The sequence below is a fragment of the Poecilia formosa genome, unplaced genomic scaffold, assembly GCF_000485575.1.
Source record: "Poecilia formosa unplaced genomic scaffold, Poecilia_formosa-5.1.2 Scaffold22, whole genome shotgun sequence".
Taxonomy (NCBI): domain Eukaryota; kingdom Metazoa; phylum Chordata; class Actinopteri; order Cyprinodontiformes; family Poeciliidae; genus Poecilia; species Poecilia formosa.
The window spans coordinates 606,367-678,455 of NW_006799961.1; the positions used below are offsets into that span (position 1 = coordinate 606,367).

At 39.9% G+C, this 72,089-nt stretch overlaps 3 protein-coding genes and 1 long non-coding RNA gene across 4 annotated transcripts; 2 read left to right on the forward strand and 2 right to left on the reverse strand.

The window, feature by feature from the left end:
• Positions 1-13,119: 13,119 nt before the first annotated feature.
• Positions 13,120-22,039, forward strand: hgd (homogentisate 1,2-dioxygenase). Its single transcript, XM_007547850.2, has 14 exons — positions 13,120-13,275; positions 14,348-14,419; positions 14,768-14,856; positions 15,357-15,462; positions 15,616-15,675; positions 15,943-16,034; positions 16,162-16,196; positions 16,282-16,361; positions 16,666-16,765; positions 18,469-18,593; positions 20,359-20,463; positions 20,550-20,676; positions 21,038-21,219; positions 21,801-22,039. The coding sequence occupies exons 1-14, from the start codon at positions 13,261-13,263 to the stop codon at positions 21,942-21,944; spliced, it is 1,332 nt and encodes a 443-aa protein (XP_007547912.1). The 5' UTR covers positions 13,120-13,260; the 3' UTR covers positions 21,945-22,039.
• Positions 22,040-22,372: 333 nt separating this feature from the next.
• On the reverse strand, positions 22,373-26,162 carry ndufb4 (NADH:ubiquinone oxidoreductase subunit B4). Its single transcript, XM_007547852.2, has 3 exons — positions 25,951-26,162; positions 23,502-23,645; positions 22,373-22,529 (listed from the first exon to the last, which is right to left on the reverse strand). The coding sequence occupies exons 1-3, from the start codon at positions 26,125-26,127 to the stop codon at positions 22,467-22,469; spliced, it is 384 nt and encodes a 127-aa protein (XP_007547914.1). The 5' UTR covers positions 26,128-26,162; the 3' UTR covers positions 22,373-22,466.
• A 34-nt stretch (positions 26,163-26,196) lies between these two features.
• On the forward strand, positions 26,197-26,991 carry LOC103135229 (sperm-associated antigen 16 protein-like). Its single transcript, XM_007547851.2, has one exon. The coding sequence runs from the start codon at positions 26,249-26,251 to the stop codon at positions 26,972-26,974; it is 726 nt and encodes a 241-aa protein (XP_007547913.1). The 5' UTR covers positions 26,197-26,248; the 3' UTR covers positions 26,975-26,991.
• A 1,814-nt stretch (positions 26,992-28,805) lies between these two features.
• LOC107835777 (uncharacterized) lies at positions 28,806-33,689 on the reverse strand. Its single transcript, XR_001661600.1, has 3 exons — positions 33,590-33,689; positions 31,625-31,629; positions 28,806-28,819 (listed from the first exon to the last, which is right to left on the reverse strand). It is a non-coding gene; the product is annotated as an uncharacterized LOC107835777 (long non-coding RNA).
• Between the last annotated feature and the right edge of the window lie 38,400 nt (positions 33,690-72,089).

A 72,089-nucleotide genomic window follows, 5' to 3' on the forward strand; every position in this document is an offset into this window, starting at 1 on the left:
ATCAAGGACCAGCAGGATGGGCCTTAATGGCTTGGAGGTCATTCCACTGGCGCCATCTCCTGGACAGATAAGCACACTGCTCAAATAGATGCACAGACAGTTTTATACACTGACAGTGAACTAGTAACAATGTACCTCTTCCATCAACTGTAAGATTTCTTGAGCCAGGACCGGCTCAACATTGTTTTTAGCCTTGAGCAGAATTTGATTTGGGCCCCCATTTCAAGTGTTCTTAACCTCCCACCAGCCACCACAGCACCAGGTATTCAATACCTACCAGTCAAACAACGGTTTATTAGTAAGAAAACTCTTAAACCGACTTAAAGATATTGTTCAAGATCTTTTTTTTAAATGAAGCTCTGTTAAAAGTTTACAAACGGTTAATATCTTATGTGCCAGTAGATAATGCTTAACATTCAGAATAGTTGGTTCCAACTACTCTGTTGATAGGCTGATAAGAGCCACAAACAAAATCATCTTAAAAAAATTACAATCTGAAAGTAATTTCATATTGTTTAGCACAAATGCTATTTTATGAGCTTTTAACCATTGTCAGTTGTTGCGTTATAGTTATTTAAAGAAAATTTGATAACTATTTACATTGACAAACAAGGTAAGATGCAAAGCAAACAATCTCTTCCACTATCAAACACATACTGGTATTAAAGCAATGTAAAAAATAAAAATATATTTTTTACGATTTAGGTGCACAGTGCTTTGTTGATTTTTACAGTCTTACTTTTGTATATGATTAAACATGACCCAGTGTTTTTGTTCTCAGTTGGTGTTTCAAGAGGAAGATTACTAGTGTAGCACCACCTCCAACCTCCATTTTCTCAATTTTTGTTTCTTTCTGAATTATATTGACTACTTTTTTGTCTTGAAATAAAGACTTTTAATTCAGATTTATCTAAATAACCCCCTAAAGCAAATATGATGATAGCTGAAAGGTTTATAAAATAGTTATTTTATGACATACATGTTGAAGCCAGCTTTGGTCTCGGCCCGTCTCGGACTAGGTGTTAGCTTTATCCTCCGGGACAAGCTAATCTGGATTCATACTGAAGAGTTACAAAGAAATTCAACTGATGTTACAATATTAACTGGCTGGAAACTTGTAAAAGAAATCCACTTTGAACTATTTCTGAACTATCACTTCAAATTATTTATCAAATAAGTAACACTAAGTGAACTGGGAAGACAAATTAATATCCGACTCACTCATTTGATCTGGCACTGGTGTCTGGAGTGCAACATGTCAATATTAATCTAATTTAATTATTTCCACAGCCAACAGTCAGAGGACAGCACTCAAACAAAAACAAGCCACATTAGCAACAATAATAAATAGATGCACATTATAACTTAGATATAGACTGAAAATAGGGAAACAATCATCACAAACTGCCATCCATGTTCTGACTGAGTGATGTCTTTTGCAACTTTCGTCACTCTTGATCCCCACACCACCAGACACATGACTCAGATTTTGATGATCACAGAAGTAAAACATAGAGTAAATACTAATCATTTCCAATTGACGTAATCATTGACATATTCAACAATGACATCATAATATGTGTTTGCCTATAATTGTGCAAGCCCTGTTTCAAATTTGTAATCCATAAGCCTTTCAAGGAGATTTAACCAATAACATTCATTCCTTGCTGATTTGAAGTTTCCACATCTGTGTTTAGCATGAGGAGCAGAGTGCTCTTGTGGGCCCTCTGCTGCTCTGGAGGTTGTAAGCAAGTGGCTTATTTCGCTTATTCCTACATCTGGCTATCTCATGAACCGCCTGCTGCGTTGACCACAATTAACCGTAGCGTGAATACGGGCTCTGAAGAAATGTGACTTCGCGATAATCTGACGTTTAGCTAACAGTAAGGTTAAACTGACTATTTTGCCGACTTCCTATGTACCAAACTTAGTGGCCTTAATGGCCTATCCTGCATCCGTCCTCGCGCGCTGCCATAATTGGACACTTGCTTTGCTTGAGAGGCCAAGCAGCAGAATAATAAGAAGAAAGTGGGGAGAGAGAGAGGGAAGAAGAGGAGGGAAGCTTTTAAGGCGCGCGTAAGCAAAGTTAATTAGCGGTTATTAACAGCCGGCATAATGGGAGCGAGAGGGAGTCAATTTAATGACTTTGTTAGCGCGGGTTCAGAGCGACAGGCAATGATCAAAACAACAAAGGCGAGCGCGCACGCAGCCATCATCCGTAATTTCCAGCGGTAATGCGGTCTGATCTGAAACAAAGGGTTCTAATTTCGTTCAACTGACTCGATAATTTGTCCTTATGTAAGGAAAATAATTAATGACTTAATGCTTCAGCAGAAGTAGCTTTTCTTTAAAGAGGGGAGGGGGGATTTCGGAGGCCGCGTTTTGCCGGAGAAGGTGGAAGCCTATAAGGAAATCAATTTTCCAACCCTGTAATTATTTGCATCATGAATTTAAAACGCGGACGTGCGCCCTTGCTCCCCGGTTAATGTGCAAACAAGTGAGTCTGTTAGGGAGAGGAGGAGTTCCAGATCTTCATCCTCCAGCCAGACTGGATGATCTGCGTAAACACACAAGACACAATATACTGAATTAGAAACGTCAAGCCTGCAGTCAAATCCAACGACATTTTTTTTTAGGTAATTTCAGATATCTGACAATACTTTGAATTTCACATCTTGACTAATTTCCCATTTTGTCCCGCTGAAGCAACAAACAAAGCGTTTTATTTGGATTTCACGTGATAGGCGGCACAAAGCAACACATTTGTGATGTAGATGAAAAAGAGACATCGATCTTTTCCCAATGAAAATCTGAAAAGTGTGCCTGGAATATGTATTCATTACCCATGAGTCAATACTTGGTAAAACCACATTTTGAGACTAAACTTTCTGTCAGTTCTTCTTTGTAAATTGCTCGACCTCAGAAAAAAATATGAGAATGACTTTGAACAACACTTTTCATGTCTTGTTATATATGATTGGTTGGATTTGCGGTTGGACTTTGACTAGACTCCTCCACCAAATTAATATATTTAATTGAAACTTCATCCTATTGTCTGTCCAGAGTTTAGAGTTGTTCTTGTACCTCAGCCTGCCCAAGGCATGGGTGAACAAAGCCGCTGTGTAGGGCCCGAAACATTTGTTTATTAAGAATGAGAACATTATTACATTTTATTTGATGGTTTCAGCACAGATAAACTAAAATATTTGGAATAAAAATATTCATTTTTGGTTGTGTTTAAATTACAATCTGATGCTTCAAGTTCAATGTCTTTGAGTTTGAACTAGATTTCTTCACTTGGCCCATTCTCCCAAATCCACCAACTCTGTATTCAAACTCAGTACCACTTTCCTTCTTGAAGGTGGAAGTCCTTAGAGTCTTAATCTATCTACAACCAGGTTTTTTTTTGGTTTGTTTGTTTTTACTCAGGGTGTCCCTGGATGTAGCTCTACCCTACTTCTTCTTTTCCACAAAGACCAGATGTGTGAAATGCACAGCCAACAGAGTCTCCCACCTTAGATCGCTGTAGTTCCTCCAAGGTTAGCCCCTTGGCTGCAAGATAGCCATGTCTTGGTTGGTTTGAATGATTTAAAGTTGTGCAATCCTCTCTCCGGTTATGTTTCTGAGCTATTCAAGGCAAAAAATAAACAAATAAATAAATAAATAAATAAATAAATAAATAAATAAATAAATAAATAAAAAATACTGCTTCATAGCAAGACAACCTTTAAACTTGACATCTTTATCCCATAGTCTTTATTGTATTTTTCCTCTAAAGTTCTCCAATAAGCCTATGAAATCTTCACAGAACACTTGTATTTATACTGAGATAAAAGAATAACTTTGCTATAATAAAACATTAAAACATTTCATTGGGGGTACGCTTAGTGTTCTTATTTTTTGTGACGGTCCCCGTGTATCCATTTATAGAAGCTGAAATGTGAAGTTATCCCTGAGACCATGCGGATCTTTACGCACGATTCCCTACATGGTTTTCGAGTCAAAAGATACTAAACGCGAGCGCTGCTATCGATTTAGAAGAGGTCGGCGGGGAGGCCTGAGACGCCTGTCGGCCACTCGTGGATTCATAACAGGTGGATAGGTCACCCACACAAGAGCGGCAATTTAACGGCCCCCATTGTCTCCTCTGATTACTGCCGCGATCACAGGAATCAAGAGCCCGGCACTCTTCGTGAAACCAACCGCAAGGTCCGGCTTTGGCTCCTGAGCTGAAGAGGTCATAATCATCATCACGGCCACCGCCATCTGCCGAATCATCACCACCATCATCTTCATCAGCGGTTGACCATTTATATATAGACACACACCAACCTGGAGTGCGGTTGTGTTCTCACCGCCGCGATGCCCTTTTATTGATTGCGTGCCTTAATTTTAATTCGATTGCGCGAGTGTCAAAAATCCCGCAAGAATCATCCTGGTAATGAGATAATCAAAGTAATATATGCTAATCAGTTATGTTGCCAGCTTATCAAAACCCGAGTGCCCCCCCTTGAGTCTGAAGAAGTCCATTTATTCAGTTAGTGGCAATACCTTGCGCAAATGGCGCGATGCAAATGATAGTTGATTAGACTAAATTAAGAACCTCGTTTGTTCCTGACCTTGTCTGAGTTTTATGTAAATTCTTCTCTTTTTTTCCCTCCATGCTTTAATATCATAAAAATGCATTTTTCATTCTGGCCTTTGTAAACCTGAACAGCACTCCTGTTAAGGGGGGGAACAATGGTTCTCAGTGCAGCTCAGATGTTATTCGGGTTGGATGAGGCTCGTCTGTCTGTCACAGATCTCAGCTGACCCCGGCGCAGCTCCCACAGTGTTACAGAGTGAGTTGTTATAACTTCCTCGCTGTTAGGGGGAGTGCGCCTTCGAGATAGACTGGTGCCTCCGAGTGCGCCTTCATATGTGTGCGTGTGTGGGTATTACGCGATTATGTTGTACTCATCTGAGTCCCGTAACACGNATGTTGTACTCATCTGAGTCCCGTAACACGTTGTCTGGGTGAGGGGGGACGGGGAGACAGAGAGAGAGAGAGAGAGAGATAGAGAGAGAGAGAGAGAGAGAGAGGGAGAGAGAGAGAGAGAGAGAGAGAGGAGTTAGGACTTCCTCTCTGTGGGGTTTGCGGGGCCTGTAGATGGGAAAGGAATAAATCCAATATAGATTGCAGGGCTGCGCTGCCTCCCGCTGGGGACCTGCAGACTTGGAGGGGCTGGATCGAAGTGCTTTTTCTGCACCTAAATTGGCCCAAGAGGCCGCTGGAGCGGCCGCGCTGCAGCCTCCCAAACAGCCGGGGCTGCCTGCGACCTAATGATGGTGCTCCACACGGACCAACATCTACACATGGATGCGCACTGAGAGGGATGTACGCGCATCAGAACCCACACATAATCATTCCCAGATTGATATAACGCCAGCCACACTCCTGCAGCAGTCAAACACACTTTGATAAGAAAACCACACGGATATAAACACACCCTCTATTTTTTTTCCTTTTCTCCTCTGATGCTGAACACACTTATTCTTTGTCCAGAGACCATTCACCTCAAGTCTCCTCTTCAAGCTTACCTCACCAAACTACAGCTCTGGAGGATGCAGTGCCTGTCCTCCAGAAAGAGGAGTGAATATTGTAACTGGCACCATATCAAGTATTTGAACTGATATGCCTGCCTTTTGGTTCTTCATCCATCCATCCATTTTCTGAACACCCTTGTCCGTCAGTGGGGTTGGGAGGGGTGCTGGTGCCTATCTCCAGCTAACGTTCCGGGCGAGAGGCGGGGTACACCCTGGACAGGTCGCCAGTCTGTCGCAGGGCAACACAGACACACAACCATGCGCACACACACACACACACACCTAGGGGCAATTTAGACAGACCAATTAACCTAATAGTCGTGTTTTTTGGACTGTGGGAGGAAACCGGAGTACCCGGAGAGCCTTTTGGTTCTTCTACATGGAAAGTACCAGCAGCAGCCCTCAAGTATCATTATATTTGGTTGCGGGGAAAGCAGGTGTTGGTATTTGTGTTCTGTCCAGGACGTTAATTATGTTTATCATGAGGTGATGTACAGATTTGGTCAGTAGCTCACATATCCTAAAGGTCTGGATAAGATGGACCTTTTCCCCTAACACTATTCATGAGTTCAATGTTCAGTGTACTATGTGGATTTGGTGCTATTGCCAAAACATCTTTAAAAAAAGTGAAGGATTTTGTTTTAATTCTGTATTTAAAAAAGACAACAACTTCATAACGTACGGTAAGACTTTAATTGACAAAACGAATTTGGATAGCTGAATACAAAACTCAAACAAATTGTCCATTAAATATGAATTTTTATGACCAACTCTTTGTATTCCGCAAGTACAGGTGACTTCACAGAACATCACTTCCAAAAGTCTGAACGACTCACATGCATATAGAGTTACCATCTTACCATTTCTTGTTTCATCCCGTTGAAGAGGTTCAGTGAAGAGAATCCGACTGTAAAGCTCCAAATGGCAGCCTTAGAAGACTCCTTCTGGCCTTCTTTTCTCCAACCCAACAAAATGGCATTTTGTATTCCAGTGTTCTGTTAAGCTGCTCAACACTTTCCCTACCGTACAAAACCCAACATCTGGGTTACAGAAATATCGCAGTAGTTCTTAAGAGTGTATTGGTTTCAACTGTGAAGCTAATTTTCTTCTCATCTCCGTCCCGTCTGCCTTTGGTTCGCGCCCGTTCTCTTCACTCCTCCATTTTCGTGTTTGCCTTTGTGTATTAAATTATGTTTCATTCTTTCAACCTCGTTCTCTGTGGGCATCTTTCACATTTCACTTAACAATGGCTGTACAAAAAAGCAACATCTGATTCAGAGCTCATCATTTATATGTGTAGGATCTCTTCAGCCATGATTTAGCACAGCAGACACAATGCATACTAAATACCCACAATGCAAAGAGAAACCCAAGTAGCACATAAACATAGGCCACGAAACACATACACACACGCACAACAAAATCCTTTTGACATCAATAATTGGTAAATCCTCTGATTAACTTGTAAGAATTGTCCTTAGAGTGCTTAAGTAATTGTGTTTGTGTGTGTCCTTCTTTTTATTGCATGCACCCCCCTCTCTTTAAAGCACATCTTTATAACCAAGCAATTCCAAAGCAATTTTCTCTGTGGGAGGAGAGTGTAATTTTCTATTCTGTGACACTGTGATGTGTAAGAAACTGGGAGCTGGCGCTAAAAGGTGTCTGCAGTTGTGTGTCTTGGTGTGGGTGTGAGCTGCTTTAATGGCCAACGCGGGGCGGGCGGCGATGGCGCTGAGCGGGTGCATGTCAGGAAGGCCATCATTTAATGACTCCCAAATAGTGCCCTCCTCGTTAGAGCTATCGTCCTGGAAACAGGAGGCTGTGAACCAAGAGAGCGCCACACGCTGCAACAGTCTTTTATCTTCATATTAAACCATTTGCATAACATTACGCCGATAGATAAGATTCAGGAGATACTCAAGCTACTCAGGGGAGAAACAGAGAGAGAGTCGACGGAGGAGACACAGAGAGGGTATACTACATGTCCTTGCAAATCTAATCAGCGTTAAATGGAGCTGTCAAATGTGTGTGTGTGTGTGTGTGTAGGTGTGTGTGTGTGTGTGTGTGTTTGTGGCACTGGCTGGCTCATGTCAGGAGTCATTTAGCCTTAAACTGCAACTTACTGTGGAACAGGGTTGTAATTATAAAACACAAGAATCCAAGCCGCTGCTCGTTTGACGTGGCATATAAATGCAGCGGGTAGTAATGATGCAGGTGACATGCATGCTTGTAGATTCCCATCACATTTGCTTTATTTTAATTTTCTTAATGTGTTGTAATTTTTACACTTCTTCCAGCAGCTCTGCAGCACACAAAGCATTACCCAATTAGAGCAAATTACATTGGAGCCGTTTCTTGATGTATTTTTGCGCCAGTGTTTGGATCACTCTTACGATCTCACACCAACAAGAAGATCGATTTCACGTTTAAACACCAAAAACCATTTTACATGCCCTGTGTGATAAAGGGAAGTTTGAATTGCTCTCCCTAGAAACATGGCAATATTTTCATGCCGTAAGAAGCCTGTTGCGAGAACTGCACTCTGCAGAAATACAACAGCAAACAATGAGCAAGTGCATGCTAATTAGCTGTCACTTGATGCTACTGCCTGATTAATTTAATCAAAAAGTTGTTTTTTTTAATTATAATTTAGAAATGTTTAAAGTAATTTAATCAGTTTTAAACCTCCTAAAATAAAAATCTTTTCCAATGTAACTTACATTCCTTTAATTTAGCAATATTAGATGTTTTAGGACAGGATTATTTTGACATTATGTTGCATCAACTTTCACTAACTAAGTCATTTGCAATAGAAGAGACCAGCTGCTTGAGACGAGAGGAATATTTTTTTTATTCTCACTTGACTTCGGTTTTTTTTTTTTTTTTTTTGCCTTTCAGAGCTGGATCTCCCTTCTTGTTGCCTCAGACATCACTGCCCGTGATGATATCAGAGCACGGACAAATTCAAGCTTACTCTCAATGAAAAGTAAATCAAAGCTCAGCATCAACCATCGCAGTCCTTTTCGAAACCAGTTTTCAGATCATTGCCCAACTGGTGTCCAAGTGTCGCTCATCTGACCCAAATTGCCCCTCTCAGATGAAAGAAGAAATGGATTTAATGTTCAAGAACAATAAACAGGTTCAAAGAGGCTGTCATAAACTAGACAATGCTAGTGTAACGGTGTCACTATCCTCAGCGAAGTTTACATCAGCATGAGAATTAAGGGAACCAAGCAAAAAAAAAAAAAAAAAAAAGAATGCCTTGTTCCAAAACCAACACTTAAAAAAGCAGAACAAGCTGCACACAAGCCAAATGCTTCTGGACAAATATAACATTTTAACAGAGAATTAATTAAAGGAGTGAACTGTTTGGTTGCAATGAAAAGAAGCATGTCTTCACACACACACACACACACACACACACACACACACACACACACACACACACACGCACACACAGTCAAGCATGGTGGTGGTATCATCATAATAGGGAGAATAATTGTTAGGTAGGATGATGATAAATGTTGTGAATATGTTCAACATGAAAAAAAAAGCATGCTAGGAGTTAAAATAAAGTTTTCACACCTGACTCCTTGCAAAGTAGCACCATCATGTTCAGGGACCGTTTCATGTTGGATGACTTCCTCCAACGTCTTCACTTCAAGTCAGCTGAGCGAACAAATCCGCCGAACGGTGGAAACGTGGACAAAACCTGTAGTGTCTGTAAATCCGAACAGGCTTTTGAATAAATAAGACAATTTAACTTGAAGTTAGGTCAAAAGAAAATGTGAGATAAAAGTCTGGAGACGCCGAATTTCCTTAATTTAATCAAACTTATGGCAATGTACAGTACATGCATGACGATGACTTGAGGAGAGCGCCAAGGTTAGCCAAATAAAAGAAAAATAAATAAATAGTTGAAAACAAAGTGCATTAAGGAAGATCTGAAAGGGACATAACCTGCTAAGTGAAGCAGATAATGAGGGTTTAAGAGAGTTCAGTGCCCTCACTTGATTTGTACTATTTCAGAGTGGTGTGGATGTGGACCTGATACTTTTTAACCTCGCTGATGGCTGATGGTGAGGGGGGGGGGCAGAGAGAAAATGTCGTTAGCATGGTAACATTGGTCTATTGCTAAATTCAACCCAGGGTTTAGCGTTAGCGTTGACCCTGATGTCAGTAAGCTATAGGTCAGAAATTGTTGATGCAAATTTTATTTTGAGTTCAAATATTCAGAGTGGTTGTTGAGCTCTAGAAATGTAAACAAGGTATTTGTTAAAAAAACACAAATTATATCTGTTTCCCTCTGACGTGACAGGAGAAAATAGTTTTAGTTTGGCCCAACAATACCACTAAAGTCTACACAGCTCTGATGTTTGTAATTTCCAACCGTTGTCCGTGTAGTGAGTAACGGAATGAAATGGAAAGAAAATGACACGTGGCTTTCACATTAGTTTTTTTTTTTATACCAACATTTTTAATTTTTCGGGTCGATCTTTGCAGACCTACACTGTTTACCCATTTCACTTTGTAATACAGCACAAGCTCAGTCAGACTGAAGAGAGAGCTTCTGTAAATATCAATGATCAAATCTCGTCTGAGATTCAGGTGAATTTAAGTCTGGACTTTAACTGGGCCATATTAACTCATGATTTGATCATACATTCTGGGCATATGTTTATTTATCCATTTTAACTGCACAACATTTGTGTGTCTCTTACATAAACTAGCACCTGTCATCCTCTTCCTGATTATCTATCTTATCAATACCAGCTAGAGGGATTTTTGTTTTTGTGTTAATGTTGAGCCACGTTTCACTGCTAACCAACAAATTCAATTTTCGGCTGAACTCGATTCTCCTTTGAAAGAAATGTTCCGCATATTTAAATTGCCTCCCAAAAAAATCCTTCAAGCTTAAAGTTGTTAGCCCACGTTGCGTTAGCATGATTCACACTTTGGAAATACCTGCAGTGAATTGTTTTACTTTGTTGCGTACGCTGCAGTCAGAAGCCATCTCGAGTTTCATTGTTGATTCCTTTATATTCCTGCCACTGCTGGGTGTTTGGAAATGTTAAAGCCCTTCACAACTACAACCGGCTTTGCGTTGGCCTATTGTACAAATGAAGTTTGTGGATGCAAACTGACAAAATGTGAGAAAGTTTAAAAGAAATAGAAATAATTATTACATAAGGCTGCGGTGATATTCTTCAAAGCAGGACTGGATTTTAGATCTTATTTTGACAGAATCGTCCTGTAATGATGAGGATTAGTCGGCACAAACACGCGGCGGTGTCTGCACATGCATGTTGGATACAACCATAGATGCTATCAGAGCTGTGAACGGTTCCTTAACTGTGTGTTTGGAGGAAATATTGCTTTTTTTTTTTTAATGCACATGGGGATAAACTGAGCCAGGTGTGTGTATCATTTGCCATCAAGACATTGAATTCAGCAGGTACATAATAACAAAGCATTTATGGCTCACTTAGACATGCATAGATATAAATAGGCAACAACTCTTCAGTCTCAAGCTATTTCCTCCTCTCTTATAACACTGAGGCACCATCCAGGTTGGGCCCCAAATACTCCAGAATTCTATCAGAGGACTCGGGGGGACGAAATTAAAATCTCTCATTTTCTTTCTCCATACAAGGAGCAGATCAATTTCCAGAGATGGGATGGGATATTTTCCTGCCATTGGGCTTCCTCGTCTTTGGCACAGCACCCTGACTGCCTCCCAGCGGGGGGGCCGGGTCTGACTGCACGCATCGCCGGAGAACAGTTACTTCTGCCGCGGCGAGTTTATTTGCGTCTGGCTATGAGAATTGCCATCATTTACCCTTCCCAACATCTCCCAAAACAGAGAAGAGAAATAGACAACCAGGGGAAGCGAGGCAAGCAACAGTAGAGGCGAAATTGATTCTTTTTGATACATGCTGCATGGGGGACATTAGGCACACCTCGTTTGACCAACCTATTTTGAGAAATGAACTGAATAAATTTAGCTTGATGTAATGTATAGGCCTTTTAGAGGCCATCTGCTGCTGTTGTTCTGTGGTTCAACCAAAAAAAAAAAGACTTTGCCCTCAGCAACACAGAGACCAAACAGACATAACAACATTCCTCTTTGCGAGTCGGTAAATTAAAATAAAATAAAATATTGGGCTCATAACTCATTTTGCATAAACACAAAATATGTTAAACATGGCATCAGTCAGAGACCGTTTGAGTCATGAGAGGATGGTTAGAACCTCCAAAACATCAGGAGAACACCTACTGAGCATAGATCCCAACATTTTATATTTGTTTATCAAGATATATGACATCTTCCTTCAAGTCTTCAGAATCCATAATTTAAAAATATTTCAGATTTAGCTTAAAATTTTAATTTGTACTTACTGCTTTCTTAAGTTTGCTTTGCACTGTTTGAGCTGGGGAAAGCTGGTCAGTAGATTTCATTGAATACTCAACGTTTTTCAGTGATTGCTTCTTTACCCAGTCAGTTAAATTTGACCTGTTCCTTCTGATCCAACCAAATCTGGACCGAAACAGCGGTAATGGTGGAAGTGGCCCCACAATTCACAATTTGAGACCCCATGCAACTCGGGGCGTACCCTGATTGGATATCTGAAAGGATTGCTGATCAGTTTGTGCACAATAAACCATAACATGCACATTCAGTAAAAACAATCTGCTTATTTGTCACATTTGACACTTTGCTCTTAAAAGTACATGACCTTGTGTTAATAAATCTGCTTTGTCGAGATTTTATGTGATAGACCAACACAGGGCATTGAATAATTGTGACATCAGATGAAAAAATACTTTTATTTTTCTTTTTTAGAAATAAATGATTTGCTAAGTTAAGAGCAATATACAACTTTTTGGCCCAAACATAGTGTTGGGAGTATCCTGCTGTGGGGACTTGGTCATAATTGATGGAAAGATGGATGAGGCTAAAACAGGGCACTACTGAAAGAAAATGACCTGTTAGAGGCCGAAAAAAACTTCAGTCTGGGGAGGACTCCATTGATCATGTCAATCGATCAAAAACATTTTTAAGTCGACTCCAGGAGGCTAATTATAAATACGTAGCATATTCTTAAGATTTGTATTTGTGTAGTTGAAGGTGTGATTCTTGCATGAAGCCATAAATGTTTTTTTTTTAACTAAATGTTGACCTTACAGGACGTGGCGATGCACATGACAACATTATTTGCACAAGCAGTGCACCAGAGGTCAACACAGGTGTTTATTCAAAGGTTTTTCTGCACAAACAGTGTCACTTCATGACAAATGATTCGTCTGCAATCATTTTTTTCATGTAAGTTTAAAATCCTAAGACATAATGTACAAATCCATTTTCATGATTCTGTACCAGTCGGTCAGTTTTCATGCTGACTTCGGTTTGCACACATTTTGACCCGTCTAACCCGTCCTCTTTCTGTTTTGGGCCTCCAGCCTGTTGCGTCACAGAGCCAGTCGGGACGTAATTAAAGCCACATTGAGAAAGAGTATAAATCCAGCCCCCTGAGTGCAGCTCGGTCCACACACAGGCATGTGCTAGTCCTGAGGTGGATTTTTAAGCCAAGGGGTAAGACAGGGGGAGCTGGAAGTTAAACTGTGACCACTGCAACACTCAGCAACCGCAACCTTAAAACAAAAGTTGGCACAATGGCAGGATTAAAGGTAAGCCACCATTCAGTTACATAAAATGTTTTATTTCTAAATGCACTTTTTCCGTGTTGGGGATTAGTGCTGTGTGCAAGAAAGATTGTGAAATTGGACAACTTAGTTTTCGTGTTGTCCTAAAATTAAAAATATTTAAGTGTCATCATTTCTGTGACAGCAGCCGTCTGAAGGGAGGCGTTCCCTCCAGCCAATCAGAGGGCTGCATTCAGCAGCTGCCCAGATGTGGTCTGAGAGACGCCTTAACAATCTTAACACAAATACAGCTACTATTACCAGTTTTATTTGTATTTGTAAAAAAAAAAGTTTCAGCTTGTTTAAAAGTGATAAGAATTATGTGGACGCCGGTTAAATGATGTTACTTCCTAATCTCCAAAAGTTAATATGTAAGGCACAGTTGAAAGTGCAAAAAAACACTCATTTACTTTATGTGGTTATTGAGTAAATTAGAACTTTTTTTTTTTTTTTTTTTTTACATTAAACAAGTGGAGCTTCTACCATTTGCCAGTTTTTGACTTGAAGCCAAAATGAATATTCCTGATAGACACAAAGCTACTTTATAAAACAGCAGCGATGTTCCTGAAACAACACCAGGCTTCAGGCACACAAACGCGCACATATGGAAACCATCGCTGTTGCGGAGCAGCAGTGACTCAGCAACAAGCGGTTCACATCATACCAAGTTAGTTTTTTTTTTTTTTTTTTAATTCAATATGATGTTGATCAGAAGATAAGGTAAAAGTTATTGTTTTAGGGAAAGTTCTGGAGGTTGATTTGCAGGAGGTATAAAGTAAAACAATACTTTTTTTTTCTTGTATTGTGTATAATTTGCTTTATTTTTCATCTCCGATCAACTGGGCAAAAGTCCAGGTGGTCCTCTTACTCTCACAGCTGTTAAGGGTTTTTTTTTTTTTTTTAAGCAGCAACACTGGAGCTAAGTATTAAAAAAATATTTCCACACAAAATATACATATTCCTCCTTCATCATTAAAGAAGTCTCAACATTTAGTTTTTATATAGTATCTCTTCAATTACTCTTTCTTGATCATTTCCTGTTTGTCTTCTCTGTCAGTATTTGACGGGTTTTGGGAATGAGTTCTCCTCTGAAGATCCACGATGTCCTGGATCCTTACCCGAAGGACAGGTACCGCAAACGTTCGGTCTGTTCCTTTAAGATGGCGATCTTAAAGGAGACAAAGCCACAGTTTTTTTTGTTTGTCCAGTCATTCGTCTGCTAAATGACACAGTATGATATCTTCCCACCAAACAAACCATGTGTCAAAAATAATAATAGCCTCTACCTTTCCTGCAATTTGTGATTCTGTGTAATGACTTTTTTTTTTAAAACCCCATCAAAGCTGTTAAAATGTTAATTAGCAAAAAAAAACAAAAACAAAAATAATCTCAGGTTAAACTTTAGCTCCTGTTTTAGAGAAAACAGTCAATCCTATGCTGACATATTTAACAAAGCGGTTACATTGTGTCCATACAGAACAGTCCTCAGGTCTGTCCTTACGGCCTGTATGCTGAGCAGCTCTCCGGCTCGGCCTTCACCTGTCCTCGTCCAGCCAACAAGAGGAGGTATTTATCAACTTAGCACATTAAATACACTGTAAGAAACATATAAAACATGATTCCCAGGCATCGTGATCAGAGGGGGGCCTTGCACAAATGATGCCTTGAACAAGTGTCATTGTTTTTTCATAAGAAGCAATGAAGAACCTAACAAGAACCTCCAAAAAGTTTCTAATGCCGGCATGTTGTTATGTTTTCACAAGTGTAACTAGCGATTCGTGTAGCTCAGACAGTGTTTTGAAGAGTCTACGAGTAGTAAATCAGATTTTTGGAATAGTTGAGAGTCAATTGTGAAAACAGTTTACCGCCGAATAGGAATTAGCTGCAGTATACGGCCATATTTACAATTCTTACATGCATAGAAGCAACAGAAAACCCGTTCAAGGTGCAAGTGCGTTTTGTGTGTCCTGGTAACCCCCTGCCCCTGCTGCACTGGGCTAAGAGTCATCTCAACTTTAACCTCAACAAAACTGCTGGTATTCTCTTACCCTCCTTTTCTTCTACAGCTGGTTGTACCGGATCCTCCCGTCTGTTAAACACAAGCCTTTCACTGCTGTGCCATGTGGGAATCTGACTGAAAACTGGAACGAAGTGGAGCCTGATCCGAACCAGGTACGTCAACTTTAAGCACTTAGAATTTGAACGGAGAATAATTTCATCATCTACAAGACGATCACAGTCATTGAAACTGATTTTTTTTTAAAATGCTCAAAACAACATTGAATTTTAAAAGAGAACTTTCTGACCTTGAGGTTCCTTTGACAGCTGCGTTGGCTGCCGTTCATCATCCCCAAATCGACAGAGAAGAAAGTGGACTTTGTAGCTGTGAGTCTCGTGTTTTTTTTTCTCAATACGGATTTATTTGCTTATTAATTATTAATATTTTTATTAGGAGGGAAGGGGATATTACAAGAGAAATTTTAAACTGCCAATGACACAGTATGCCACAGTACACAGCTTAAATAATAAAGATAGGTGTGGGGGGAGGAGAGGTAGAGGCATCACTCAGTCCGGGAAAAGAGACACGGATTTATCTTCATCGCAGGGAACTTCTCTTCATCAGTAAATCCCTGCTTTTCCTGGATTCTTCAGGGACTTCATACAATCTGCGGCGCAGGAGACGCCAAAACCCGCAACGGCATCGGCATCCACGTGTACACCTGCAACACCTCCATGGTCGACAGGTTAATGAGCGAATAACTTTCACACAGATCTTTTAAACAGATCTGTTTTAGATCACAAAAAGTATCCAGTTAAGGGGTTTTATTAATATTTCAGATCTCCATATATATATTTTTTTGTCTGCTTCAGGTGCTTCAACAACTCAGACGGAGACTTTCTGATTGGTGAGGAAAAAGCTAAGTTTCCTTTTGCTTCAAATTGTATTTTCTCAGTACTTCTCCTCATCGGCCTCTCTCTCTCTCTCTCCAGTCCCGCAGCAGGGCGAGGTCTTGATCACCACAGAGTTCGGGAAGATGATGGTCGAGCCCAACGAGATCTGTGTCATCCAGGTGGGCTTTGAGTTCTCCAGTGCTTTTCCATCTGCTACTGTATTTGCCCCCACTCTCCTCTTACCATATTTAGAAAGCTGTGGTTTGGCACTTTTCAAGAGTGACCTTAAAAGTAGATAATAGTGGAAAGAGGTTTCAGGCTTTGGACGTCAGGATTGTGACTGCGGCACATGTGTTTTTTTGTTTGTTTTTTATTTCCAAACGCAGACGATTAGTCCCCCTCAGCACTGATACAGCCCACATTTGCCACACAACAGCACCGAATCTCCTCTAACTGCCACTTTTCTTGTTTTTATTTTTCCAGCAAGGGATGCGCTTCAGCGTGGATGTGTTCGGAGAAACCAGAGGCTACATCCTTGAGGTGTATGGGGCCCACTTTGAGCTCCCTGACCTGGGGCCTATAGGTTTGTGTTTGGATGATACTCCTAAGTGTAGATAAGGAAGGATGAAAACATACCATATGTGTTCATTCTTCTTTTAAAACCACACACCGGCCACTTTGCCTCGGCTTCCTGAAACGTGCTATTGTTATCTAAATTGTTGACACTTATCTCTTGAAATCATGCTAGCGCAGCAGCTCAGGCTGAACCGCCACAAACTTGGCCATCGGTTAGCTGCTTTCGCCTCAGGCTTTTTGGGGGTTCACGTGCAAATGTATGCGAGCGTCGTTGTGTTTCCTGTACTGTGTACAGGTATTAATGTAAATGTATAGCAATATTCTAATTCTATATAAACAGAATAGCAAAAAAAAGAACAAAAAAATAAAAAAACAACTAGCTCTCACTATAGCAAGAGCTCTTTGACTTGAAAGCAGAAATCAATGCCCACTTTGTCCAATCCCCTTTTTGCTGACAGGTCTGCACTCACTCATCCACCTTTTACTAGTTTAGAGCGCACAGAGAGAGGGATATCGGAGCGTTCTTCTTCTCTTATTTTCTTCAACTCAGCCTACAAGTTTTCTATAAGATTTAGGTTTGGGTATTAGGCTGATTTTGTGTCTGGCGAACTGTTTCCTTGTTGATTTGGCTGTGTTATTCTGTTAAGATGACCCGTTTTCAGGGAGTCGAACAGATTTATTTAGATTTAACAGCCCTGGTATTTCAAAGAAACAAGTATCATTAGATCCCAAAGTCTTTTGGAAACAAAACAGGCCCACATCATCATACAGCCTCCACTATGCTTAGTTTCATATTCATTATGGTTTTTTGTTTTTTTTTTTTTTTTTTTTTTTTTTTTTTAGGATTTTGCAATGCTTGAACAGAAAGAGCTTTTAAGGGTTCTAAGCATCTAAGGGTTGGTAATGAAACTTAATGAAACCAAGATATAAGTTATTATTTCACTGGCAGTTTAATCTTGAAATCTCATCCGGTCTTGTTTTTTCCACTCCTGATTGCTTTAAACTTAAATAATCACCCTGGCTATAGAAACAATATGAGGAAGTTAAGAAAGCATCCATCTTCTTGCCACCGACAAGAACAATAACATTCTTAAGGTAAATCCACATCTGCTTAGCCTGACTGTTGTACTGTCTTGTCAGGGATACAAATGTAAAGTTTGTAGATACTATTATCAAATTAAACCATTGCTACATTTATTTTTTTGCAACATTTAATCGGGGTGCCAGCAATCAAAGCAACACATTTGAAGAGGAAAACAAGAGAACGACATGCAGAAAATAACTGAAACAAGCGGGGTCCTTTACAAATAAAGATTGGGTTTATTGTACTCTAAAAGACTGCAGTGTGTCGTTCAAACAATGCATTTCAATTGAGTTAATTTTGACAGTACGATCTACAATTCCAAATAAATATCACAGAATAAATAAGTGTTGCACAGTTTGATGTTTTTCTCTGTAAATGTATTTCTAATGAACCAACTGATATACAATTTGTAGATGCAATCCACACGTACAACATAAACCTTTGAATTTCCTTTACGGCTGCTGGTGTGCCACTCCAAGATCATCAGCCGCCCCTTTAGCAACTTTCTAGAGACACCTATATTTCCCCTATTTCTCAGTAAACATTGACTTGATCTGCAAAACACTGGCATGCTTTTTCTATTTTGCACAGCCTGTCTAATGCAGTCATGTATGCATGCTTCGCAGGAGCCAATGGTCTGGCGAACCCAAGAGACTTCCTGTGTCCGGTTGCTTGGTACGAGGACCGCAAAGTGCCCTCTGGCTACAGCGTCATCAACAAGTATCAAGGGAAACTGTTTGCCTGCCAGCAGGTACTTATTGTCACATGCGATTCTCCGTGTGCCGCGGCAAGAATTGCCCACGTACACACCGTCTGAGAGCGGACAATCGCTCGTGTTGAACACTTTGCCCTATTACCCTATTTAGGTTTGAGTTTGCTTCAGTAAACACCATCAAAGTGCCACTGTGACTAACAGGAAACAGTCCAAGTGAAGCATGTGATCCATTAGCTGCTCCTGCCGGCTGAATTGCCATCCCTGATGATTTAATATCCAAGCGTTAGCTGTTATCCTTTCACTCGGTTTCCGCCTCGACTCCCTTATGAGTCTTAATCACTTGTAATTAGTTAAGGCATTCTGGTGCCGCAGACGGCGTACCTGCGAGGCTTTGCTTCGCAGGAAAAACCTTTTCGCAAGTAAAGCATTAATTTCACCATATTTCACTCAGGAAATGATCCTCCCTCTCCTGAATTTCCCGTTGGGCGAATAATTGGATCGACACATAATGTCTGACAGGACTTTTTTGTTTTGTTTTGTGTGTGTGTTTTTCTTATTTTAGAGGAAAAGGATTTGGGGCTATAATCATGTCAAGCCACTCGGTAATTACCTATACAAACAATATACAAGAGCATGATACTATCTTCTTTTTTTTTTTGAAGCAAAACAGAGCTTTCCTAATTTTTGGAGCCCTTCTCCTTGGGGGATTATGTTCTGGGGGTGAGTGAGTGGTGACACTTCGCTCCCAGTTCATTGAAACTGGAGAGTGAGGCTGGAAAACCAAGACGTGGTTGACAGAGGGCCTCATCTCAGGGGAAGATGCTGCCGCTCCTGTCTGGTCCTGCTGTTTTGTTCACCCGCAGAGTGCTAAAATTGCTCAAATTAACTTATTATTTGCTTGACTGGGCCAATATGTTTGTGTTCTGTGTGCATGTGTGTGTGTGCGAAGTTGTTCTCCTTCATTTTTCCTCCTTCCCTCCTCTCCCTCCTTCCTCCCCCCGTCTTTATTTTAATCGAATGTAGGGGAGTTTTCGCAGATGAATGTCCGAGAAATTACCTGCACCAGGGTTTCTCAAAAGGCCATTTTCCACGATAACTGGAGACAATTGGTTGCATAAAGTAACACCTTTTTCTGTTTTTTTTTATATATCTCTTTAGCTATTGTTAGCTACTTATTCTAACTTTTAATTGATTTTGTTTTATTTCAATTTCTTAATTAGAAAAAAAGAAAAACCCCGGTGTATGTGTAGAAACGCCCCGGTGCACACGCAGGAGCATGGAGGTCAGCCTGGCAGCAGCTTCAGTTGTAATGAACTATATTGATTTCAGAGCTTCTGTTGAATGTCTTTTTCGCAGTGACATTATCAGAACAGAGAAACTATATAAAATTGCTGTGCTTTTAACAATCAAGATAAAGAAATATCTCTACACCCCCACTTGCCGAAGCCCACCCTTCTCCTCCAATAACTGCACCGCGGCGAGCGTCAAAATGCTCAAAGTTTGGGAAAGTTTGATTGTGAAGCCAATTACCCCATAATACCTGGTGCCTCGTTTCACAAAGAACCGGGAGGGGAATGAAAGAGAAGAAAGATTGAAAGAAGCAACACCCTCTTACAATTTTCATTATGGCCATTTTTTTTCCCTCTCTTTATGTCAAGAAGTACTTTTCTTGGAATTTAAGATTACAAAGACATTATTCATTGTTCCCCCCTTTCCCTGTGAAAAGCTCAATTTAACGTCTTTTGTGTTGGTTTCTCAGGTAGGCTTCTCTTATTTTTTTGTTTTGTGCTTTTACACGCAGGATTTCTCTCCATTCAATGTCGTTGCCTGGCACGGGAACTACACACCGTACAAATACAACTTGAAGAACTTCATGGCGATCAACTGTGTGGCCTTTGACCATGCGGTATGTTGGTGACTCAAACAGAGCCCTGGCACTCCGTTTGGGTTTATCCCATTTCCTGACAGAAACATGTATACACTCCTCTCTAGGATCCATCTATCTTCACCGTGCTGACCGCCAAATCCACAAAACCAGGTGTGGCCATTGCCGACTTTGTCATCTTCCCCCCAAGGTGGGGAGTGGCCGACAACACCTTCCGTCCGCCGTATTACCACCGTAAGAACTCAGCACCCACACTTGGTCTGATTGTTTGCGATAACAAATGCTTCCTTCATGAATTATGTACGCCTGCTTTAGCGCGGCAGGGTCACATTTTGCAAATGAATTCGGATGGAAATGTCACAATGTGCTCTTTCCGAGATATTTTGTGGATTTAAGCAACCCAGCTAGAAGCTAACACATTCATTTACCAGCTAGTGACACACACAGTGTTCCTACCTGGCTGAATGACTCACTTCACACGCCAGGATCTTTTGTCTGCTTTCACCACAGATCTTTAAGGCCATCTAGTGGGGAACCCCGCTCTGTGTTCCTCAACGAGGAGCTGTGTTACACTGCCTCCTGCTTGTTATTTCAGGTAACTGCATGAGTGAGTTCATGGGGCTGATCAAAGGCCATTATGAGGCCAAAGAGGAAGGTTTCCTGCCTGGGGGAGGCAGCCTGCATAGCATGATGACCCCTCACGGCCCGGACGCTGACTGCTTTGAGAAGAACAGCACTGCTGAGCTGAAACCAGAGCGGGTTGCTGAAGGAACCATGGTAAAACTGCATACAGAGGAATTTATATGCATTCAAGATGGGTGGTGATCCTTATGTTGATTAATGTCTTTATTTATTCTGGACTTTCTTTAATCCTTAAATAATGTCCTTTAGCAAGTTAAACATTTTCTAAGCAAATTCCTGGCATAATTCTGTCTGGTTATTTGATAAAAATGGTATAGCTCAGATGAATTTGTGGTTTCTTAGGACAAAGCCTGTTTGAGGTCAGGGCCATTACAGAAGGTTAATGTCCGTCTGCTTTATGCACTGCAGACCCAGGTTAAATATGTAATTGGGGTCTTTTCTGTTGTTCGGAACAATAATTTCCTATAGTTTTAACCATCTGGCCCTTAATCTCAGATGGCAGCGTCATGGGGGCTACGTTTATCCACAGTCCATATCAACATGAACTGAGAGGATACCATCAAGACAAAGTGTGTCGTTCATACGCAACTTGTTTAGGAATATTTAATCAAGTATTTTTAAGTAGTGCATGCATGTATTTGAATATCCGTGAACTGATCAGTACATATTCAGTATGATTAATTTGATCATATACTGGTGTTCTCTACTCCTTTCAGGCTTTCATGTTTGAGTCCTCCTTCAGCATGGCTGTGACCAAGTGGGGTCTGCAAACGTGCCAGAGACTGGACAAGACTTACTACCAGTGCTGGGAGCCACTGCGCAGCCACTTTAACCCAAACTGGAAGCCAAGGAAGCAGTAGTAAAAAAAAAAAAAACCCAGCAACTTATACAAAAATTTAGATCAAAATACAGAAGATGATTTTAAAAAAAAATTAAAAAGTGGTTTGTGCAACAACCGAAACATTTTAAATCACAATTTGCAGTCCATGGTGTCGTTTTTACTTCTTAAAGTTACAAATTAAAATCATTTGGTGTCATAATACATGCTGGGTAAATGTGCAGAACAATGGGCTTCCAGCAAAAATGCCTTTTTTTAACAAAAACTGTCTGTCACTTTCCCTTATTGTTACAGGTTACTTACAATATGAATTTGATAAAATTACTGATAAACAGCTCTTATTAATGAAACTGTTGTTTCATTAATTCACTTCTTGTGTTTTTGACTTGTAGAACTCTTTTTTTTTTACTTTTCACCACACCACTTCTCCTTTGAAATCAAAGCCACGTAACTGTTGAACAATAATATTTTATTTTATTTTTTTTAATTATAATTACACACAACATTTCGGGGATGTCACAGGAGGAACTTTCTGTACTGAAGCTCAATACGATAAACTGAACTTGCGATTGAGGGTTCCGGCCTTAATCATCTCCTCCTTCTTATCCTGTAAAAGAGACGACAAACAGATGACTGGCTGGTAGTTTCCATAGCAACAAAGACACATAATTTCCCCCCCACCACTCCACCCCTTCACCTTCTGGACATTTTCCCAACGATGTGCTTTATGAATAAGTATTTTGTGAGTTCAAAGCAGTTTTCTTTTTCTCCTCCACCCAGCAGAGACGAGGGGGAAGAGGCGAGCATGATGGCTCCGGCACAGTGAGACAACGACAGCAAATTTTCACTGGAACTTCAATTGACTAAGATTTACAGGGTAAATCTCCATGACAATGGGGAGAGAAATGGAAGCGGGGAGATTTCAAACTAAGCATTTATTTTGAATGTAGTGCGATCTGTGTCTCAGAAGGAACACTGATTCCGATCGCTTTTTGGTTTGTCTAAAAATATAATTCCCGTGTAGAAACTCAAATTCTACAAAAGGTATGCAGGCAGCAGTAGTGTTCATGTAAACTGTCCGGATGATGGATTTGATTCGTCAGACGTTCTTAGTACGGTAACGTACACAACAAAGTCTCATGCCAACAAAGATAACCAAATTGGTAAAGTAACATGGCAATTAAACATAAATATCAACGGCAAATAAAGTTTGCACAGCACAAATACTTCATCTTTATATACTGTCCAAGTTATTTTATTCCTTACTTTAAACTCAATATTTTGTTTAACATATGGCATAAATACATCTTGTATTCATGCATATATCGCATTTTTATTTTAGGAATTTATGTGACAGAAAGCTAAAATAAATAATATGGTAAAAATGTGTTAATGAAATTAATCATAAATTAAAGCAATTTCTATATTTATATCTACAATATTTAAATGAAGCCGTTAACCTTAAAGAATGATGCAGATTATGTTAATATCTAATAAACATTAGACACTTTGGTCCATGGTTGAACTTGTCGGTAAAACATAAAGCAAAGAGAAGGCAGAGGGGCCTCTTGTCTCATACCCTGTCTGTCTTGAAGATGTAGTAGAGGGCAAACAGAGGCACCACTCCAAACATTACACCAAGCAGAGAAGTCTTCTTTGTGGGTCTGAAGTGAGGGTACGGATTGGCTCGTGCGTACACCCACCTCGTCAGGGCAGGGTCTTCCTACAAACACAGACATTTGCAGTGATAAATCAGTTAAAAGAAATATCAGATTAGGATTTACTTAGTCATTTATTTAGTAGACAACAACAGCTTGACTGGTGATGAATTGTAATCAATAAAGTATTTTTTTTTAACATGAATGGCAGTAGTCGGAATTATGGGCTCATTTCCCGAATGATTTTGAAACGAAAATTTGTTCTTTTAATATATTATTGTGGGGAAAAAAATTGTTTCATGACAACTCCAACTTTTTTAGGCCTGTTTTATTTCTGCTGAAAGAAAAATAGGAATCAACACATAAAAACTCAGAGTAAACTTTCTTCAAACGTAAAAACAATAATAATTATAATTTTAAACAAAATGTGCTTCAACTGAAATAATAATAATAAAAAAAAGAAAATCAAAGATCTTCTTATCAATGTGTTTACAGTCTAAGAATATTTCCAGCTAACTTTCTTCACATTCTTTTTGCAATTTACACACAGGAAATAAATAGTTGGAACCCCTCTGCTAATAATTATGAAGCCCATAAAGGTCACTGAAATAACTTGAAACTAGCAATAAATAAATAAATAAATAAAAATGACTGAAAATTAACTCATAAATATCAGATGTTGGTTTTAAAATGTGGTTACATAAACCTAGAAAAAAGTAAAAAGAAAAAAAAAGAAAAAGAAGGAGGCCTGGATAAAAGTAATGCAACCTCTAGAAAAGACTGAAAATAATTTCAACATATAACTGGGATATGTTAAACTGAGGTGTGTCCTATAATTACCAACTTATAGCCACATGTAATGCTAATAAGTCGGTCTGCCAGTGACAAGTAGTCACTATATTTCTTAGTGACATGTCGTTTATAACATTAAGAAAGGGCCACTATCTAATCTCCTGGAGCGAAGGCTCCAGGAGATTAGAAAGAAAAACTTTCTGAAGAAAATTAAACGGGGCCTGCCAAAATGTGCCCGTCAGTTGGAACCCAGCGTTCTGAGGCTAAAAATTAGCATCAATTCTCAGCTTAGCTAACATATAAGAAATAGCATGTGGTTTACTGTCACTGTTATGTTGACCAACGTGAACTGAATCTATTTAGTATGTAAACATAAGTGTGTAAAAACACTTTTGTTTACAGATATTTCATAATTCCTTTTGTTTCTATTGCTTTGTTTATTCATTTTTGATATTTAATTGCTCTTTTCAGTGTTTGATGTTCATTAGAATTTAAAGTTTATCGATCTTTGACAATGATGTGTTCTTGCATTATCAAGCCATTACCATTATGTTACTTGAAAATGGTCTCAAAATAACAACATTATCATTTATCGCAATAACTTTTGGTAAAATGTAACGGCCAGCAAAATTTGTTGTTATGACAGGATGGTATGAGAGAGATAATCTGTGAAAAAGACCTAGCTTCTTTACCTTTGCCCATGCTAACTAGAAACAACCAATCAGAGCTAGGAGGCGGGTTTTAGCGCTGTCAATCACAATATATATGTTGCTGCTCATCATTGTCCCCCACTTCATCTCTGCTATGCTGCTGTAGCTAACAGAGAATGTCATGTATGCGCAGGCTAGTTAGCATCACCATAAATGAGAGCGGATAAAACAGTATCCTGTAACAGTAAGTTATTCGTCACATTTAGCAGCATTGATTAAACACGCTTAGAGCTTCATTTAGGCTCTGATTGGTTGGACTTGGTCGGGAGCAGTGCTTTTCTTCAGACTGAAATAGTAGCTCAGGGAGGAGTTGGAGGAAATCAATCTTTTCACAAATTACCTGCCACATAATGTACTGTCACGACATGGTGACAGTTTTAACAAATATGTTAAACAAAAACCAAACAACAACAACAAACAAACCGTTATATATTATATACATATATATAAAGTTACATACTGCAGCTTTAAATCAGTTAATTTATGGATCTCGTTCTTTTTCCATTCTATATGGTTGTCTATCGCACGAGAGGAAATGACAATAGTCAAATAACCCATATAAACCCATTGAAAATGTTTTTATTTATTTATCTCTGCTCATAATAAATATCTGGTCATACCTCCTTTTCTAACGACGGCCCTCTGAATTACGGCTAGCTTGAAGTTGCTTGGGAAACTTCAACATTCAAACATAATCGTTAGAGCTGCCTTTATAACCATATATAGCAATAGGAAATAAAGACAAAATTAACTCGATACTGAGCACTGTTTGTACAGGTTCGGTCATAACATTTAACCGTCAGTAGCATTTAGCTCTCCTTAAATCAGGGGTGACTTTGGTTGCTAATATGCTAACTTAGCCACTTACAATGAGCTCGGTCCTGTGCGGGTTGTTCAGCTGCAACTGGTACTGCCTCTTTAGGTTGGCCCGCAGTGCTGCCCGCTCCTCCTCTGCACGCCTGTAGTCCGGAGAAAGATTGAAATATTCATTTGGGTCCAGTGTTTTTGGCCGAGTAGCCAAGGGCGCCTCTCGGTAGTCCGCCATGATTGTTTGGTGACGGACGAGAAACGAGAGTATGTAAAATCTCGCGTTGCTAGTCTCGCGTCGTAACCACGACAACGTTCAAAACACCTTTTTTTTCCCCTCACAACGTTCAAGTGAGAAGATGAACTCTCCTGAGAAAAATGGAAAAGTACATCTCAAAGAGTCAACGGAGGATGGAGATGGCCTGGAGTGTGCGGACGTTCTAAAAGATGATCAGGGCGTAAAAGAAGGACACGAAGAAGACTTGGAAGCGACAGAGAAAGCCATCCAGGACCGAGCAGAGGCGGTCGCTTCACTTAATCGGAGGCCCAGCATCACTCACCAACAGCTTTCTGTGTTCGATTTTTTACTGAATTTCCTTTTCCAACACGGCATGATGGGGACTTTGGCGTGTTTTGAAGCGGAATGGTCTGAGCTACTGCAGAAAGGAGAGGTGGATGCGAAGCACATCGACCTGATCCCGAAAGTGTACACTCAGAACCAGCATTTGGCCGGAGAGCTGAAAAACGCTTGGCAGGAGAAGGAGGAGTACAGGCAGGCGGCCGCTGTCGCAGCCGAGGCCCTGCAGAGGGCCAAGAAAGCCAAAGATGCCCACCGGCTGGAGCATCAACGGTTGGTCAGAGAGAAAAACAAACTCATTGAGGACATAAAAAAGCTGAAACTGCAGTGTGAGGGCTACCAGCCTGAAGTAAAGAGGATGAGCGACAAATACCAGGCGTTGTCAAAGCAGGTCCTGCAGGTGGCGCTGGAGAGGGACAAAGCGCTACTCCAGGGGGACAATCAGGCTGCCCGACTGGATGCCGCCTCATCTCAGACCACCAATGAAAGCAATGGTTCATTGAAATAAATCTAACTTCATAACAATGTGCTTTATTCATTATTGGGATTTTTTTTGCATAGGTGACATATAAAGTCGTTGTCGGTTAAAGTTTTCCAATACAGAATATACAATAAATGTAATTATTAATGCAGTGTTTAGAGGAATAATTTTGTTGTCCATCTTGATGCCATGGTTAAAGGTTTACAATCAAAACTTTAAGTTGAAAAAGTTAGAAGAAAACTGTTAGCATTTTCATTTGGTAAGACTTTCAGGTTAATAGTCTGAGAGGAGTTATGCTACAACAAGCTTCTACTGTTTTTTGTTTTGTTTTGTTTTGTTTGTTTTTTGTTTTGTTTTTTAATAACTACAATCTTTAAAAACCCACGTTAGCAGTAACAGGAACACCATTTCACGAACCTTTACACAATCGCCACACTTTCGCTTACTCAAATAACCTCACAACGACAATAATTAGGAAATGTATTAAACAATTTATCGCAAATAAAAGAAAGTATGAATCATGGCCTCTTAAATTTTAACATTAACCAAACACTAAAAAGACATTCACCAAACAAAAAAGAAAACGGAAACAATTACAGGGAACAAAGTTTTGACAAAATAAAAAGCTAAATTTTGCTTTAAAGAAAAAGTTACGTTTTTTGATTTCCTGTATGTAAATCAAGATTAACTGTGTCCATCGTTTCTTTTTATGTTTCACAAACATATTTTGTCTTGTTTTAACAAGTTGAAAAGTTCTGTTTTTAACCACAAGAGGGCGGTAAACATCAAGCTCTGTCTTTTTTTTTACACAGTGGAAAACCCATTCAGAAGTTGCAGCAGCAGAAAAAAAAGACTACATGTAGATTTCAAACGTGATTTCTCTCACATCACTGATGCCTGTAAGACTGTGTGGCTTTGAGTAGAAATACGACTCTGCACAAATACTTTTCAGCTAATATTCCAAAAACAGATCTAAATTACTTTGAGAGGTTTATGAATTTGTTATGAGAATGTTTAACACGGTGTAGTATTCTCCTCCCTGCAGGAGGACCAGGAATTTCTAGCGTTTCCATTGGTGTGCTGTTGTTTTACTGTAGTCTTTATAATGTGCCGTGCATAGCGAGACTCAATCAACCTAAAACCTTTTTTAATATCTGTTGAAGGTGAATAAATGTAAAGTTAAAACACGTTACGGTGTCTGATGTTTTCACACTTTGTCATTACAACCACAAACGTCAATATATTTTATTGTGTTTTTATGTCACAGATACATAGAAACAAGTGTCTTTGTGAGGTGGAAAATGAAGGACGCAGTTTTCAATAAAAAAGAAAATCTTGCACAAATTTGTTTTTAGCCCAATTGAACATCAAATAATCACTTTTCACTGCAGGTACAGTCTTATGAGGTATGTCTCTACCTGCTTCTCACATCTACAGACAAAAAAAAATTGTCCATTGTTTCTTGCTAGATTGCTCAAGCCCAAGTTCTGTGAAAATCAACTTTCAAGTCTTACCATACATCCTCAATCAGATTTAGGTCTGGACTTTGACTGGACCATTGTGACACGTTGATATACTTTGGGTCTTAATACAAACAGACACTTGACCTTTCAGATTTATATTTCATGTCATTTCTTCTTTCATTTCACAATGACATGCTACTGTGCTTCAATTTACTGTAAAAATGTTAAAATAATACAATAACGTCTTCATTTATAATGGGGTCAGATGTGCAGCGAGAAGAATATTTTTCTAAGGCCCCTTAATACCTGTCTTTGGGATGAATGCTCAACTGAAAAACTAATGATCATTCAAAACACAAAGCAGCGCATGTTCTCTCTCTCAGTTCTTGCAGCCGCTTTTAATTTTGAACTTCATTCTTGGGCAGCGGAGTGGTGCAGAGATGCAGAGAAAACTCTTTGATCCGGGGACTGGGGCACCGCTGCAGTACGTATGACCAAATGATTTATTGTCCTCTCGGGAACGCCAAAGTGCCAGCTTGCTCTGCTGCCCTGAAAGATCTATTTATGACTCTGAAATAAAAATTCAATGTGAGACTACAGTCCGTTCCAGGGACAGATTTAGGATCAGAAAATGAAACGTTAATGTGTTTCTGCCCCGGCCGGTCCTCTTCAACCTCATGGTTGAGAAGCTGAACTACGGAGAGCTTTTGAGCTTCGGGAGCAATTAATCACTGTGTGGTTTATCCCCTCCCTTTTCATCCTCCTCTTCTTCCTCACCTTGTACGTCTTCTCTGCAGAGGATGGGTGTTTAGTTCTTTATCTGTGATTCTGACTGACATTTATTGCCGACGCAGTTATTGTGCAAACTCAACAGAGATAGGGATGTTACTCTGTCTAAGAGATAAGGAAACGAAAAAGCCCCATGTGATTCCTATCTCCGTTCTGTGTCCCTCCGTCAGACTTAATCATACTCTGTAATCTGAGGTTATTTTGTGTTGCTTTGGTTGCTAGTTTTCTTTTTTCAAATGAGCGCATGCAAAACTGACTCAAAAAGGACAAACCAGTTACTTTTTCCAACCACATATTACAGCTACTACTCTATTCGAAGTTCACTGAAGTGGTTGCTCATAGACAATGACCTAATGTGTACCAGCACGATGCTCTTTGAGGCTCAATCTTCGAAGGCTGCAGTCTGATTGCAATTCATCCCCCGCCTGCCCGACTCTCTGCGTGTTCCTCTCGGCTTCCCTCCCCTGACAGCTCTGTCCACTTTAAAGCTTGCGGTGACCTTTTTATCAATCTGAAGGGAAAGGAGAACAAGGAAGCACTTTTTCTCCTCAACCTTGGCTCGGGTTCATGCAGATGTAGGAAACGTCCCTGCCTTGGCGCACGGTTTCTACCCTTAATCCCATCTATGCAGGCTGTAAATTGTAACTTCCGTTAATTATCTCCCCTCATTTTCCAATCTTTATTTATGCAGTCATTTTATGCCCGTGAGCACCCGTCTTCAAACAAATCAGTTTTTTGCTACGGATACGGGGGCAGCGAGTTTAACTGTGTTGTATTTTCTGCTTTAATAATGTATGCAGGACACTGTGGCTCGTAGATGTTATTCAGAGACATCAATCATTTTCAAGGAGAGCTACAGAGAAATACTGCTTGGAGACAGAACTGACAAAATCCTGCAAATTTTACTCGGCTCTGCTCACCTTAGCACAAAGACTGTACATCCGATCCCTGTCTGTGTAATGTCAAGGATAAGAATAACTTTGAAGATTACCAACAAAAAACGTTTCCATATTACTGTAGTACGTTGGGCAATGAAAGTAATTGTCAGAGAAAAAGTAATTGTTCGACTACACAATCAAATCTTTTAAGTCTAGTTGTTTTAGGCTACAACAAAATCAAAAATTGGCAGAACATCTACAGAATAAGGAAATATGCCCGTCACTTTGCTAAATACAATCTTTACTCTAGAGAAATGTTTGCTTGGTCCTTTAAAAAATAACTAATTTTAGCCACACCCTTATTGAAGCTTGTGAATGTATTGCAATCAAAACTGTGGCTATGTATGTTTTTAAAAACTGTGACTTAACAGTGTTAAAGTTATCTTAAACAATGTCATAGAACTTTTTGTTGTACATAACAAAAAATAACTGCTACATGGAGTTCCACATGGTTCAGTAATTGAGCTGATACTTTTTAACTGGTGCATTCAAGTAGAATCAATCCCCAGCATTAGCATTTGCATGCTGGTGAGAAAGCTTTATCAGTCTGTGAGGTTACCTGACATCTACTATTTACCAACAGCACAACTGAACATGAAGGCCTGAAATATCCATAACTATGGAATAAACAGAAATGATTATTTCCGACCTTCTAGAACATTATATTAACATACTATTCTCAGTTTCTGTTCATGGTACAGTCTTGGCTTCAAGTTCAATTGTAGGAAATACTTTTGACTAACATATTTCCATCACCCAACAGAACCTCCGGACCTCAAAGTCTTACTTCCGGCTTTCTTCCGCCTACGCAACATTACTAAAATCTGAAGCGCTGTTGTTGTGTTGTGTAATACTACTCCACTCCATTAGGTGGAGCCGCTGACATGAATGAATGAGAAACGGTTGGAAGAGTAAGAGATAGAAAGAAAGATAAGAGATAGAAAGATAAGATAAGAGATAGAAAACGGCATTGTGCTCGTTCGGTGAGTTGTATTTGCTGTGCTACGTTAAATAAATGCGCCGAGTTGTTCGAGAACGTGTCTTGTTTCCACACAATGGACTCTTTGCACCTCAGCTTCCGCGTTCGGGGAAAAGCGGCTCGATTATTTCCGATATATTGAAAATGGCCTTTTACACTAGGTGCTTGCAGGACTTGGCCAAGGTTTGTACATCGATCCAAAGCCCCAACAAGTAAACTGGAGAAAGGTTTTAAGACGTACGCCTCGTTATACATTCACTGATATGAAGGTGAGTTTTACTTAAACTTTGTGGCTAACATTAACCTTAGCTAATCGACTCTAGTTTAAAATCTACTACACCTAGAGACTTGAAACTTGGACTGGATTATTCTCCGCTTCAAGCTGAATGAATAAAACCATGTTTGGGATTTGTGAAACCCTTTTCTGATTTATGAAACTTCAATAAAAGTTGATTTTCACAATTTTTTTGGCATCTGGATCGCCTTAGATCTGCTCTAATAAAAAAACTACATCTCCTAGACACTTCAAACCTGGACTAAATTATTCTGCTCTATGGAACAACTACACGACCTGGGCCGGTCTATCAGTCTTGTGATGCTAACTGGTGTGTGCCCACAAAAGTGAAAAAAGAGCATGCATTTCTTTAANACACCTAGAGACTTGAAACTTGGACTGGATTATTCTCCGCTTCAAGCTGAATGAATAAAACCATGTTTGGGATTTGTGAAACCCTTTTCTGATTTGTGAAACTTCAATAAAAGTTGATTTTCACAATTTTTTGGCATCTGGATCGCCTTAGATCTGCTCTAATTAAAAAACTACAACTCCTAGACACTTCAAACCTGGACTAAATTATTCTGCTCTAACAGCAGAATATTTATAACCATGTTTGCGATTTGTGAAACATTTTCCTGATTTGTGAAAACTCAATAAAGTTCGATAATCACCATTTTGTGGCATCTCTTTCATACTAGAACTGCTCTAATGAAAAAAATACAATTCCTAGGCACTTGAAACTTGGACTGGATTATTCTCTTCAAGCTGGATATTTAAAACCATGTTTAGTATTTGTGAAACTTTTTTCTGATTTGTGAAACTTCAAAAAGGGCGATTTCACCACTTTTTTTTTTATCTTGGTCACATGAGAACTGCTCTATTTCCAAAACTACGACAGCTAGACTCTCCAAACCTCAACTGGATTATTCTCAACTAAGAACAGAATATTTACAACCATGTTTGGGAGTTGTGAAACTTTTATCTGATTTGTGAAAACTCAGTAAAGTTTGATTTTCACCATTTTTTGGCATCTGGATCACACTATAACTGCTCTAATTAAAAATAGACAACTCATAGACTCTTCAAACTTGGCTCTAACAGCAGAATATTTCGAACCATGTATGTGATTTGTGAAACCTTTTTCTGATTTGTGAAAACTTAAAGTTCGATTATTACCATTTTTGTTGAACTCTTTCATACTAGAACTTCTCTACTTAAAAAACTACAACATCTAGACACTTAAAACCTGCACTGGATTTTTCTGCTCTAGTAGAAGAATATTTGAAACCATGACTGGGAGTTTCACAACTCCCAAACATGGTTCTAAATATTCTGTTCTTAGTTGAGAATAATCCAGTTGAAGTTTGGAGAGTCTAGCTGTCGTAGTTTTGGAAATAGATCAGTTCTTGTGTGACCAAGATAAAAAAAAGTGGTGAAATCACCCTTTTTTAAAGTTTCACAAATCAGAAAAAAGTTTCACAAATACTAAACATGGTTTTAAATATCCAGCTTGAAGAGAAGAATAATCTGGTACAGGTTTGAAGTGTCTAGGAGTTGTATTTTTTAAATGAGAGCAGTTCTAGTATGAAAGAGATGCCAAAAAATGGTGAAAATCGAACTTTATTGAGTTTTCACAAATCAGATAAAGGTTTCACAAATCCCAAACATGGTTATAAATATTCTGCTATTAGAGCAGAATAATCTGGTATAGGTTTGAAGTGTCTAGGAGTTGTATTTTTTTAATTAGAGCAGTTCTAGTATGAAAGAGATGCCAAAAAATGGTGATAATTGAACTTTATTGAGTTTTCACAAATCAGAAAAAGGTTTCTCAAATCCCAAACACGGTTTTAAATATTCTGCTATTAGAGCAGAATAATCTAGTCCAGGTTTGAAGTGTCTAGGTATAGTAGATTTTAAACTACAGTCGATTATTGATGCGGAAGGTAGTGAAAAATTAAGTGGAACCGCCCTTTAGCTATTGGAAGCTAGAAATGGAAACCAACTTCAGCGAGCGACGTAAACGTCATACGCTGTGACGTCAGCTCCAAAGCTCTATTGCAATAAAAGGATCCTAGCAGTGTCTGAACTGGTAACGTATTTACATATTGTAATTAAATCATATGTGGGGATTTATTGACCACAGCTTTATTTTTATAATACTATCATGAAAGATAAGAGTACCATCTTTGTGCTGACAAGAAAACAACCTGCTGAATACTATTAATCAATCATTAATCATTTTTGTCTAGATTAATGTCAAGTTGTCAAAACAAAGACATTTTCAATAATGTCAACTTTGTATAAAAATGTCATGATTTACCGAATGACGCTTTATGACAGCATTCATAAATATTCATGAAGACTTATTCATGTTCATGACAGATGTTTATGACAGCCGATAAAGTGTTATCGGCTGGGTTTATGTAGCGTTTGATTTTTAACAAAATATTTATACTTTCGGCATTTATTTTGAAGTATGTTGGTCCTGTTTACAACTATGATTTTCATGTTCAAAAGCAATTTTTTATGTTCCATCTTATAGTATAATAACTGAACAAAATTGTTTATTTGACTTCAAAGATTAGAGTCAAGACTGCTTTACATTTAATTTANCAATAGCAAAATCAAAATTTTGCTATGTTGTTCCTCAAATGTGGGTCGGACAAGATGCAGAGTTGGTTCATCTGCAACCTTCTCAATTACCTCCCACAGAAGTTCGCTGAGAAACTTTCTTTTTTTATAATCTGGGCTTCTTTGGCCAGGATGGACTTTGTTGGAGAATGTCTTTTTGACTTTTGTCCAAAAAGAGACCTTAGGCCTCAGATCCATTTCCCTCTGTGGGCTTTCGTCAGTCATCTTTATTGTGGTGAGCTAAAACGTTCAAATGAATCTTGTGTTGCCTGATTTGTGGTAACTGATCAGAGAATTAACTGATCAGTTGGTTATGTCATGGACTCTATGACATCATAAAGTCATCTTCAGAAGGGCCTCATGACACAGACATCATTTGAAGTCATGCTGATGACATCATTGTCAGAAGCATGGCAACTGTTGCTAAGGGTAAAAACAGCACGCAGTGAGCATGCGCTATGAAAAAAAAATAAATCTGTGTGCACTAAATGCATTATTCCCGCAAGTCTGAACTGGCAGTGATGTGCGCAGCTTAACAGGAGGGGTCAGGGAACCATTGGACCCTCCACTTTACCACCCTACCCATTTTTATTTGTTGGGTTCCATCTCCTAACACGCATAGAGCAAAGTGTCAATGGAACAACTACACGACCTGGGCCGGTCTATCAGTCTTGTGATGCTAACTGGTGTGTGCCCACAAAAGTGAAAAAAGAGCATGCATTTCTTTAAATGTTTATGGGGTTATGATAAGATATTTTATTTGTTAACAGGGGTTAAAGACGATGGGTAAAATAACGGTGTTTCACCGGTAGGTGGTGTGTTGTTTGAAGAGTCTAGGTGTTGTAAATTTGGAATTACAGCAGTTCTCGTGTGACCGAGGTAAAAAAAAAGTGGTGATATTGCACTTTTTGGAAGTTTCACAAATCAGAAAAAAGCTTAATTGAAATTGAAAATAATCTGATCCAGGTTTGAAGTGTCTAGGTGTTGTAGATTTGGAATTAGACCAGTTCACGTGTGATCCAGATGCAAAAAAAGTGGTAAAATCAACATTTGTTGAAGTTTCACAAATCGGATAAAAGTTTCACAAATCACAAACATGGTTCTAAATATTCTTCTATTAGATAAGAATAATCTAGTCCAGATTTGAAGTGTCTAGCTGTAGTAGTTTTTTAATTAGAGCAGATGATCCAGATGGAAAAAAATATGGTGAAAATTGAACTTCATTGAGTTTTCACAAATCAGAAAACGGTTTCACAAATCCCAAACATGGTTCTAAATATTCTGTTCTTTGTTGAGAATAATCCAGTCGAGGTTTGGAGAGTCTAGGTGTCGTAGTTTTGGAAATCGAGCAGTTCTTGTGTGACCAAGATAAAAAAAAGTGGTGAAATCGCCCTTTTTTTGAAGTTTCACAAATCAGGAAAATGTTTCACAAATCACAAACTTGGTTTTAAATGTTCTGCTATTAGAGCAGAATAATCTAGTCCAGGTTTGGAGAGTCTAGGAGTTGTGTTTTTTTTTAAATTAGAGCAGTTCTAGTATGAAAGAGATGCCAAAAATGGTGAAAATCTAACTTTATTGAGTTTTCACAAATCAGAAAAAGGTTTCACAAATCCCAAACATGGTTTTAAATATTCAGCTTGAAGAAGAGAATAATCCAGTCCAAGTTTCAAGTGTCTAGGTGTAGTAGTTTTTAAACTAGAGTTGATTAAAGATGCGGAAAGTAGTGAAAAATTAAGTGGAATCGCCCTTTAGCTATTGGAAGCTGGAATTGGAAACCAACTTCCGCTTCGTGTTCAGCTGACCGTTCAGGTTCAAAGTTGCTGCTTTTAGAAAAATATAACCGAGTCCCATAAGGTCTCCGTGTTATTTTGTTTTATTACCTTTGCAAGTTTCTTGTGAAGAGCTCGAATAGGACGGTGTTTACAGCAGTATGTACAGGCGGATCAGTTGTTCGGCTGTCTGGCTCTGGTCTGCTCTCTCGTTCCCATAAACTCGCTCTTTCAGGCTGAATACAGAAGTGATTCCATGGAAATGACTCAGGGAGGCTCCTTTATTTACCATCCGTATCCCCGGTATTTTTAGGCTGATCCGAGTGAAGTGAAGGCTGAAAACTTTGTGTTGTGCAGTGTTAGCTTTAACTGGTAGTGGCAAATATTTACAAGCCACCATCTTCTTAATTCAGGATCGCTTGGAAATTAATGAAAACTTAAAAGCCCATTACATTAGGAAGACAACAATGTTCATAGTAGTGCTCTTTTTGCATCTGAAATACAACTTAGTCTTTTCTAGCAGTCATGGTAACTCAAAGTGGAAACAAGTGAGCCGCATTAGCTCCTGGAGACGTGACATCAACGCCGTAGGTGCAAAGAGCCCATTACAACTATGTTTCATAATGAGGCTAAAAACTTACCTAAATAAATGACATTTTCTGGATGATCCAAATAGTTCTTTACGAAAACTTTCATTCAAGCAGCTGGAGTGCAGATAAGGACGAGTAAAAGATGCCATATTTCTCCTGTATTCAAATCTCTGCACCGGTGTTCCCAGCACAGTTGAATTCAAAATTCATCTTTTCACCTACAAATCTGTCAACGACCAGCCTTCATCGTTTTTTAAACATTTCCTCGCTGCGTTCTCAGAATGCAGAAATATATGAGATTTCATCTCGTTTCTGTAGCCTTCAGCTATCAGGGCCACGTATTATGAAGCAAACTGACTCAGTAGTGCTATTTCCAAGTCTAATCATATATCACTACACTATTTTAATATATTTGTTTTGTTTTTACTTCTTCATTTTGGTCTCAAACGCAGATTTTGTTTTGCAGCTGGTTTTTCCTCACTGGATTTTTAAAAAATTTTTTTATTACATCTTGCTTTTTTTGTTGTCTCTATAGTTTTTGAATTTTTATTTTACTTTAAGGTAAATTTTAATGTGCAGCTCATACTATTTTCTTCTTTCCTCATCATTGTTAGAGTGATGTGACAGAAGGGGACCGCTGAGACAGGAAGTTTTGACAGATTTCAGAGAGAGCTCCTCAGAGTGACAAGACCACGGGAGGAGACAGCCAACGCCCCGTTTGTGATCTAATGGGAGGTGGCAGGACATGTCCACAAGGAGCCAAGTTGAGCCTGAAAGGGAGGCTATACAGTCTAAGGTCAGATGAGAAACACTTCAGGAATATTGAGCGGGGAGAGTACCTCATCTCAACTTCCATTCACACTGGAATCACACACCTCAGGGGAAATCTGACATCAAACACCGTGTTTAATTTTAAACCTTTACAGGCGGATAAATTAAACCAACACATATTTTTGGGACAAATACGCAGAGTTACTTATTTTCATTTCTCTCAAAGTTTCACTGCTCTGACGTGGGAGTGCGGTTTGTCTGATGAAGGCAACGTGTTGCACAAACTGTTTTTTTAAAGACTGACTTAAATTTTGAAAAGAAAACTAAAGATACACCTGTTAAGTATGGCTTTTAGTTGAAGCTTAAAGTACTTATCTCTTATCATTTGTTTATTTCAGTTTTTGCAGTTCATGTTTTTAATGACGCTTGCAAGTACTGTTGCAGATTATAAGAATGCTGCTCTTTGTCATTCTATATTTTATTCATATTTATTGTATTATTTACAGTCTTTACTTAATTTTACTTCTTTTCTTCTACAATACAAATACATCTCCAGCATCTCTGAATTTAAATTAAAATTTCATACCGGTGGACCCTGGGGTGCCTCTAGTGGTAGAGCTCAGAGGAAATTTTAGCTTCAGTTGTTTACCAGCTAAACATGAAGCAAATTCGTTGTAATATATAAGGAATAAGCATATGCAGAAGATAAGTAGCTTTGGACATTTATTTTTGGTTTAATTACATACTACTCAAAGGGAAAGTGCCTTGGAGAGTACTTTGAAAAGCCTGTATTAAAAACCACTGTCACAAGTTAGAGAACAGTTTCCAATTGTTTTAGTCAGTGACTACAGGCTAATTACAACTAGCTAAACATGTTATCAACAATTTGGGTAATGACAGTGCATTTTGCAGTCAACAACTAAAGCAGCATGTACATAAAGATGCGTTTGCGTATGAAAAACCTGTAATGAGATACAAACAGAAGAGTAACTGAACTGTTTATTATTTATCAGCCATTATTGTGGCTGATCAATGCAGCCGCCTGATCAATGCAGCCATGTTTGAGTTTTAGATTAAAGGTTTGTAGGAAACCTTCTACCCTGAACCCTCAGTGAGACACGATCTATCCAAAATGATGTGAGATTAAAGTGACATTTTTATAGGATTGGTATATTTAGTTGTTCCATTTATTCATCCATCAAATAATGTAACAGCTAAGTTCTTAATAAGCTGTGTCGACAAAACACATTTTTACTCAATTTCACAATCAACTTTGACCCATGGATAATATTCCTTATCGTCTCTTTTGTACTAAAAAATATCAACGGAGCTATAAAATTGCGAAGGTTTTTAATAATTATTTATTATTATCTGTGGTGTACACATAATTCGTTGTCGCGACCAAAGACTCAATCAAAAGTGCGAAAAACTGTATAAATCTCAAAGGTTCCGGAAGGACAAATTTATCCCTGCTGCTCTCATCAGACATGTTTATCGCTAAGTTTTCCCACATTGCGTGTTGTTCGGGATGAGATGGTCAATGTGAAACTATCACTTATAGCGTGGCTTCTAGGGCTTGGTGAAATTGACTGCAAAAGCCACTAACTACACATGAACCTGACTGGGCTTTTTATGGGAAAGTCTGAAATGCCACCCCCGCCTGCATCACTTCCTACCACAGAACCTCCAGATTAATAGCTTCCAGATTATTCGGTCAGTCGTCACTGTGATCAGTTTTGCTCTGGGGAGAAAGATTTGAGCCGAGGCAGAGCGGAAACAAAGCCGCACGCCATGACAACACCGCAGTGCACAACAACAGCCGTACCGTCTTGCTTTGGCCACACTTGTTGACATACTCAGACTCACACTTAGATTCAAAGATTTACAAAAACAAACGCTCAGGAACGATTTACGTCTATTTTTACGTAGTCTGAGAATTACCAATGGCTTTAAAGGTGAGGTGTTGGGTCCACTTTTACTTTTACAAATACAGACAAGGAATACCCTGATGGATTTTTTTATTGTTGAAAACTACATGTGCTCGTGTCTCTTGTCCTCCTTGTAAGGTCTCTCATTTTTTTATTTTTTTATTTCCATCAGTGAGTCAGAGAAATCAGATTTCCATTTCCCATGATGGATTGTCGCCAGGATGACTGAGACTGATCGCATCCTGCTAATTCAGGCTGCGTGATGCCTGAATGACAACATCAGGGCTTTATGCTCGTCTATTTTCTCCCAGAGCGAGCTGCTGAAGCATGTTTTGCACCAATTATGTGCTTTGGGGGAAAATGCCAGGTTTATAAATAGCATTTTTTTGTTGTTGTGATTCTGTCTGTGCCTGGAAAAAGCACAAAAACGGGATCATAAGCACTCCTCGTCTTACATCAGTGAGGGTCGAGGCTTTGATCAGAAAATGAGGAGTGAATTAGTCACTCCATGGTCTTTTAAACTCATTTAGTTATATAGCGTTTTTCAAGCGTATTTTTTGCTATTTGAAGATCAAGGAACACAACTGACTGGTCGTGAATGAAGTTGTGGAGACATTTAAAGAGATGTGTCGTGAAACAACATTATGATCGTGTCACGGAGCGCTCTTCAATCCATCATCCAAAAGATGGAAAGCGTACGGAAAGATTGCAAACCTTATAAAGACGCTGCCGTAAATTTAACCGACAAAGTGATCAGAGAAGAAGCAATGAAGCCCACAGTGGCTGTGGAGGAGCTGCAAAGCTCCACAGATAAGGTGAAAGAAGTGTTAGATAAAGAAGATGTCCAAAATGCAACCTTTTAGTCAACATGCACAACATTTCATATGATAAAATCTTGACATTACACATCATTATGAACACATAAACCCCAAAGTGAAGAATGGTGGAGGTGGCAGACTTGAGAATGGTGCGGAGTTTCACCTTCCAGCAGAGTAAAAGGGCTCAACATGCAGCCAGCGCTACAGAGGGAAGCAAGTTGGAAAATCCCAGTCATGTCCAGACATAAACACAGGTGAGAATCTGTGGAAAGTTGACTTTCAAAGACGTTATTTCTCCTGCCTGACTAATTGGATTGCGAAGCCTGACTTATTCTGAACTACGAACAAACATTTGGGAAACTGGTGGAGGCATAGCAAAATAACAAATCAAGCAATGCGTTTTTAACAAGAACATTTGTTCAAAGTAAACCCTTGGACGGGTTGCGTTGTTTTCGAAGAAATGGAAACAGGGTAAGCTTTGTTCTTCAATCTTGCATTCATCTCAGCGATCCACAGGTGGTTTTTCCACATAAGCCCAAACCTCATAGCCGTGCACAAAGATCTCATTCTGAGCACACATACTTTCCCATGTGTAATGCTGAAAGTAATCTTTCTATCTAGACTAAACTGCATTTCCATTTCTGGCCGAAAATAATTAAAATGGCACTAGATTGTTATTTTTTTAAATAGTCCAGCTCCTGCAACAGATGGTCTGGACTTGATTTAGATTTTTTTTTTTCTCTCTCCCTCTCTTACATGGAAGCTTTTTGCCATTGGCTGCAGTAATTTGAATGGATTAATGGGTCTCTTGTAAGCTCCTTCTGGGCCCATCCCGTTGCCACCAGTGCTAGTCATGCAGTACACCTGCAATGTCTGTTAAGTCACAGTTAAAGAAAAATGTAACTTATTCTAGAGTGAAGAGCAAGAAATTCACTTAATAAAAGTGTACAAAATGTTTAATTAATAAAGACTTGTTAATTATAACTCTCCGCTTAAGTTTACCGAAACCTGATACGACAGCAAGAAAAAAAAAAAAAGGATTGTGCAAAAATATACTCCAAACATTTAGATGTGATTAAATATGTGACAGAAAAATGGCAAAGTAAAATAGTACTACAAGATCTCATGCAGACACATAGAATAGAACTGAATATACAATAGAGTATGTCTGATTAGTGTAAGCCAGCTTCCTGTTGAAATAATTATGGTGGACACTTAAAAATCACCTGATGAAATACTAAATAAGAACAGTTAGGGCTTTAATGCGAATGTTAGATTTTCATAGCCTTTCTCTTCTATACTGCTAAAAATCTCCCATTTAGTTGCACTGAGCGCATCCTTCGTTACGATTCGCATCTCCATCCTGCAGCACGTGACGTCTTACAGGTTCCTTTCAGGCACGTCGCTCTGTCCGTCAACCTGCGGGTCTCCCTGCAGAGCACACAGGGAACTGTCATTTAAACCCTGACCAGATATTGCACTCTAAGATGCGTTTAAGCGATGACTCACCAGGACCGAGAACGCGCCGGAACGACCCGACTTCCCCCTCTTGGGTGGGTCGAGCTTCACCTGTCTCCTCACTCTGGTCACCTGAAAGCGTTCCCAGACATGCATCTGCGTTAGTTGTTGACATTTTATCAGCCTTGACGTCATTTCTGCTCGTAGGCGGTAAATTTGGGTCGGACCGGGGTTCACAAAAAAAGAAAAAATCCTCAGACGTGGAACGCTGAGCCCATCCAGTGAAACAGAGCAATGCGGCCTTATCACATCATGTCTCTATGGGCCAGCTGTTCCTCTGCTGCCTCTGGTTTGCCATGGAAACCCACCTGTAGGGGGTTGGCTGTCTTGTCGTTGCTAAGGAGGGAGAAGGAGCCTGGGCGATGTTTACGCTTGTTCTTCCTCTTAGTCTGCCCAGTTTGAGGCAAGTGTCTCCTCGACCTGTCAGCCTAAGAAAAACATTGACACAGGTATTACATAGACAGTAATGCACAAACTCACACACACACTGCATGGTTCCTAATACTGATGCTCCTTTATAACAGTTTTTACATTTTACAGCTACAAACATCAATGTGGTCTTTTGGGATATTATGGGACAGAGCAACAAAAAGCAGTGAATAATCGTTATTCAATATCTTTCTGATCCCCCCCTTTGAAGATTATGCTGTGTATTTATATTTTGCCTCCCTGAGTAAAAACTTTGTACAGCCGCAGTTCACAGCTGTTACAGCTGCAAGTAAATTGGGGTATGACTACCAGATTTTGCTCATATAACTTTTTTATAAGGGCGTGTGGATAAATATAATGCACAGATTTTAATTTGTGAAATGAAACGCATTAAAGCATTGAAGTAACTCAAGGCTCGGAGTTCAAAATGTAACAAAAAAAGTGACTTTTGCGTGATGAAGGGTGTAGAGCATATCTTTTTCTCATGTGAAAACTATCTGTGAGCATGTACCCATGATCCAATATGATTTAAAATTTGGGTAGAGTTGTGTAGTTAGCTGCTAGCTTGTTACCCCCCACCCCTGAACCCAGCTTGGCCTGGTTTCTGAGTGGCTACGAGAAGCCGCTTACCTGGATCAGAGTGTTAGGGAAGCCCTTGACCGAGACGGCTCCTGGTAGGTTGGGGTGACTCAGGTGGGTGGGGCCCCTCCGCTCCAGCTGCCTCTTACGTCTGAACAAATCCTAGGAAGGATGAGACAGTCACAACCACAGACCACAGAGGGAAACAACAACGCCTGCATGCCTCTGTGGGTGCTAAAATGCAGACGTGGATCAAGCCCTTTGTCCCGCCGGGGCCAGCCGAGCCCTGGTCTGTTTCTGCCCTGGCTTCCTTCGCCCCGCCTCACCTTAAATTCATTTTCATTCGCTTGGAGTCGATTTTAGGATTTAGCTGAATTAATAATGTTTGTACTCTCACCGTTTACTGCATTGATTTTCTCAGGATGAATCATTGCTATTGATCCGGCCATCTTCCTAAAATATGGCCAGTCACTGTAAGAAACAACAGGTTTTACTCTCCACAAAGAGGACATTGAGTTTAAAAAAAAAAAAAAATCCTAATTTGAATTCCATTTAAATTGCCTGTGGTTTTCCCATTACTCTCCATTTTGACGACTGCTGCAGTTTGGAGGTAGAAGTTGCCTTTGTGGGGAATTTCTTGCATTATTGTGATTCTGGTTCAAAGATACTTTTAATCTTCTAAGATTTTTATTTTCACGACACAGAAGAATGTCGCCGCTTACTAACCGAGTGACAAATGTATGTATTCATCTGTTTAGAGACAGCTAACGCAAGAAAATTGGTGAGGTTGAGACAGCAAAAGATAAAACCACAAACCAATGAGACTCCCCTATAATCAGACATCTTGTTCATAGTTTAAATTACTGAAATGTGTGACATTAAATATTTGTTGAAGAAGGAGCAGGAAAGTGTGTAATATTCTCAGCAGTGACAAGGCAGTTACTTAGATAGACCAAAAAAAACTTATTGGTTCATGGTGGTGTTTATGTGGCCACTGTTGGCGCAACACTAAACAGTAATGCATTCGCACTGCAAGTCTGGAGAAAAAAATTATAGAAAACAAAATATTACAGATGTTTCAACATAATATAACGGTGTAAAAATGTAAGCCACAGAACCTAAAGCTGTCTGTAAAGCGTGGCGGTAGCAACATGGTTTGACTAAAATCAAGTATTGTATTTAAAGAAAAAAACAAAAACACTTATTTGCTTTATAATGTGAACCAGTTATTGTGAGAACCTGGGGTTTTTTTTATGCCGAGTTATTTTCACGCTTGGAAGTTGGATTTTTCCTACTCCCAGCGGGAAAAACGAGGAACTCCCACCGAGCTCTTAGCTTTAACTCAGGAAGCTGGACGTGTCCAAACAACCCTGAAATTAGTGTCCAAAAGTTTCTGCTGCACACATAAAATGTAGGAAATTGCTAAGAAGAGTTAGCGCCACAGCGAATCACACTGGCATCCAACCTTCCACCAGGACGTACGCTCAGCTCGTCCCGGCTTTTCACAGATCCCACCTCCGATTTCGGAGCTCAATCAAACGCAGCGTTGAGACGACCCTAACTCCAGGGATCCGGCATCCCTGAACACCATGTTGTTTCCACAGAATCACAAAGACATTTAAAACGACTCTCAAACTTTTCAGCGTCACTCTGTTTTGTTTTCAGAGTTTTCCTTGACGTTACTTCATTTTCTATTTTTGTCTAATCTAAACGTGGCAAAGTCTGACGGCCACACGAAAATTCGGGCGTTTAAATGGAACAAAAGTGTTGATTTTTTGCACATACCAGCTGTTCAGGTAAGTGTGGCCCTCTCTGCTGCCTTTTGTCATCATGCTGAGAAAAAATAAAAAAATAAAATGAAGTCAGAGTCAAAATGTATTCGTAGCGTATAATTTAAACCCAAAATCAGACTCAATTTAATTCAGAATAAACAGTAATTCCACACAAAAAATGTGATGTTTGCCTTTGAAGTTCATTTTGATATTACTCATCAAAACCTGGCAGTGTGCATACATCTCTCTGCTGTTTGACTAAATACAGTTACTCTTGGTGAATCCCATAAATTCTCCATTTAATGTGCAGCTCTCATGTCAAAGTGCATATTATTTAGGCAGGAAAGGGCAAAACACAAGTAAACTAAGCCAAACGCTGTAAATATAGCCTGCGCAAAAAGATGTTGCTGCTGGTATTAGTTAGTCCTCACCACAACTGAAGCTTATAATTGTGTGCATGCTGTAATTACATTACAAATAACTGCTGCAGAAAGAGCACATATGGCGCAAACTCTTTCGGATGGGACTCTATTTTTTATTTTTGATTTTTTTTGCAGCTGTCATATCTGTTGTCCAGATGAGGGCGATTACTTTGGACAGAACACGAGGACCGTCTCGGGAGAAAAAACAAGCTAAATGCCAGTCTAAAGTCTAACAGCTGGCAGCCACATGAAAAGCCAAAGAACAGGGGAGCTGGATGATTTTGTTCCACAGATGGGTATGTATTTTGATGTGGTGGCACTGCGACTGTAAAAACCATTACAATGAGACTTTGTTTCTGTTAGAACAAAAAAAAACAAAAAAAAAAACAATTACATGTCTCCACAGGTTCAGGGTTAGACTGTACAAGAATCTGAGTGGAAGAAGTTACATTCCAGCGGAGTTACTGGTTTGGTCTGGCCGAGCTACAGTGTAAACACTGACCACAGTATGTCTGAGGGAAAAGGAACAAAATCCGTGTAGGTATTTAACCCAAAAATGCAAACAAACCTGGAAATATAGCTTTACAACTGTATGCATAAAGGATTTAATGACTAGATCAGCTAAAAAAAAAAAAAAAAAGAACTTGAAAAATGACAAGTCTTAGTAAGCAACAAAAATATACAGTTCTTTGCAGTGGTTTTAATGTTTCAAACATTTCATGAAAAAATATACAAAATGAAACGGGATAAAAAAAAAAAGCATCACAATACAGAAAACAACTTAGCAACGCAAGTTTTTACTACATTACAACTCTCAAGTCTTGTTTGAGCTGAGGTTAGTTATTATGTCTTTTTCTCTAAACAACGTCTTAATAGACTGGTATTGGCAGCACTTACCCCGGCAGTGTCTGAGCAGCACAGACGGTGACTGACACATGATGAACACTTTGCCCTTCCCTAACTATCAGATCCATTAAAGTGCGTCACTTACCTGTCTGTCTGCGGTCTGTCCGGCAGCGCACAGCTCTCCCTGGCTTCCCTCCGAGCAGTCCAGGGCGTGCGACAGCAGGCTCGCCTGCAGGCACAGAACGCACAGCCACACGCTAAACCCCATGATCCAGCCAGGCAGGAACTAGACTAGCTCCCAGCCCCTGTCAGCTCCCTGCTTTATACTCTCGGCTCGTCTAATGGAGAACAGATGCAGGGGGAACAGGGAGGCCATGCCAGCTTCGCGCAGACAAACAGCCTACCACAAGCATGTGCTCCACGCCACGCCACATGTTTCTGCCGGACTGTGGCCCGGCAGAAACATGTTAGACATCCTGAGGGGGGGGCCCTCTTTTTCTTTTAAAGGCTGTTTCCCCTCAATAAGCCCTCTACCCAAACCCAAAGAGAAACAAAAATATATATATATATTTTTTCCACTTATGTCGGCATTACAGCTGCTGACAACATGTGTGTGAATGCGTGTTCTTAAGGAAAGCAAGGGAGCAAACTTCCTTTGGTAAAACTTTACATGCTGCTTATTAGGTCTGCAAAAAAAAAAGAAATAAATAAAAGCCACATTATAGAGAAAGTTAAGATCTTTTAAAGATGAGATTCTGTTTAAAGGTTATAAACAACCAGCTTAAATAAAGAAGAACATTACTTTAAAAACTTTTGTTCTCAAGTAATAAAAAGTTATCTCAAAAGAAAACCTCAAATAAGAGTAAGACATATTTGCTGTAACCATTGGTTTGATTTCTTTTTTTGAGATTTAACCAGACTTGGAAAAGTGAAATCAACTGAATAGATTCTAAATCTCGATTCTCGAAAACATAAAGTTCTTGAAATCAATTCTTAAGTTAGGTAAGATTTGTATTTTTCAACTCTAGAAATGACTTTTTGTGTCCAAATATAATGTGTATATATTTGTACAGATCAAGCAAGCTTGAGTCCAGATAATAAGGTTTTGATCATAAACCATGTGAGTCTGTTTATCTGTGTGTTTGGTGAAAATGTGGAAGTAACCAGAGTAGAGTCTGAACATAGGTAAAAGTAGCATTACCTTAGAATAGTACTACTCAAATAAATGTTAAAAAATAGTGCAGTAAATCAGACTTAGAAGCACCTCCCCCCCCCCGAAGTTACATTGTGATTGGCTGTATTTGGTAAAGACCGCAGCATTCCCATTGTTATTTCTACTTACGATTATTGTGCGTTTGCTTCGACTCAGTAGCCAAAGTTTGGATCTGGGAAAGACGCCACAACCGAGCTGAGCGTGGTTTACTTGCAAGTTGTCATGTAGCTAACTGCTTTTAGCAATGTCGGAAGAAATGATTGTTTTTTTTATATACATGTCAATTTATGCTGTAATACACTAAATTATTACTAAGGGTTCCCAAATTAAGGCTGTAAATACTATGTGTGCAATAAAAAGTTCAGCTAAATGTTCTGCAAATACAATTTTCACTAAACTCGATTGTGATGTCAGCTCCAATTTATAGCCAATTAAAGTTTCCGAGTAAATGTTAATTTATTTATTTATTTTTTTTTATAAAATTCCCCAGATCTGCTTTAAATCATCACCACATTTGACCATTAATCACTAAAAAACCACTGGTTAGTTAAACAGGAAGCGGAGCGTGGAGTAGGTGCGTCTCCAAATGACTGAGGATGAAAGTTGAGAAACTATTTAAGTCAATACAGCATCATAAAAAAAGTCAGCTTAGAATGATATAAGTGATGTAACGATTTCCACTTTAATATGTACAGATACATAATTTCAATTTCCTGCCATCATAAAACCGACACATTAAAGTGTTAACACTTGTATCGGTCCTTAGTTGTCAGTTGATGTTTTTCTTTTTTTTCTTTTTTAACCCATAAACACCTCACGCAAACCAGAACTGCCAAGATATCACCGTGACGTCAACATTTCTGTCTGACTAACGTCCATGTGTGTTTGAAGAAGTGTCTGGAGAACTTCCCATGCTTGCCCAATTGGTGGCAGTGCAGCGAATCCAATGAAGCGCCATCAACATCCACACATGACAGTAAATGTCTTTTGAATAGCTCTCCACTGTAGTGATCACCTTGCATGAAACGGTGATACAATGAATTTGTCTCAGAGCAGCGTAATCATTTAATGTTTATGCAATTCTTCATCCCTGTTGGAACACATCACAGAGTCTTATAAGCGTTCAGGAAAAGAAAGAAGAAATTACTCTTCGGCAGTCAAATCTGATATATACCACCGGCTATCAGCGCTGTCAGTTTATCTTTCAGCTAGCAGACTACCGTTGAACGAACGCTGGCAAATGTGGATAAATCATTCCTGTCAGAAGCAGTTAGAAATTACGAAGAAGTCTTGCATGCTTGTGAAGTTTTGGAAATGTACTGGGAGAAAAAAGAGAGCATCGGTTACATTAAAAACGCATGTTTTTCATTATCTGGGAAGCGAGCGTCGACAGGGTTAGTGTACGTCTGTGGGTGTGTGTAACCATGATGAATGCATCTCCTGATGGGGCAAGTTGTCTATTAGAGCACCCTGTGTCGAGGTGCATCGCAAGATTGAGAGAACGAGTGGGAGTCAGGAAGACAAACAAGAAAATGAAATCCAATAAAACGCCTCTGAGTCCAAGAGGACGTCTCATTTCTCTGCTCAAACTATGGATATTAAACAAGTTTCATTTCCGGTCAGAGTCGACTTACTACTTCTGCCTTCTGCAAGGTCACTGTCTCTCTCCAAAACATTGCGGGAAAAGACTGCGAACGCAGTGAGTCAGGGCTGAAGCGGCGAGAGTGAAACATCATTATTCATCTTGCACCTTCAGCTCCCAACCTCAAACTCCCTTATTTTCTGGAGCGGGCAGTGTAAAAGGTGTTGCTGCACACGTTTCCCGCGGGACACAGAGAGACCGCCGCCTGGACAACTGCGGGCTAATGATGCGAATCGATGAAGGGTGATGTTTGGTCCAGAGACGAGGGAAAGGGCGAAGAGTGAAAAAATGATCTCGAAGGAGCGAACGCTGCCTCAGACGGCAGCCAAGCCCACGAGAGGACAAACACGTCAGCCGTTTCGCCGGACAACCCGAGCCCGCTCGTTCCACTTGCTGGAAATACAGTTTGTGCTCAGTTTTAGGAGGTCCTGGAAAACACGTTAAAATCCGGTTACTAAGGTTAAAAGTTTACATTAGACCCACATAAACCAGAATGCGGCCGTGAAGAAGAAGAAGGAAAAAAAGGGAGCAATCACAGCAGGGGAGGGTTATTTCACTCTCCAGATCCCTCTCATTCACTCAACACTTTCAAGTTTAAAGTATGCTTTTTTTGAAGCATCTGCGGGAGTTAACCCTCCAAAAATTGCTATGCGGAACCACTTTTTCCCTGCCTCCCTATGGGAACTGTCATCTATCAGCCTCTCTGCTTTCAGCTGCTGTCAGTATGTCTGAAGACGATGCTCCACGGCTAACAGCCTCTGACCTCAGGAGAAAACACCTCTTTTTCCACCTTGCCCCATGTTGGAGGGTGAGAAGACAGGTAGACTGAGCATAAATACTGGCAGAAATGTGTTTATGTGGGGCACGAGAATAAACAATGCGTCTCGCTGGCAGCCCGAATGCGGGAAAAGGAGATTTGACGTGTGAAACAACATCAGGATTAGCAGACGTGACTCATCGAGCAGGATGTTTCTGATTATGATGTAACTTTGACCTTTACTCTGCAAGCAGACTCTCTTCAAACAAAGCAACACATTTGAGGTTTATGAAACGAATTCCCCGTTAGGGTGGGGCTAAAAAAATCCCCCTTCAAAAGTGCAAATCCTGCCTATCTTTGGCAGGATTTCAGAGAGGTGGGAGCTCCAGAGAGAAAAGAAACCCTAAAACATCTTTTGTGTAAAAAAAAAATGAAACAAAACAAATAAAACTCAGATATTAACCACCTTTGGTGCACCAAGATTATGCATCAAAAATGATCCCTGATTGCTAGATAACAAAATACTAAGAGATAACATTTGCTTGTACTCTCAGCTCCTTAGTATTTGTTATAATCATTGCTCAAACTGTATGACTTGGCACACGTATTTTCGGTTTTCCACTAAAAACTTCTCAAAAATAGTTTTGCTGGAATTTTGGTCCATTGCTCCTGACGGAACGGGTGTGACTGAGTCAGGTTTGTAGGCCGCGTTGCTCAAATGAAACCCTTTTAAAGTCTGGTCTCAGATTTTCAGAGAGCATCTCTCCTAGACAGACGGTGACGGAGCTACTGCTGCCGTTAAATCTGCATCTCTGCTTTTCATCAAGGTTTTACAACCGGCTCAGAGCGCACATGTTTAGCTGTCTTTCTCTCCTAGACGAAGTAGCTAAAGAGGCAACTTCTGCTACTATCCCTTTCCTTTTTCTTTAACATAGAAAGTTCACCTGAGCAGCTCAGAGAGACACTTGTTGTGAACTGGCATTATTTTAACTGAACTGAATTAATATTCAAAGCTGCAAACTAATCAGTTAAATCTGATTTACACGTCGAGGCTTAATGCACCCAAAGCCGTTTGGTTCTTGCTCTGTAAAGATAAGCCTCTTTCATAAAACATTTCCATCAAGACTCTAGGAAGACGAGCATATTCTCACCGTTCCGACATAAAAAGTGGACATGGCAACATCCTGCACAGCTGTGCGTTTTAGAAAACAAAGCCAGCCACGCAGGGCAACAGGAAATGTGGCTGTGAGATCAGCAGTACACATAAATTATGGATGGGAACCCGGAAAGCCTCTCTATACCACTCTCTCCAAAACCATAGTGTTGTTGTTGCCGCTGTCTGAGTAAACGCTTCAAATTCAGAAACGATTTCCGAGTTTTGTTGAGGCTTTTAAAATCCTCCTGCCGGCTGATCGCACAAACCCCACATCGCTCCGTCACTCCCTCAGCTTGCAAAGCGATCGGGCCTGTGATTACCTCGCCAGGGCGTGTTGACCTCTAGCACTCTTGACCTTTCGCAACACACTTGAAGAGAGCAAAAAGGTGCCTCCTTCTCACCTTGAGGCGTCTTGTGAAAAGGTCTCGTATCTGCAAAACCTATTGTTAATCGTTAATAACAAAACAGCTTCATGCAGGACTAAATATTTTTAGACGGCGACGCTATTAGGTAGAAAGCGAGCAACGCTGATCCGACATACTTTCTCTTCATGTTGGCGGCAGCTGAGCCTTGATGGGAGGGGAAGAGTAGTTGTCTTGCAATCAGAAAGCTGCTAATTTGCTTCCAACTCTTTGCACCTGCCGAAGTTGCTTAGCAATCTGTGCATTTACGTAGTGAGGCTGGATGAATGAGACTCGTCGTGTAAAAGTGTTTTGACTGGTTGAGTTCAGTGGCAAAGTGCTACATGAGAATTCAGTCCGAGTTGCTACCGTGTTACCAAAGACTCCAACCACCTTCGGACTCGTGGCATTTTTTTTATTATTATTATTATTCAGATGTCAGAGAGCTTTAAGAGGGCGGCTGTGTAAATATCGGCTGCTTTGAGTGGCACCCACGTTGTACTGATAAAGTGGGATGAAGGAGTATTTCGACGGTGACAATAAAATGGCAGCCATCTGTAGTAGTGTGCCTATCTGAACACAAAGATCTACTGATATGAGAGGATTTGAAAAGCACACTCGCACACACTATGTCATTTTTAGATTTAATTAGCCATCGACACAGCAGTCAATTAACCCCCTTTGTGCACCAGTGCAATATTTGTTCCTTTAAGGACTCCATTTAGCCTGAGCTTAGTTACGGACCAAGTAACACTATCCAAACATGTCTCTGAGCCTCGGTGAGCAGATGTGTATTTTACGGATGAGCACAATTCTCGTCCATAAGTGGAATGGGTGGTCTTATGCATGAACTGCTTTTGGCGGTAGCCTCCCCCCACCCCCTCAAAAAAAAACAAAAAAAAACACTGAAATCTTTTGCTGGGAAACGAGAACGCTCCTACCTCCTTTTACCTGCCAGTGCAGCTACAGGCCGTATTGCAAATCAATACTCCTCTGCAGAGCGCCGTCCTCCTTTCCCCTGCGCCGCTGCTTTGGCAACAGCTACATGAGAGGTGCGAGGGAGAGAAAAAGCAGCGAGGCTTTCAGTGCCGTCATGTGGAAACGGCGGAGGAAGCCAAGGACAAGGCAGAGGGAAAAAAACAAAACAAAAACAACGCGCCTCTGATGCAATTTGGGTGTTTGTCACTGAGCAAAGACAGATTACCGGCTGGCGTCTTGCTTTTCACTTTCCTTTCATCTGTTTGAGGAGGAGCGTGTTCGTTTCTGCCTCGATCGCAAATACGTCGCGAGAAACCGCAAATATTTATCTTTAATCTGACATTTGTAATTCCTTTGCTCATCGTGGTATGTTAACTTGATGAAAAGGCAGCTGTAATCACAGCTCTGCCTTTCCCACACAGCAGGGGGGAAGACAAACTGATTTAATCCTATTTTGTTCCCTTTTAATCCCTAATACGGTATCAGAGTTTACACATTTAGACATCAAAGCAGGAGATTTGGGATCTCTAAGATAGTCAATTGGATGTTAAAGTCAGTGTGACTGCAAGCCGTGTGGCCTTGACATCTCAAACGAATCAGCAGACGCAAATCATTTCTTCTGCAAGAGGGAAAATGGGTCAGGTGTAATTAGTGATGCTCAAGAAGGTTAAGTTACACTTTGATTGGTTAAATCAGGGATTATGAAGGCTTTGATATGAATGATGGCTTTGTTATGTTTACTACTTATCACTATGATAAGTGGTAGTAGATGGATACGCTTCTGCAAACAAATATCAAGCGATTATTAAACTCAAACAAATTTAACATTCTCCCCGTTTGCCCCGCGAGAACACTGAGCGCAGCATCATCATCATAGCAGACTGTCAGACATAGTGCGGGTCACGGCCTCCCTCTGTCTCTCATTTATGTCCCATACTCACTTTGCTCTTGTTACCATGACAGCAGGAAGTTGGATTCAAACAATGACGATAAGAGACGAAGCGTCTGGTGAGAGAGGAGAAAGCCTACCATGTCTACAGTGCCTTGCAAAAGTATTCGTCCTCCTTTTTGCATTTTTAATTTTTTCGTACTTTCCTACCTCACAACCAGGAAAAAAATAAATAAAATTATTTTAGGGCTTACATCACTTTATTTACGGAACAATTTTGAATATTTCATGTTGTTTTTATTGTGAAGCAAACAACAACTAAGGCACAATAACAGAAAACTTTAGTGTGCAAAGTATCTCACCCCCCTAAATTCTGTGCTTTGTAGAGTCGAGGTGTGTAAACTGACAGATCGCTATGCCTGGCTTCTGGAGGCAATTGGTTGCATCAAACCTTTTAGAGGCTGAATACATATGCACATGCAAGTTTTAATTTATTTTTTATTAACATAGCTACATATAAACATATAGAGACGGCACAAACAATCCACAAAGTTCTGAGGTGTCTCAGTATGTAAGCATTAATAAAGTTGGTTGTTCTCTCAAGACAGAGGTGAGGCACAATCTTATGAGCCTTAAAGCAGATATAGAGCCCAGTCACAGCCTTAAGCACACAACCTTAGCTGCCCATGATGTAATAGAGAAAAATATAGATAGTTGGATTCAGGATGAGGCCATCTTGCAGCCATGCAGTGGCAATTTAGGGTAAAAATACATACTGCAATAATGATTTCGCATTTTCCACGAATCCCTTGTTCTGTCCAGACATGAAGTGGACTACATGTGTAGTCTTTCTCACAAGAGAAGCAATGAATGGTCTGTGGATTTACTTCCATTGTTTTATTCCAGGGAAATCTCTAAAACTGAAACAAGGAAACAAATAAAGCATGCGAGTGTGTTACCTTAGCATTTTCATAACTTCCAACGATAAGCATGGAAAAAATGCATAGTGGAAATTTTCACCAAAATATGACCTTTTAATAAAATGTGTTGTTCCAAATAAAGTTATTAAAATTCTTCTTATCAAACGAATGATAACTTTAACCAAGTGAACAGATTTATAGAAAAAATAAAAGGTTTAAAGCTAATTATCAAACTTACATAATAACATAATGACCCAAAAGCATCTTTTGGGTTATTATGTTATTATGTAAGTTTGATAAGCACTAAGCTTTTGCTAATTTGTCTTCTGCGGTGCAACGTCAGTCCACTCAAAGTAAAACAAACTTCCACCTACTCATGCCTCTGGTGACGTCACATTATGTTCTTTTCCGTGTTTTTCTCGCCTTTTTCCAATTTTCTCTTGCGTCTTTGTGACCAAATTCCTCATCGGAACATGTCAACTTCCAGCACATCATTTTGGTCACATCTAACAACATCATATAAATTTCATGAAATCACGTTTGCAATGAAACACCTGGAAGCAGTTTGTGAAGAGAACAGACTAACCAGACCAGACGTCACGGCTTGAAGTACTTGGAAGTCACGCCCTCCTGGATGCCGAGATGCCGGCAATAGCAATTCACGTCAAAGTTAAAATCTTGCTAGTGACGTTTTCTGCATTTGTGCTGCAGCCGCTGCTGCTGAAAATTGCCAATGCTCACTAATCAGCTTGATTACTGCGTCTGTCATGATGTCCACAATGCAAATGCACACGCCTTAAGGAAAATTTGAGTTTCGTTTTGTCAGTGTGCTTCTTAAAAATGTTGTATTTTGTAAAAAATAAAAAAATCCTTATGTATTAACTAACCCACTTTGGTACTTATACGGTTCATTGTGATCTTGCCAAGCAGATGTTTGCTGACTTACTCATAGCTTTGACTCACTCTTATTTATTTGTGTGTTAAAATTGATGGAACATCACAGAGCAACGTCCCTCGCCCCCCACCCCAAAAAGTGGCCTCTTATAACAGCTGGGTCTGAACTTGGCTGGAAAAAAAAAAAAAAGCCCAGCTGGCAAACAGACTGAAAAATGGAGAGGCTGGCAAATTTAATTCCCTCTCTCATGGACATTTGTGAAATAAACACAAAGAGATCAGAAGGATTTAGCAGGCTTCTGTGGTGCTGTGTGACTAATATGGTCTGGAGTGAGGCTGACCAGACCGTCAATATGTTGCGGTTGCTAAAACATTGGAAAGGGAAATAAATTAGTTAGGGGTTACTAGAGGCTAAAAAAGACACTTGGAGCAAGAGCTCGCCTTCCAAGTCTGATGTCTGACAGCTTTGCTTTCTGGTTTCTGCCATGTTTGCGCTTCGTATTTCGTTCTGCTCGTGCTCAAAATGCCAATCCGTTATAAAGAACATCTGCTCTGACGCGTAGCTGAGCCAAAATAACACCGTCCACAGCGGACACCTTTGTGTGGACTTGCACGGCTCGACCGCGAGCAAAGACGGTTGTTTTCCATTACGAGCGTGATTTTCCTCAGGTCACTCAAATATAACTCATTACTCACCCCACAGGAGAATTAGTGCTTCCTTATTAACTTTAACAGGGGAAATGGCTTCAAGACTTCCTTCTGTTGTAGAGGCCCATCCTCTCCTGGGCGTTCTGAAAATGTCATAATTTAATTCCAAAAAAACACACCAAATGCTATTATGCATTAGCCAAATGCGAAAGGCAGCCGTCACTTTTGCTTTTACTTAAACACACGCCTTCCCCTTTACTCCCAATCCGGGCAATGCACTGAGTGACTCACCGTGTTTGTTTGGTTTTTGTGATGCTTTGTTTCCAGTGGTGAAATGGGCACTTATGGGCAATTAGTCATGCTGAGTAGGCAGAGGATTCACCTCCACCTCTCCAATGACTAACACAGGAGAATGCTGCTGCTGCTGCTGCTGCTGCTGCTGCGAAAGGAGCCAGGTGGGTGACTGGAAAGAAAGGTGGCAGAAAGAAATATGGGCAGTGCAAAGAGGGCTTAACACACACATTATTGTTGGATTCAGAGCAAGAAGTTTGATCCAAAATCAGTCGTTTAATCCACTGGACTATAAAAACCCACTTTTCAATACTGCTAGTAAAACCTTTTATTAATAATTTTCATCATGTGGAGTTTGGAGGTGGTTCTACGTGGCTTATTAATGATGTATTTTTTTATGAGCTAGTTTGTTTGTTTTTTCACTAATTTCTGCAAATTACTGCGGTCTGCATGAGTATCCAAACAGTTTTTTTCACAATTTGCCACATTCGCAACTACAAATATGTATGTTTTTGTTGGGAATTTGCATGATAGACCAACACAAGATGAAAACATAATTGTGGGGAGAAATGAAAAAGGCAGTTTTCTAAATTGAACAAAAAACAAACAAACAAACAAATGTTATAATTCACCAAAAATATTAAACAGAGTCCACATTTGTGTTATTTAATCTCAGCATATATATGCATGCAGCTGAACTGTCCAAGGACCTAAGAGGTTTGCTAGAAGACACGTCATGATGATAAACCATTTCTAGGTCTAAAAATGAAATCGCCTACAAAACTTTCTGATTACCACTTGCTAACAGCGCTTTGGGGTAAGTAGGTCCTGTTCAATAAAGTTAAACGACAGCCTGTGGCGTATAAAAAAACTCAGAGGACAACACTGAGATAAAGATACAAAGAGGCAAATCGGCAGAACTGGAAAGATGGGAGCTAGCTGACACGAGCTAATTTCATCAGGCAGCAGGGTGAGCGATAGACCCAAAAGGAGACTCAGAGGCAAATCACAGAAGACGGAGGAATAAATAATATTCACATAGCTAAAGCAAAACCAAGGAAGCAGCCACGAAAAAAATCCGAAGCAAATCTAAATGACATGATGCGCACATAAACGAGTACGGCAAAGAGACCTGGCGGAGAATAAGAAGAAACAGCAACACATTCACGCGAGCTGCATGGGAAGGTCTGAAGGTGTGAAAAGAGAGGCTAAAGCTACGCGACTAAAACAGTATGACATAAAGTCTGCACATAAAACAGCAATGAAACACAAACCAAAATGGACCCAATAAACACGTCGCTCCAAAAAAAACAACATAACACACCAATGTTGGCAAGCAAGCAAGCAGAGCTGAGCAAAAACCCAACAAAATCCAATAAAACAAACTATATAACAATAAAGCAAGACGTGTAGTCAACATTTTAACAAATGTAGATAACTTAAAAACACGTGCAATCAAAATGTTTAAGCCTTTTGGAAAAGTGAGCAAAGAAAAATCAAAGAAGTTAAAAGAATACATCTGATTTTCAGGCACAGACACTGGATGTCAAAGCAGACAATAAGCGCACATGAACGCTCCAGCATGTGAGAGGGACGGTAGAACCACTCGCTCCACTTCAGCAGTCACTGCCGCCCGACCGGCTTTTAGGAGCAAATTTAGAACACATTTCATGTTAAGGTATGCCACCCTGACCTGCGGAGTGTATTTTAACCCAGCCGCAGCACAAAATGACCCAGTGACTGCTTCTCACTATTGCCCCCTTTGAGATTTGTGGGACTGTTAAAGTAACTGCAATAGTTTTCATGCAATACGCAACACCATCCAGTGCATTCCTACCCATTTGAACTTTCCCCACATTTCGTCACATTGCAACCAACGAGGATATTTTTTTCTTTGTGGGGATTTTGAAATGCACATCAATGCAAAAGCTGTCCTGAACGGTGATGTTAAGGAAAAAAATGTGTATGGTACGTCTCGACCGCCTGTACATGTCTACACACTGAAAACTTGTGCCTGTTTTCATTTTATCATTAAGCGTCAGATTGGATGTAGAGCTGCTGCAAATGTTTTGTCACAGATTCTTTGTTGGATTAAGATCTGGCCTTTAGCTGGTCTATTCAGGAACAATAATCATTGAAGCTAAAACACCCCACTGTAGCTTTGGCTGTATTTTTAAGGTCACTGCTGTCTGTAACTTGGATTGTGTCCAACTGCAAATGGGACTTCTTGTGGATTTCTTGTGACAATATTTTGTTGCAAGAAGGATGTTAAAAAAAGTGGGGAAAGCTTTGGCAGTAAAAATACTTTTGAAAGAAACTGGAATAACAATATAATAAATGTAGTTCTTTTAGTTTCTAATTTACCTTTGTCATCTATTCACATTTATGTCACAATTACAAGATGTTTGAAGCTTATAATGAGCTTTATTGAACAGAAGGGAACTTTTTGCCACATGTATTTAGACTTTCTGGTATTTGTATCTTCTCGCATCCCAAACATTCAATTTACATTTAATAAACTATGAGGTTTGCATTATGTCGATCACAATCCTTCTAAAGTGAATGGCAGTGTTCATATTTGTTCAGTAAATGTCTCCTGCATTTCATAACAAAGACTCAGTAGGAGGAAGAACCTTTTTGTTACAACCGGATTTGGGTTTAATCCCTGCTTCATCATATTTGTCTTCCAGCTTTCCCATTTAAGTCACTCCCACCACTGCAGCATCACTGCGAACATTTCTGCACATTCTCTGCATATAGGTCAAGGTAACTTGTATGAGCACACAGTGACTCATGCAAGTATTTTTTTGCACACATAAATATAGGGCCTAATGCATAGGATGTGTGCAATGCTTTTCTACTCACTGCGTGTTCTAGACAGCAGTTAGTTGAATTTAAGATGAAGAAAGCATCTCCCCAGATGATTTAAATGCTCTATAAAGTAATTGCAGCATTGGATGGATTACTTATTTTGCAAAATCTTACCATGGAGGGCAAATAGCCCAGAAAGTGTTTTTTGCTGTGTGTCAGAGTAGTCAGCAGTTTTGAAGGGAAGTAAGTGCACTAATAAAGAGAACGGAGAGCCATTTTTTTTTCTCTCTCTCTCTCTCTTTGACCAGCTGTGGTGCCTTGCCAGCCCTCTGCACAGTGATACAGCTGATCTTGTAACTTTCTAGAAGTATTTGTTGCTCTGACTGTCACTAAAAGAATATTAGAGCCAGAAAATCTAAACATCCTAAATGTGTAAAATGTGAGTGAATCACAATTTGTCCCACCAGAGTTTCTTCAAAACGGGTAAATAAAAAAAAAGCAGCATTTGGAGGCATGGCTCTCAAAAACAGGGTTGCATGACCATACATGGCAAGCCAAGCGTCGTGTGAAACTGGAGAACATCATCGGTTCTGGTTGATGAACAGAAAACATCATTTTCTTGACAGAAACAGTCAGATGTGGGCTCACTTAGTGGGAATGCAGAAAAAGTCAAGAAAAAATTTGGAAGGAGCACTTTCCATTTTTACTGCTATGCAGTAAAATTGGAAAATGAGGAGGAAATAAATATGCTAAATGCTGGTTTTCTCCTCATCCACCAGAAAGTGCTGAAAACGCTGATATGCTAAAGGGTTGAGGTCTGTATTGCTTCTTCCTCCAAGGGATGAAACAAGATGCAATATAATTCCTGCTTCAGGGACAGACTGTAGCTGTAACAGAGCTGCAACAACACTAAGACAAGTCCAAGTCTAATTATAGTGACCTGTCGTTTGCGAGCATAAAGTTTCTCCAATGAGAAAATGTATTTTTTATTGTTTGTACCATGGTTCATAATACTTATTTCTGTATAAAGTATTATTAAACAACAATAGATGGACTTCCATAGAGAGAAAAGTTTTATCAAAATGACATTTTGATGCATTAATGCAGTTTAGTGAAACTGAGTAAGCCCAAAACTAATTACAATAAAAAGGGAAAGCTTATCAAAGCTTGTGTTTTTGTAACGTATTTGGACAAGGGGAGGGGAGAGGGGGAGCTTTTAAATGTTATTATAACTGTCATTTCCTATGAGGTACATATTAGTGCACCCCCACATTAAATCCCAATGGCCAAAATTGCACACAAGTCAAAAAATGATCATACCTGCAGGTAGATTTGGGTTTCAAAGCATCCCGTTACTTTTACCAAGATATTTCTCCTGACTATGTACTATTGATTTGTCAGGGTGGCCCAGTCAGAGTTCCTGACTTGAATCTGGCAAAGAACCTTGAGAGAGAGTTTAAGATTAGGGTGATGGCAAGGAGATCTTCCAAATCTCAAAGGCTTTGAACTCATCACTTTTAACTGTATTGCATCCTGTTTTGTAAAGTCAAGCCATGAAAATACAAGCTAAAACATGTAAAACGCTAAGAAAGGCTTAATTTCAAAAGTAATTTATTTTGTCATTGATTAGAGTTAGACATAAACAGTTTCACACATTCTTAGTTGAACGAAAACAGAAGCAGACTTATGTTGTCCAAAATTAATACGCCTATATTTTCATATGTTTTTATTTAGTTATTTATGTAATTGAGAAACAAACTTGAATGCAAATGACTTTGCCCGTTGCTTTAGCTTGAGGGATTGCTTACACTCGCTGCCAAACTTTTCTCGCCTCTCTGTGATTTGACTGCATTGAATGGCTTTGTGAATGAAGCATCCAGCCAGCTCAGAGAGCCTCCTCCTCCTCCTCCACCTCCTCCTGCTCCTCTCTACTCCTCCTGCAGGAACATCAGAGGCAGACTGGAGCGCAGGATGCCCAGGTGCCAGCAGAGGAGGAGAATACTGCATTTTCCATTCACTAAATCCTTCCTCATCCGCGGCTCCATCGCGATCAGTGTTCATGAGCAACAGGAAGAAATCAAGGTTGGGTGCCTGGTCGCTCACCTCGTATCGCCGTGCACCCTGCTTCCTCCTCCTCCTCCTCCTCCCTCCTCCTCTAATACAAACCCCGTGATCACCCATTCACCGGTGCCTGGCGTGCTTTAAGGTGGTGGGAAGGGGGATTGGGGGGGACAATAAGCCGACCAGTCGAGCTGGTGCAGAGAGGAAGGGGGGGGTGAAAAAAAGTAACCGGGAGACAGGCTGACAGGTGTCGCGGAAGTTTACGCTCGCATCCCTCCGCGTCTCTCGGTCAGTATCTGGAATAAGGAGGCTGTGACTGGCGGTCATTCGGCTCCGGCTGATCCCGTGTAAGTGATTCTTACCGCAAACCGGCTTTGAAACGATGCAACGAGCAGGCAGGAAACACACCAGCATCCGGTTTTTTTTTTTTTTTTATATATTTTGTTTTTTAGATTGGCTTGTTTACAGTGCATGCTTAGACGTTGCGAGGAGGAGAATGATGCTTTAGTCTCCTGCGAGAGAGCCGACACCGTCTCTCCTGCAACGTTTTGCACAGATGTTATCATCCGGTCACAGCTAACGTGGCAGGGTTAGACGAATAGGTGGTTCCTTCAAATGAAAGAAACAGAGAATCGATGTAATCACGCAGGGGTTAAAATGAGCAGGTGTCTTGACAGGTTCATGATGCTGGGAGGAGGGGGAAAAAAACAACAACCAAAAACCGGGTCCTGGAGGTGCAGAGTGTGAGTCATCTTTTTGAATAAAAGTAAAGCGATTGAGCCGAAGCCAGTGGAAGTAAAGTCATGTTTTAGTCTCGGGAGCGTTGTAAGGGAAAGAAACTTTAACCCCCTCCCCCTAGGAATGCAGGCTGAAAATCCCAGCTTTGCTCGCCATGCTATATTGTAGGTTGTTTTGTTTGTTTGTGTGTGTGTGTGTGTGTGTGCGTGTGCGTGTGTGTGTGTGTGTATGTGTGTGTTTCATTGTTGACTTCACACCTGTTGACAGCAGGGAGGACCATCTTGGAATGCAGGAAGAGAAGCACTCACCCCACAAATTTGAATGCATTCCTGCGTTTTTAAATACTCGTGCTCCCAACACTCACTCACATCATGCACGATTCCGCAGCCATACCCAGTCCTCATCTGTTTTCATTTTCACACCTCTGGTGAGGTGAGAGTGTGACTCCTCGTTCATGTGTTTGACGGGTTTCGCTGGAGAATGTGAGGGCATCTTCCCAGGCGGATGCAGCAGCAGCAGCAGCAGCTTCCTCTGTAGCTTTGCGTCGATAGGCAGGGTGGTGATTGATGTGGCTCAGCAGGCAGGTGTCAAAAAGTGATAAATGATCAAATACTCTCCCTGAGAGGGAAAATTTTTTAAAGCACCTACTTCCTAATATTTGGATGATACTTGCTTTACCTTCTGTCAGACGTTCCTGCAAGTTTTTTTCTTCTTTTTTTTTTTGATGTTACGTTAGACAAAGTACCTTTTTTATTAGCTTCGAGTGAAACATTAGCTCCAATGTTATTTTTCATTTTCTGGGCACTCTGCTGGTAATTTCTAGTGTCATCTTGACCGATAGCAGCAGGTTTGGGGCAAAATACACATCTACCCTTTTACATGGCATTAACTCATCCATAGAAGTAATTTCTATGCCCACAGGTCTGCAGACTGGTTCTACAAACATTGGTGAAGGAATATCTTGCTTTTGGTGATCAGTCAATTCTAGTATTTTACCGTGTGGTTTGTTAAGTTGTTAAATTGCCTCACTGCTAAATTTTCCTTTATCAACTGTAAGATGTTGTCTAACAAAGTGGAAGCTGTTGGGAGTGACAGTAACTCAACCACAAGGCGGGCAAACATTATGCAGTCCCAGAGCGGGGTAGCCGCGATCTCAAACTCTCTGCGTGTAACACTCAGATTGACCAAAAACTGGCCTTCGGAAGAGTTTCAAATGGTTTCTGAGCCCGTAGAGTTTCCTCCAAGCCTTATACTGACAAGTGTAATGAAATGAGTCGGATGCAGTGGTGCAGAGAGCACACCGACACTGCAGTGGAGGTGTGTTTCGGAGTCCAGAATCACACCTGTCTGTCTGGCGATGCAATGAGCAAGTCTGGTTTGACAGTAACTAGGTGAATAGCGCTTGTGTGACTGTGTTGCATCAGAGTAAACAGCCAATTATGTGGGCATTCAGCCCTGTTCTGATGCTGAAAAGCGGTGGATCAAGGCTTGTTCTACGACTTTGTTTTTATCTTTCTTCTATGTCCTCTTATTTTAATCAATGTCAGAATTAGACGGATAGATATCCTCTTTTCTAGTGCTATGAGAGTCAATTCAGTGTCGGAAAACAGTAGACGTTTTCACCCAATCACTGAAATGAAACTATCTTAAGTCTTTGCTTGTACACTGACATATTCTAATGTGAAACTTTATGTGAAGGGGCGTGCATAAGACTGACACGACACTGTCATAAATATGACGTAACGTCTGTTACAAACATGAAGGAGTCTTCACGAATGTCTGTTGACTGCTGTCATGAAGTGTCATTCGGTAAATAATGACACGTTTATTCCAAATTGACTCTTTTAATGGATTTTTACAGCAAATTTGAGTAGAGCTTTGTTTTAAAAGGGTCATTATTGTCCAAATAATGCAAAGTTTGCACTTTTAATTGGCTTTTAATGCAACTTTGCATGAATTGTGTCATTATTTAACATTTAAAAGAATCTTTCAAGTCAGACAGAGTCCCATCAATAAATAAATCATCAAAATAATTTACACCGTAGTGGAAGCTTTAAATTTGTCATGGTTGCAGGAATTGATATTCTCTTCATAGTCATAGTTTGAGTCTGTAAATAAGTCTAAGCTAGTCAATTTACTGAAGGTGACATTGTGCACTACACAGAGGAATAATGTCACATTGTGGGTCTTCCATGATGATGCAGTTTGATTGTAATACATTTAATTCTTGATTCTATCAGTCTTTTTTTTTTACAATCTCTTGATTTGAAACAAAAGAAATTCAACATTTTTCTCCTTTCCTGATCGAAATTGCTCAACAGAAACATAAAGATAAAGAATCCAACCCTTAAATTGATTATTTTTAATTAGTCTTCCTTGATTAAAGCTCGATATCTGCACAGTTTTTCACAGAGTAAAAGGTTCCCGACGCTTTTGCCAGCTCCAACAGCGAATCAATCGTGATGCATTCACTGACTGGAAGAAAATTGGATTCTTGAGTGTTGCCCGTCACCTTTCAACAGGATCAAAGTTTCAGTCACAGATCTGTTTGGTGCATTCCTAATTGCAAAGTATTGACAGAGAGCTTTCCCAATAATTTAAATCACAATAGAAAACAAATCTGATTTAAAGAAAAAAATATATATGAACAAAGCCTCACTCATTGTCAGCCCGTTTTATTGTACTCACCATCCAAATATTAATTCATCTGGAGTCAGTCTCAATCTCCTTCTCACTTGCTGTGAAAAAAGCCAACCCAACGGAGAGGGTCTAAAACAAGCAGTTCATTTTGCGCTCACCTGCATCTGCCCTTTTAGTGCTCCAGCAGGGCCTTGTTCTCAGTTTGCCCATCGTCTGCCGGCTCTCTGAGGTGACGCATCATAAGCAGAGCCAAGCTCTCTGCAGGATGGCGTCGGGTAAGATTTATTTGAGGGATTTAATTGGGTACACCTGAGTTCATAAGTTTATTTTGCTGCATGTAGGAGAAGCATTGAGAGTGAAAAAGCAACAAAACTCACAGATCCGCTCTCTAGGAGAGATGTAGCGGTTTGACCTATTTTCCTCAGATACTACCTGTCCCTTTAAGTGAGAGTGTCACTTTGAAGGTGTTGCTTTTGTAGCTTTAAAGAATTACACTGGTGGACTTTTGTGTAGTGCCAATCAAAGTGCGAACCGAATGCCCGACCTTGTCTTTTTGCATTCTCTATCAGACACAGTGACCGGTTGAGCCGGAATGTTACAGATGAAGTTGTATGTGAAATATTAGAGTGCCATTGTGTGCGGTATCTCATGAGCTTCTGAAAAAGCACGCGAGCTGTTTACATTTTTGAATATCTTACCAAACAGATTTGTGACAAATTAACACGTTTCTTTTTGCTACAGTTTTTTTTTTTTTCTTTTTGAAAACCTAAAAATAAAGTTCGACACTAAACCAGGAACATATGGTGCTTCTCAACTGGTAAGCTAATTAGTGGTGTAAAATTACTAACTGTAATATTTTATTTTTAAAATTATCTACGTGAAAATGCATCATTTTTGGAGGAGTGGATTGATAATTTAAAAGACAAGTTCCATGATTTTTAAAGTTCCTGGATTTATTGTGGATAAATCCAGTTTACTGTGGATTTATTGTGAATAATCCATACAGGCTTACATACAAACCCACTGACGTCTGAATGAATGTTGCTTATTTGCAAGGAACAAAACTAAGAATGAGGGAGATCTTGGCATAATTCCCGTCCATCTTTCCATCAACAATTGCAATGGTCTGGTTTAAGCATTGTTAAAAAAGGGTTCGTGTCTGGGTCGTTCCAAAAGCTTAATGTTTTGTCCAGTTTTTATGTGTGCTTGGGAATGTTGCACACATGAAAAGCTTCAGTTCAAACTGTTGAAAGTTTCCGTCTTTGTTATTCCTTTCACTTTGAGCAGTGAACCAGCACTGCTATATGTGAACACTGTTTTGCATGTTAAACAAACTCAAGTCAGATTCCTTGTTTGAGCAGGAGCTTCTTAAAGAGACCGAGGCCAATTTGAAGGGGTCAGTTCGCAAAGTCAAACTTCTTTTAGGTCATGTTTCAAATATTCAGCTTTTTTTATGACAACTGAACGTTGATTGTCCTGTAAAATGTACCTGGATATTATACCCCCAGACATCATGACACTACTGGTTTTCAACAGCTATATTTACCGAAAATTAATTGCCTTGTCACCAGCCTTTCTAGAAAACTAATGTTTTCTTAATTTGTAAATTAAAAGTCTAATGTTGTACATGCAGAACAATGGCTAACTAAAATCTGTTGCATAAAAACAATGCTGTGGGAGATGTTTTGGCCATTTTGGAAGTCTGTTGATATAAACAACTTTGCAAACTGGGAAGAAAAGATGTACACCTTCAACCATTCCTTACTGTGAGACAAGAATTTTTTTTGTTTGGATGACTTGCAATCTTCTTCTCTGTTTCAGCACTAATCACTCATCTACGCTGTTGTTGATAACATCATTTTTTATACTCCACCTGCATTATATGATTTTTTTTATCACATGCAGCAGGGACACTCCTATGCGTCAGTGTGCGGTCAACCATGTGCAGCTCAAAACGCCCTGTAGCCTCTCCCACCGTGTCCATAATATCTATGTATAAAGTGCATGGACGACTGCAACGTTTAGTTCAGACATGACGGGAGCTCAGTCACCATCCTTACACACCACGCACGATATAGAAGACGTAAATAAATGCCTTGCAGTCATACAGTAATGACGGTGCTGTCATGGCGCATCCATCACTCCTTCCTTTAGATTCAACAAATCAAGACAGCACAGACTCCGTTGGTGTTGGGGCATTGATTTGAAGGTGATAGCAGAGCAGGATCATGATCTTTTGAGAATGTTCATGCTGAGATTAGGTTGTAAATAGAGTTTGACGCATAGGTCCTTCAGATTTGACAGCCGGAAGAATGATTGTTTGTAGGATAACTCAGCTTTCTGTCACATGAATGCTGACGGTTACAACCTCAGTCTGGACCAAGACCGTTTTTCATGTGGGGTCAGTAGCTTTGGATTGTTGCGGGATGCAAGGAGCGATGGATTCTTGATTGAATCGCATGAGGCATCCAGGAAGCTGGATGAAAATACATGCACTAAGTGAGAAAGAGTAGGAAATAGTCTTAAAAACTGAAATTACTTGTCAAACGTTTGTCACAGTGGCGCAGTTGGTTGTACCGCTGCTTTGCAGAAGGAAGCTCCTGGGTTTGAACATTGGCCAAAGGCCTTTCCGCACAGAGTTCTTCCCATGCATGCGTGAGTTTTCTATCCCGTAGTTTCAAAACATGACTGTTATGTGAAATGGTCCCTTTTTAAATTACAATTAGGAATAAGTGTATGTGGATGGTTATTTGTCAGGCATGTCTGGGTGTTGCCTGTCCAAGGCGTACCTCTTCCCAAAGAGTGCTGGAAATGGGAACCAGCCCCCTTGTAGCCCTGCAAGGAGAAGCTGGTATAATAGATAAGACTGAATCCACACAGTGTTGGATATATTTTACAAAGAGAATTTCTTTAAATGAAGTTGCTAAGGTGGCAACTATCCCCGACATTAGAAATAGATAGACAGACAGACAGTCTTGTTTCAATTTCACATTGTCACAAGTAAGGATCTTCATTATGTAAGTGACTGACTACCAACAGAAAAGCTCGAGGTTTTAAAATGAGTCTTGTTGTTTTTTTAAGATTGCAATATCCAGTTCCTGACATATTCTTAAGTCTAAGTAGTCTCAATAATGTTGTGGTGATTGTTTCTAAGCTCTGAGTTTTCAGGTGTAATTTAAATTCATCACAGGATGTCAGTGCATTGAACAGTCAAGGCTCATAAGTGCTGCTGCTTGACTGTTTATGATAATGTATATTACTGCAGAGATGTAACCTGCCTCTGGGCTTATGAGGGCTCCAGCAAATGTAATCAATGCATGAATGGATAAAAAGTCATTTTTAAAGCAAAAACAAACGTGTGAGTGGTAAATATGCTCGGCTCCTATTCCTGCCCTGCCCTCGAGTTTTAGCTTTCCGTCGTGCAAATATAATTACAGATCTACTTGAACAAGAACAGGTTGCAAACTGTGGGGGCACACGGTGACACTCGACTTGGCATATTCACACATGTCGGGACTCATTCATCTTTTGAATTAAGTGTCACTCTGTTTCAGGCTGGAAAGCTTTAGCAGGGACGAGGATTTGGGCGTCTTATTGCAGCAGCTGAATAGGGGAGCATGTGTGAATGGCAAGGCGACAGTCTGCAGCCTATTCACGCTGTTTGATAACAGATCTGTGAGACTGCCAGATTTAGACGTCATTCTCCGCCACCGCCGAATGTGACATAAGCCTCTTTCTCACCTCCGCATTCCCGCACGTCTGCTTATGGCATTGAGACTTATCCCACTGGTAAAGCGACTGAAACACGTCCCACTGAGATGCGTTTAAGGATAAAACGGAGTCAAAGGTTGCATTCAGGCTTTGTGAAGCCAGAAGCAGCAGCAGCAGCAGCAGCTCAGGCTTGTTTTTCTTGGTTAAAGCTGTTAAATTCAACTGGAGTCTGCAATGAAGTGAGTCCTGAAATAACCTGGAGAAGTGAATGGAGCCAAGGCAAAAATGCTCAATAAAACCATGGGCTTTTTTTATTTTTATTTTTTTTATTTTTTGCTGGTCAAAACACTTCTTGATATTGTGTAGCTTCAATATTTGTCTGTGTTGACAGTAGACAGACTTCACCTCAGTGCTGTTGCTGGAGAAAATCGGATCTTATCACCCAAAATGGCAAACAGCTTCAAAGGTGTGATTTATTTTATTCTATTTTTTTTTTTCCTTGCAGCCAACGGATGCTGCTAAGGCATGGATAATCCAAGAGTTAAATTAAAAACCTGCTTCCAATATTGCAAGAAAATCTACACTGAATGTAGTTATTGTCATGCAAGAGGAGTTACCGATTTGTCAAACATCTCGTTTAGATTTAGTACATAAATTATAACGAAGAAATAAGAAGGAGTAACATCTTTGTTTGCAGATGTTAAGAAATTGGTTCAGTGTCATTACTTTTCAGCATCTACCACGATTAAATGAAGGGTTTTATTTCAGATGGGGACTTTGACTTTACTCTGGTAAAAGACATCAGTTTTTCTTAAGTTTAATTTATTCACACAGTTATTATTAAATGCACTGTAATCTTAAATGTAGCAATCTTGCTGCTCCAATTTCAAGCCAGTAATTCATAAACATATTTCTCTCTTTAATGTTTTTGCTTTTTAACAAAACTTAAATGTTGCATTTTTATCAAATGAAGACAGACAAGATAAGGTAACTTAAGTATGCAGGAGCTCAAATGATAATTTGATATATTAAATAAAAAACCTATCAGAGCATTGTAAAAATGTCACTGGTTCCATTGTTTAAATCATGATGTAACTGTGGAAGTATTCAGTGTGATTTTTGGTTAGGTTGCTGCTGCCTACTGCCTAACCTGTCGAGTCTAGAAATCACTTAAGCAGAACCAGACTGGCGAAAATACCAAAAAGAGGAAAAATATCATAATTTGAGCTAAAGAACTAAAAAAAATAAAAATAAACAGATATAAAACATATAGGGAAAAAAACACATATAAAACGAAAATAAAGGTTGCTGGGTGTCCTAGTTAAGTTCTGCACTAAAATCTATTAGAGATGTTGATGTCACATGATCCCATAATAATGCTTCAACAACCGCAATCCTGCAAAGAAGAGCGGGTCAAAATTCTTCCACAGCAACGTTAAGTTCTTATTTCCATATTTCACTGTAGTTATTGCACCCAAGCTTAGTTTGGTTTGCTCTTTTCCCTTAATAAATAAAAAAAAATCATCATTTTAAAACACCATTTTGGTGTTTGCCAGATATTTGTTTGTTTTTTATTTGTTTTGATGATCTAAAACATGTATCTGTGTCAACAAGGTAAAAACACTAGAAATTTGTTGGGGGCCGGGGGGAATAGTTTTACATCTCAAAAGAAAAGTTTAATGAGTTGCGGACACAACCCTTTCGAAGATATTGTCGTATTAATTATATGATTATGCCATTCTGCCCTAATGTGTGCCCTGCTTTATTATCTGCTTTATTACAAAGGGGAGTATTATTAACAGAGTGGGCATCATACTCTATTAAATAAAACACAGAAGAAGCTCTTTAAATTGCCTTGCTGGACATTTTAATAGAATTATCTTTGCAACCAAATGCATTAGGAAGAATCCACTTTTAGGATAATTTGGCATATGTGCATTTTATCTAACAGAATTGCATTTTACAGAACTTTAAAGTATGGTGAACTGCAGCCTGGTATTTAAGTCAGAGACTAATGAAATGCTCTCATAACATTCATGAAATGGCAACTTGTAGCCAGAGGAGCTTCGGTGGACACGTTTAACAGGTCCGATGTTCCATCCAGAAACGCTTTCAAAGATCACATTAATGGAAGAAATCCTTCCAGACAGTCTTCATCTGCTCTGGGAACAAAATGGATCCTGCAGGCAAAAAACTGGCAACACAAATCTTGTTTGCAAGTCAGAAAAAGCAGGCATTGCAGAATAATTTGCATGCTGAAAGACAGACATTTTTGCTACATGTAGGGTGCATCTAAAAAAAGAAGCGTCCTGATTTTTTCCAAGTGGAAACGTCCTAATTTCTTCATTTAATGAGGAGTAAATTAGTTTGCCAAATTCACAGACAGCTTTCTTTCTTTCTTTTTTTTTTTTTTTAAATTTGTTTCGTTGTCTCCTTTGCCTGTCCACAGGGTTGTCCCAGCCTCGGCCCCCTGAGCACCGGCACCTGGAACTCTCCACCTCTTCCTCTTCCTCCTCCTCTTTGACCAGCAGCAGCTCAGCGTGGCGAGGCCAGGGACAATGGGACGCAAGCTGGACCTGTCGGGCCTAACAGACGACGAGGCAGAGCATGTGCTGAAAGTGGTTCAGCGTGACATGAAGCTGCGGAAGAAGGAGGAGGAGAGGCTGAGGTGAGATGACATTCTCCTGCCTGGGTTCTTTTTTTTTTTTCCTTTTCCACATTTGACACTCAGAGGATGATTTGACATGAGCTGATAGAGGAGAGATGTCAGCCATCTGTGAGTGAAAATGACCAGATAAAGTGACGATCAGCGGGCTTGTGTGGAAGTGTTTTTCCATTGTAACAGTTTTAACGTTGGTAGAAGAAGCAATATCCTGCAAATAGAGCACTGGATCATTTGAGCTAGTATACCACTAAACCTTCTTAAAATGATACGGTTATGTGGTATAATCTTCTGGCTGGAAGTGCTTATCATAACATCCTTTATTGCATGTCATTTTAGAACCTTTTAAGGCATCCTACTTTATTTACTTGAATTACCAGATGTACACAATTATCGTTTTATTGCAATGAGACCACGACATTTGAAGAAAATGTGGGAGTAAACTCTCAAACAAATGGGTCAGCTATGCTTCTGCTCACGTTTCCACGGTGTGAGCGTCTGCCTCCGAAGACCATTTCTATTACAAGAGATTTCAACTGTTGTTCTAGTTTTTTGTTGTTTTGTTTTTCTGAACCTTATCTGTGTTCATTCGGTGTTATCTTCAACTGGCCTCCCTCATTTTATGTTTTCTCACTGCTGATTCAGAGTGCGTATGCAGATGCGTTCTTGTGTAACCGCCGTCCTCAGTACTTCTGCTCCCGGTTTGTTTATTCCCTGCCTACATCTCACGAGGTTGCTACGTGCTGATGCCCCTGTGTTCTCTGTTGTAATTCTTTCCGTCTTTCAACATCAACTGCATGATCGTACCTTTGTCCTGCCTGCGTTTGTGTCCTCCATGAGAAGGAGCCAAAGCCTGTTGCAGATGTAATATGTCATTACAATTATAACGGCCTTCCTTCTAAAATCTGAGTGGAAGTGTATCTGGAACATGTGGGGGTTGGGCAGGACGGTAGTACTGTATCCTCCATGCAGATTAAAGAAACTCCAGTCTCTTTAGCTCATCTCTTTCACCTCAATTAAAATACTTTGCTCTGTAGGAGTGGTATAATTAAAACTTTACTGGTCTTGAAATGCTACCTGTTCAAATTGGAAGTATAACTGGCATGCATGAATACACTTTTTTCAGTGATCACAATCAAAACGAGACGCCTGGGGGCCCCCAGGATATGGTTTCAAATGTTCTTTTGCTTTGATTATCTTTACTCTGTCTACAGTTTCAGCAATAATTATAATAACCTCTCTGCAACTTGAGAAAGCTTTGAAAAAGACACCAACAGCTTTATTTAATTGGCTGTTTCTTTTCTCTTTTCTCAACAATCTTTTATCCATATCTCAAAGCCTCTGGCCATATAACACAACGGAGACCTTACTGATTCACACATAACCTGCCACATGTTGTGGTCCGTGTCGTTCCCCTCTCCTCCTGTCCTTTAGTGCCTGCTTACTAAACTGGTTTTGTTTTACCACCGTGTGGATATTGCCAAAAAAAATAAAAAATAAAAATCTAGACTCTGGGTAATTTATGTTGTGCAGCTTCATTGCATCTGGTATCCCAACAAAATATGTTTTTATCAGCTTTTTTATACGTGGCCATAACGTATAATTTTGGAGGCACAAATATTCCCTGACTTGGCCTAAACTCTGAGCTATTTTGTTATGGAGACGTAACAAGTCAGTGGTTTCCTGTTCCTGAGTGGATGCCACAAGTGATTAGACTGCTTCGATTGGAGCACTAAACATCTCGGCTAAACTCCTGAGGAGCATAACAAAGTTACATCACAGAGCAGAATCCGAGCATCAGTATGCGGAGCATGCACGAAACACGTCTTATTTTCCCAGAAACGGTTTCAAAGCGAAGATGGTGTATTCCCAAATTACTAGGCTGTAAAATGTTTCCCCCACCAAGCTGTCATGAATGATCAGAAATAATTTATGTCGCTCAGGCTGTTATTACCGCTTTTTCTTTTTGCTGAAAGAAGATGAGCTGGAAAGCGGTGATTTATATGGCAGCGGTTGTTTATAAAAGCCATCAGCATTTGAATCCATGTTGTTTTTGTTCTCCTTTCCGAAGCAGCTTTTTCCTAATGGATATTAGATTCAAATTGACAGATTGCTTCAGTTCCGCTGCTGGGCTTGACTGTGTGTTACTCAATCACTGATATGACAGACTCAGCCCCATAATAGGTAAAAGTGCTGCTTTAAGGCGTAAAG

What these genes read in the sequence shown, in the direction of transcription:
- hgd (XM_007547850.2), top strand. An exon ending in CGTCCAGCCAACAAGAGGAG is followed by an intron (nt 14,857 to 15,356) that starts GTATTTATCAAC and finishes TTTCTTCTACAG; the next exon opens with CTGGTTGTACCGGATCCTCC. An exon ending in CCGTCCGCCGTATTACCACC is followed by an intron (nt 20,677 to 21,037) that starts GTAAGAACTCAG and finishes TTGTTATTTCAG; the next exon opens with GTAACTGCATGAGTGAGTTC.
- ndufb4 (XM_007547852.2), bottom strand. Translation starts at nt 26,127, where the DNA reads ATGGCGGACTACCGAGAGGCGCCCTTGGCTACTCGGCCAAAAACACTG. An exon ending in CGCACAGGACCGAGCTCATT is followed by an intron (nt 23,646 to 25,950) that starts GTAAGTGGCTAA and finishes CTGTGTTTGTAG; the next exon opens with GAAGACCCTGCCCTGACGAG. An exon ending in ACATCTTCAAGACAGACAGG is followed by an intron (nt 22,530 to 23,501) that starts GTATGAGACAAG and finishes TCTCTTTTACAG; the next exon opens with GATAAGAAGGAGGAGATGAT.
- LOC103135229 (XM_007547851.2), top strand. Translation starts at nt 26,249, where the DNA reads ATGAACTCTCCTGAGAAAAATGGAAAAGTACATCTCAAAGAGTCAACG.